Source organism: Azolla caroliniana, unplaced genomic scaffold, assembly GCF_043228905.1.
Source record: "Azolla caroliniana isolate FFs.n. ecotype wild unplaced genomic scaffold, voAzoCaro1.0.p SCAF_7, whole genome shotgun sequence".
In the NCBI taxonomy this organism is placed as follows: Eukaryota; Viridiplantae; Streptophyta; class Polypodiopsida; order Salviniales; family Salviniaceae; genus Azolla; species Azolla caroliniana.
The window spans coordinates 1,858,268-1,922,979 of record NW_028230442.1 but is presented as its reverse complement, the minus strand read 5'-3'; the positions used below and the strand labels follow the sequence as shown (position 1 = coordinate 1,922,979).

Sequence of the window (64,712 nt, the reverse complement as noted above, 5' to 3'; positions counted from 1 at the left end):
TGAAACTTGGAATAAACCAACAAACATTATATATTATTACCACGTTGAATCTTGTCGTGGCTTCATCAATAAAAATGCTTGGGAAATTGAGTTTTGGTATTGCTGTTTAAAAATAAAAAATCTTTTCAATGTTGAAATTTTGTTTGTTTTGATTGTGTATTGTTTTTTTGATTGTATGTTGAGTGTCCATAACTGATAATTATCTTGCATTATTTCACATTCACCCTTCTTTGGAGAAGAGAAAATGAACACACCTGGTCGTTTAACACTCTTCTTTATCTTTCGTGGATCATTTAAATGGTGAAACATTTTGTACTTGTAAATTTAACTCCAAGATTCCTTTTCCGATTTGCACAGATGTCTTAACTCCAAACATATTATATTCCATCAATTTTATGTTCTATTACATCATATGAGTTCAAACTCAATTATTTATGGCCCATGGGTTGATGTTTCATTTGAATAGTTTAGAGTTCAAATACCCCGTCATATCAAGTGTTATTATAATCATGAGCGTCCATAACTGATAATTATCTTGCATTTGTATTGTCATCTTGTTTTAATATATACACTAGTTTCTTTTGATCTTTTCCCTCAAAATATTGTTTGCAATATATTTGTTCCCTCAATTTCTTCCACATTTAAATACATGGATTTGCATGTGCATGTAAGCTAATGTGAGCCTTCCTCTTTCTTCTTTATTTTTTGATAGATTGGACAATCTATAATGGAAACTTTATCCTTTATTGCCTCATAATCTTCCATATATCCGAAGTATTTTAATCTTCTTATTATATTCGGAATACATGGATTGTGTACATATGTTTCCCCTTCTTGTAAATGGAATGCGCCAATTTTTATTTATTTGATTTCGTATGCACGAAAAGAAAATTTTCAACACATTTTGGTTGACATTATCACGTGTAGGAGTGTGGCCTGTTAAAAATTTAAAATTCCGGTTAGGATCATAACAAGCAGGAAAAATTCCGGCAGGGGCTAGAATCTTTACCCAACACTGCCGACAACAAAATATGTACATGGAGGGGTTGTTGTCTGGGGAGGTGTTAGGACTTGGGGATTTAGCACATCTCCAAAAGAAGACAAAAGGAAGAGGAGAAAGAGCGAAGAAGAGATGACAGCCTCTCACCCATAACCAACCGTCTCTTTCTTCCTCACAACTGAAAAAACGAGGAACAACAAAAATCTCCACACTTCTCTCCTGAGAACGAGAACAGGGAGCATATGTATGTATATATATACAATCTACAACATTTGCTTTCTGTGTTGGGCTTGTGCAGACTATGGCTACGATGATTCTTATGTTGGGTATCTTACAATCCTACAGAGCAAACAATGGCAAACATATATCTATGCATATGAATGATCATGATGACCATTCTTATCTAGGGCATATGCATACAGTCTTATAAAGGGAACAATTGCAAACATATATTATCTATTGCATATGAATATCAAGATCACCCACATTATGGCTATTCTTATCTAGGGCATATGCATACAGTCTTATAGATGTAACAATGGCAAGCATATAAATATCTATGCATATGAATGTCAAGATCGCCCACATTATGACCATTCTTATCTAGGGCAAATGCATAGTCTTATAGAGGGAACAATGGCAAGCATTTAAATATCTATGCATATGAATATCAAGATCACCCACATTATGGCCATTCTTATCTAGGGCATCATTCAGTCTTGTAGAGGGAACAATGACAAGCATATAATATCAAATATCACACCAGGGAGATCAAGAAAGTTAAGATGGTGGGATCATTGGTGATGGCCAGCAATACTTGTAGCAGCAGTATTCCAGCCCATACCAATCTTGTCACGGGGAGAAGGTACCCGAGCCCTCTCGTGAAGCAAGAACTCACTAAACTTGGGAAAGATGGCGAGACCAGGAGATCGGCACTGGCATCTCTGAAGTGCATCGTGGAAGAACACTTATACGATGCGAGCATAACCAACAACAATGTGGCCAAGTTTCTCCAACAGGTCGAGGAATCTCGGGAAGGCAGGCATCACGTGGTGGCGATTGTGGAGATCTTGGCCAAGATCCGAGGGCCAGCATTAGCCCCGCACGTCCCGAGGCTCATGCATTTGCTAGTACAGCACGGTTTGCTGGCGAGCACAGGGTGCCCCGCGCTTCTTCCCGCGTGTGCGGCATGCGTGTGCATGCTTGCGGCATCAGTGCTTCCGGGGGTGGGGGAGGCCAAAGACACCAATTATTTGCCCCGAGTCTTGCTACAAGAAGTTTCGTCTGGCCTGCAATGTGGGACAATGACAGTGTCTGATGGGCAGCGTGTTGAGACCGCGCCGAATCCTACCATGCCCACAAGAATGGCTTCCGGCAAGTGCGAATCCGAAGCTTTGCTGCGGCAGATATGCTTGCCACTTCTCTCCCTACTCCCTAACAAGATACCTCCTCTAGCCTCCGGTGCTGCCACCTGTCTCCGGTCGCTAGTTGATACGTCCACCTGGCGCAGTTGGGCGCCAAACATTCTGGTGGAAGAGCTTTGCTACAAAGCGGCATTAGCGGCCGCAACCTCTCCTCCCACCACCCAAACAACCATCTCCCACCTCCTCCTCCTCCGTTCCCTCGCCTCCACAAACCCTTCCGCCATAACCAAACTCGCCCCTCCCCTTATTCGTCTTTCGATCGGCATTCTCTTGCCTCATCCGTTCTCTGCCACTTCTGCCGCGTGGCAACTGCGCGTTGCTGCGATCCACCTCCTGGAGGTTTTGCTCATAAAAGCCTCCGATTACGCCCTCCTATCGGATCATCTACGCCCCTCTTTGGCAGCTCTAGAGAAGTGCCGGCGCCACGATAAGTTACCCCAGGTTCGGAATGCTGTCATCCACTCCATACATACCCTACAAACACTTCAGGAACAACACAGTTTAATTGGTACCACCAGTGTTGCCACTCATTCAAGCCATAATTATCATGCAACTGCCAGCAATTCTAGCATCATCGAGGTGGGTAAATTCCCCAATTATGCAAAGTTCACCGACTTGCCTCCTCTCAACAATCGGATACTAAAGCTTAATCGAGCACACAAGGTGCTTAACACTCATCCGGCGGCCACGCCACAAATCTTGAATTCGCCACTTACATCTCCGAGAAAGATGCAAGATCACAATATAAGCCTGGAGTCTAGTGTGAAACCTCTGGTGGCACTGACACAGCCCTCAGTCATGTCTGATAACAAGCTTAGCTTGGATGAAGTTCCCGGCATTAACGAGTCTGAATTCTTCCTCTCATACTTCCGCGAGGTGGATAACATTCATCAACAACACGATGACATTGCGGACGTTATAAATCCTTGCCGTCCATCTTTGTGTAATACAACTACTAGCCAATGTCGGCAACGTAAGGTTGTTCATCATATTAGTGAAGGTGCCAGTCTGCCCGAGGCAGAGGGAGAGTGTCCTCTCAATTCAGCCACCAAATTAGAGCGGCATCTGTTCGGGGACCAAATTAAGCAGCCGATTGTTGGGATTAAAGATAATTTGGAGGCCAAGTTTATAAATGCCATTTCCCATGAGCCATCCTCATCCGATTCAAATATATCGAGTTTGATGGCTACAGCATTGGCAGCCACAACGACAACAACATACAAAAGAGCAAGAGATATTACAGTGTTGGGATCTCACAATGAGGATCTTGCTACATGTGAAAAGAATCCTTGTAATAATAATAAGATAAGCACTACAGGCACACATATGGAGCAACAACCATTAATAATGATGAAATACAGACAATATGGTGGGTCAAATAGTTGTGGTTCTAATGACATATCCACAATGAATGAAGCTAAATCCGGATCACAGACAGATCAGAACAATGTTGTTAGTAACAATACAGTTAGAGGGCAATCAGCAGAAGCACATTACAATGCTGCTGCTGCAGATGATGATGATGGCAGGGTGTGCAGCCCAAGGTTAATACTAAACTTGAAGGACGATCAGGTAATGGCCAATGACAAGAATGCACTCATCTCCCCATGTATGAAGCTAAGCAATACTGGTCAGGGTGATCATACATTAATGTCTCCATGTATAAAGCCAAGCAACGCTAGTCAGAATAATCATGCATTGACGTCTCCATGTATGAAGCCAAGCAATGTGGGTCATGGTGATCATGCATTGATGTCTCCAGGTATGAAGCCAAGCAATGCTACTCATGGTGATCATGCATTGATGTTGCCATGTATTAAGCCGAGCGTTGCTAGTCATGGTGATCATGCATCAATGTCTCCATGTATGAAGCCAAGCAATACTAGTCATGGTGATCATGCATCAATGTCTCCATGTATGAAGCCAAGCAATACTAGTCATGGTGATCATGCATCGATATCTCCATGTATAAAGCCAAGCAATGCCAGTCATGATGATCATCTTACGCACATGAAACCAACATGCATGAAACCAAGCAGTGCTAGTCATAACTATCATACTACTAATGCTAGTAGTAGTGGTGGTATTATGAGTCATGAAGATGGAGATGTCACCCTTGTGAATTATACAAAGACTGTTGATGCTGATGATGATGACAAAGTGGGCACATCACTCTTGTGTGGGGATTCTACTCTTTTCCACTTCAACCTTAATGCAACCACTCTCCATGAGGTAATGTAACACACACACACACACACAGTGCTATGCATAAGCATTCACCATTTAATGTACCCAACAAAATCATAGGTTTTCTTTTGGTATTTTCATACATGAAAAGATCCCAATTGGCCCACTTGGGATCATCCCTTGTTAGGATGTATGCGATTGTCTCTCTAATTAGGACGGATTTATGTCCCATAATGACTCGTTGATGATATTTCTATTGAATCCGATTCTCATACCAAGAAAATGGCTGGGGTGAGTCTATCAAGGTCGCTGTGTCTTCCGTCCGACTTCATGGCACGTTTTCAAAAAGAGACAATTTTATTGATGATTCTATATGTAGATTCATTTTACATGCATGAAATATGGATAGTACATGGGTTTAGTTGGAACAATAAGGTCATGAATCTTTCAAAAAAACTTCTGTGTATATCTTTTTAGACATTGCACCATGCATCAATCTTTTGAATAAATTTGTGTCAATCTCATCGAGAATTGCCATCCACGTCAATGCCTTTGTGCATGTATACATCATGGTAAATAATTGAAAGGGACAAAATATGATCAATTTTAGATGGAAAATGTTCAGATAGATTATGTCATTTTCCAGGCAGCAAATATGTCATAAATTTGTCTTGTTCCTCTCCAGTCGTTGTTTCTGATCCCCAATGTCAATGCTCACATGATCCTGTTGTTTGTGTTAGGATTTCAACCAAGACGAGACAAATGTTCCCGTTCAATTTGGTTTACTGAGTTGAGAATTCCACTCAGTTTTGTTAAAAACTGAGTGGAATAACTACCTCCATGCAGTACATCACACCTATAATCTAAGTGTAGTGAGCTTGGTCCCAGGAAGCTAATAGCAGTAGGGATGCCCCATGATTGAAACTCATTACACTCAGCAAGCTATCTCTCACCTATAATTAATGTCAATTTGTGTGGGCCCTCCGGGATTTCCACCAATGTAGGTTTGCCAAGGGACAATGAATACAAGAGTATCCTGGTGAAACACTAGCAAAACTTGGGTCTTTGAAAATGTAGTAACATTCTCTGTATATTCTCCTGCCTTTCCACTAATCAGTCAGGACTATTATAAAGTTTGCATCAATTCAAAATGATATATCTGATGCCATATGATGGTGGACCACTATAACATTTGATCCAATAACCTGTTCGACTAATTTTCTGATCATTTGAGAAATTACAACCATGGCAGGGCCCTGCAATCACTGATGTTAAGGAGAATCATGAGAAAATTGGCCTCCCTTCAGGAAGCAAAGACGTGTCGGAAGAAGAAGTTTCATTGATGATGAACACCGATCTGACAACGGTACAAGAGAACACATCAGAAGCAGAGACAGCAAGTGGAGAATGGAGTGTGATAGACAATCCGATTGCAGAGGATCATGTAATAAGTATGTCAGAGGAAAATACCACATGCAATCGAAGATCATCCAAATTAATCCATGCATTGCGATGGAGCATGCCACAAATACCTTGCATTGACATTAGTAGAGAGCTTCGGGATCAAGAAAGGAGATTATCAGAAGTCACTCATATTAGAAAAGAGGAGATAAACTTAGAAGCAATTCATATAACATGTAATGAGGAACTACTTGATGCTGTAGGCTATGACAATGAATTGTTCCAACAATCACGAAGCAATAAACCATACATCGGCAATTCTCATATCTCAGATGAATGCAGTTGGATAGAAATCGAAGAATTGAGTCCAATACTAGAGAATGAGAATTTATTTCTGGCATCTTCATGTGATCTTCCATATTATATTTCTCACAAGACCAAAGCGATATCTCATCGCATAGTTGATAAACAATTGAGGCCATCTAAGGTTCTTGTATGTTTTGGGCTTTTCTTTCCCATTGCCATAACATTCCTCTCAAGGTTTTCTCCACATAAGGATGATGTAGGTCACTTCTTACCTCCAACATGATCAATTCTATGTCATTTGGAGAACAATCATTTCAATTTTACTCCATGCATTGGAAGAGAATGACAATATGGATGTCATAAACCAATTTTTCTGGAGGAAACTCCAATTTTTTTCTCCCTTCATTTGTTGGGAAAATGTGTATTTGTAAAGCCATTTTTTAACGAGCAAATTGTCAAGTGTGGATGATCTGAAACTAAAATGATACGAACAGTTTTTGTAATCAAAACAGTAAGGGCAATTAAACTGATTGCTCCAAACTTGCCATCTTTCAGGGGCAAAACACTATCATTTTCACTCTTACATTCTTGAACATCTAGTATTTCAATGCTATCACGCTCTTTCTAAGAGCTCATGCTATCATGCTGCTTAAATTGCCATTCTTTATGAGAAAACCAACTTTTCCACACTTGCATTGTTGAAGAATTAAACCAAAATTCCACTTCTTGCTTAAAACTTGCATTTTAGGCGATATGCCAATTTCATGCTATTTTTAGGAGTTTCTCACTCCTTTTATTGACTCTGGATTTAGTTATGAATTCACATTTGTGCTCACCAATCTAATCCTTTTAATGAACTGAACTTAAGTCTTCGTGACCTTCCACCTCAATTGGTGGCAGTAGAAGTTTACAGAAAAACACCAAATGTTCAATATACTTTGATGGAAAACTGCAATTTCATATGACATTCAACAAAATTACAAAACCACCACCCGTAAATACTCAAAACATTGGTCTTCTAGTTTTAGCCATATTTTTCAAAGAATGAAGGTAAATAGGTAAATGCAAGGATAGTGATGTTGCTGGTATACAGACTGCTAATGTAAGGAAATCATTGAGGGAGGGAACATGTTTATAATGGAGATGCGATTTCAGAAAAAAATGATGCAGGTCTCTAGACCAATGCTAATAATGTGAGGTTGCAATGACTTGCAACATCCAAGAAACCCAATGACCACTAAGTTCCTGAAACCATCCATGATTCAAATTTCCATGGCACCATAGCTAAACAAAACTACAAATATAGGTATTACCTAAGTTTCCATGCCTCCAAAACTATGGAGGATGGAGGGAGAGTGAGAAAAGTGAGAAGCAGCGAAGAAAAAACACATGAGAAGATGGTGGAAGATGCAAAAATGAAGGGAGGTAAGGAGATTAGATTTGAGTAGATATTTTTTAGCATCCATAGAGAGGCCAGCAGAAGAGGAAGTAGCAATGAGAAGAACAAAATGAGAAGGATAAAAACAAAAGATGCAGGATAGCCTAAGAAGAAATGTAGGGATGAGGAAAAGAAAAAGAAAAAGAAAAATCTCGACTATCAGAGCATTGACTGAGTCTCCATATTTTATCCAGCACCCATCTAAAGTAATAGAGCTTTGAGGTCGTTAGAGGTATTTTGGTGTTTTTATCATTTGTTAAATGGAATGTCACATAATGATTACCTCCACAAAACTATCAATCGCAAATGCTCTTTAACTATGTTCTGTCCGCAGGAAATGATCTGTTTTCCCATATGCTTCAACTTTTCTTTGTCATACATTTTTCTGTATAGCTGTTAGTTTATTGTTGTATCAATACACAAAACTGAACATGTAAAGCACCTGTTCAACAATTTACTAAATACACTTTAAAAAGAGATGGAAACCAGCCTCTAAAAATAGAGGAATAATAAAACTGGGCCCAACTTAAAACAACATAGAAGGAAAATGCAGGACGCTTACTACAGTCAAATCTACTTATCCTATGGTACATGACAATGAGTGATATATAACTAGAATGATACAAAGATTAAAATGATACAATAAGAATGGTGTTTATAACTTAACCTCATCAACAAAGGTTGAAGATACTACTATCCCATCAGTATCATAAGTACGCACCAATCTCCGCCTCTTCCCAGGAGAGTAAACCCATGAAAATTCAAAGTAGAAGGCTTGAGCACGATTAACAGTCTGCCCTACATTTACTGGTGAAGCCATGGCCAATCCTCTAGGTAGTAATGTCATCTGCAACCCTTTATCAAACTTCACTATGTTTCCATACGATGTTCCAACCAACTGTAAACGCCCTTTGGGCGTTTTTATATTCTGCAGAAATTAATATCAGAGGGAGGTAAGATCCCGGCAGAGTCAAGTTTTGGTTTCTATAGCAACAATGAGTTTTCCTGAAGATTTTCAAGGTTCTGCAATTAGAATTAGAAAATTCATAACTGATCACATTTATCTGGTTTAATCTTGTTTGCATGCACCATTGCTAATGCCATCTAAACAAACTTTAATGAATAGACTTACCAAACACTTTGACAAGGAACGTTTTTTACACCATCAATGCTTAACTTTCAGATTTCCTACTCTATGCCTTACAAATAGCTAAGAAAAAAACAGGCGAGTTCACAATGGAGGCCATCTATTGAGGTGATTGATATTGTCAACTGAATGGAGTTAGTAACCAAAATCTATGTATCATATAAGGAGCTGACAAGTTAAGTCACACCTTGCAGAATTAAAATATAATAGGCTCACAAAACTTAAAAGAGGTCACATCAGTGACCAGTGGTTTGGACCTAGATGGTAAAATCCTGTTTCGATACTCTTCAGCCGAGTTGTCCATTATACTACAGTAACACTGGTCATATCAAAGAAACTTTATGAGTGTGTTAATACTTATAGGTTCATGGAAAAGATTCTATATATTGATGGAAATTAAGGTCGCATTCTTATTAATTTTATGTGTTGATATTATTTTGTAAAGATTTTGGTAGACATAAGTATGCTCCCACATGTAATGTTGTGGTCTTGTGGAAGGGATAAAGGCCCAATGAATTCGAAGGGGCACATATGGTGACTTCATTTGCAAACTAAGGGTCAATGGAGAATATATTTCTCAACCAATTCTTTGCATGTGTATTCAAATCTCAACCAAGTGGAGAAAGGCTCTGGGATGAAACTTAGAGATGAATCCGAATATATATATATATATATATATATATGAAATCCACCTGACAATCAAATCAACAAAGTGAAAGAATGAAGCATAGTCGTCTGAACAGGGAGAGAGAAAGATCTCGTATGGCCATAAGGAGAGGAGATATGTAACAAATTAGAACGCAATGGAATCAACATGGTGAAGAAATTAAGCATGGCCACCTGAAAAGAGAGAGTTTCAAATGAAAAGGAGAGAGGAAAGTCTCACATGGCCATAACCCCAGAGATGTCAGCGAGAGGTTTTTTTCCTTCTCTTTTGTGACATTAAAATAAAAACTATTTTTGTTTTTATTTTTACTTGCTCCTTGGCCATCATGAAATAGTAGTCCCAAGGATCCTCGGTCAGCAGGCTGCAGGATCAGCATGTGGTCTTTCCAGTTCGCATTGGATTCTGATGTGCATGGAGATGTTCACGTCCAATAGTATAGTTGATCCTTATATGAAGTCACTTTAAGCGAGGGCCTGAATAAGTCTTTTTGCTAGTGCACTGAGCAGAGAATACTTTGAAATCTTTATATATGGATTTTAGTGCTGAAATATGGTTAAGCTGCTAAATGTGTTTCTAGTGAATTCTATCTTATTGTATTATCTTCAATTAACAGTGAATAAAGAAGTATTGAGAGGGCATGGGCACCAGTCTTTTGGGCCAAACCTGGTATCAAAATCTTTGTTCAGGAGCAACCCAGCTCGCTCGATGTGAAACCCTAGTTTTATTGTTGGCCTAGTTAGGGGAATGGGTTGGCAAAGTTCAGTATAAGGGACGTTTGTTTTGGCATTCTAGGTTTGTGCGAGGATACATATCTGGAATTAGTCCCAATTTCACACAACAGATATATCTACCTTCCAATCTTTTCTTTTCTAACCAAATTAGTTTGTGTAATTTCTTTTTGTGGATTATGCATCAGAAACACATCAAACAGTTGAAAAATTACCTGAATTAAGTTTCCATTGTCCTCCAGAGTAAACGTAACTAGTGTATCCTCTTCAACTAATGTTGATCCATAAACTCCTGACCTTCTTGTCACTGAATGACCAGACCAAGTACCAAGCAAGGCACCCAATCTACACTCATCCTGTAAGAAATCTCTCTCTATCTCTGTATGTCAGTCTGTTCCTCTCTCTCTCTCTCTGATACAATACTCTTCCTATGATCACAATCTTCAAACGAAATCACTTCTTGCCCAAATTTCTCCCATAGTCATTGTGTGCATGATCAATTGCAACATTTATTAGTAAGGTTTTGGAACATCGAGGATCACTACTTACTTTCATATGTGTTGCATGAAAAACATATGTTTTTGTCTCATTGATCATATTTGACCTCCAATGATGATAATAAAATCTATCTATCTCTGTATGTGTGATCACTCATCAATTTAGTAATAGCATTGGGATAGTTCAACAGTTGCATTTGGTAATACAAATGTTAAGAAATATGCTGGAGATAGATCAATCAATACCAGATAGTGGCACAGCAGATTAGAACACATGTTAAGAACACAAGATATACCAACCTTTTCAAAAATGATTGACAAGCTTGCCAACCATTTGGACGAACAAACAGTCAAAACCATAGAGCTAAAAGTAGGATTCCTATTCTAAGGAACTATCTTTTGTTTTCTTTGTCTTATTATATATATCATCATTGGAAATGACAAAACAATTTCGTGTCAAGAAGTAAGAGAATACCTGAATAATGTCTTCATCGTATGAGATTGACTCAACATTATCTTTTCTCTCCTCAAAAACTCCTATAAAATCAAGAAGTCCACGAGGATCTAAAACGTGGAAAGCACGTAGACGATTCATCTCATCCTTTGAATAAAGGCAACTCTCACATACAAGAGCAGGACGGCGGGAAGGAAGTTGTACACCACTGTCCCAACACAGACAAATAATTGAGCCATTGCCATTGCCTTCTTAAGATTAAGAAAGCATCCCTCGATTAGAATTAAAAAAGATTGTATTTTTCATGCAAGACAGAGTATTCTAGAATCATCTTTATTAGATAAGGTAAGACCACTTGGATAATTGCTTTCTTAAGCATTGCTGTTTTCTTGGAAGAAATAAAGAAAATAAAGAAAATAAAGAAAATAAAGAAACCAACAGCTGATGTATTTTATCTCATAAAATTGTGGAGCGTGAACTTTGAGTGAATCCTAGATATGCATGGAATTCTTATTGAAAGAATTACTGGGAAGCAACCAACTTGCGGCTGATGTATTTTGTCCATAAAGCTTTAACTTACTCTGGAAGTTCATCCAACTCATCTCCATCATCCCCAAGAACACCAGCTCTTATTATTTTATCAAGCATTTCTGCTGTTCGATGTGAGACTGCGTAAGCACCATTCTTTGGGAAATATCCAACCTAAAAGAATACTTCAAAGATCAATAGCCAAATGTTACACAAAGTAACCCAAAATACTTCAGAAACATCACCTGTTGTTTGTCTATTGTTAAATAATTTGTCTCGTCTAGTTTGAATTCTGCCCAATCAACCTCATTGTCCTCACCAGAAACAAAGGTTTTTGATGGAGGTTGTTTGATGTTTAGCCTGGGACAGAAAATGACATTAATAAAAATATCACAATTACACATTTCTCACTGTAACATCTAAAAAGTCTATACACTTCACAATGCTAGAATATTCACGCTTGATTAGTGTACAGTGACTACTGTAGATCCAGAAGGTTTGCAAAGTCCTGGGAGGTAAATGATTTACCTAGCAAACTCTCGAACCAACTGTTGAATCATTTTGAAATATGTGAGAATATTCTGAATGTGTAGGTTTCAACATTCATGTTGATTCTTTCTAAATTTCCAAGTCACCACAAATAATCATATTCATTAACCAAGGACTGAACACTCATAACACACCCAGGATTTTAGGCCTATTTCAGCAACAAAAACCCATACATAGATTTCTGTAGTATTCTTAAATTGACCCTATGAGTTAGAGAGATTAGTTTGAATAAGGCAAAAGTCTTTGTCATGGTGCCAAGTGTTACCATTTCAGAAAATACTTAGCCCGCTCATGTATAACTTTTAAGTGACTTTATCTAGGGCATAACTTAAAGTGCTTTTATAAGGCACAACATTACAACTAGATGACTACACACATCAGAACCCAATGCTAACTGGGTCGACCACATGCCAATCTCAGGGACTTGCCTGCCATGGTTCCCGTCTAGAAACCATTGAACCTCAGCTATTTCACACTGGCCACGCAGCTATAAATTAAATTAATTATTAATTAATGTCATGAAAGAACATAAAAATAAAACAACACCTTCTGGTGACAAATATAATTTATAAAACCAAAGTTTGAGCCATAATGACCTGCATAATCCAGCTTGTATAGACTCATTCCTTCAAAAGGATTAAAACCTCTAGCATATTCCCTAGAATACAAGTCAGTGCACACATTTCTAATTTCCTTTTCTATTGACATGGAAATAAATCCCGTTTACAGGAACATTCAAGAGAATGGATATGTTAAAAATTGCCAGAATTTATGCTTGGAGAGATCAGGTGATGCAGATCTTCAACATTACCATAAAACTAGAATTTATTGCCATAATGCGCTTCATTGTCAAACCTTAAATTCCTTTTTCTTCTGATTTTACTTGTAGTGAGCAGATGAACAGGCAATCAACACTATAACTGGCCACTGGAAATGATAACTGTATATTTCATTGTTGATCTAATCATTTTACTTGTTGAGCTAAAGTGCAACAAAGCTAGAGTTTGATAAAGATTGTATCTATAAAACTGTAATTTCTTGCCACTGTGCTTGAAATCGTTAGCCCAGCATTCTTGTTTTCTTGGATGAAAAAACAAAGGAAACTAATGTTTGACAAACAAGAACAAAGATCAATGGTCTTTGAGCAAGGGCAAGACGTACTAACATTTCACAAAGATCAGATTACCATTAAGACGACCTTTCTCTTGCCAGTGTGCTTCATAATTAACCTAAATGACCTTCACTACCATATTAGTAGTTTATTTACACTCTACATTTCGTTAACGTGAAATTCTGAGCTTTTAGCGAGAGCAAAGAGAACTAACGTTTGATAAAGACTCACTTGATCGCCTTTACCATATGAATATGCCAAAAGCCGAGTGGGGATATGCTGGAGCGTATTTCCCTGAGAATCATATTGCTGCAAACAAAACAATAGAGAACAATAATGGAAGAGTTTTAAAAAAAACTAAAAACGGTTGTTAGGAATCATTCATACTTCTGCAAAGAGAACGACCATAAGAACGATGATGATACAAGCGATACAATTATGTTCTAGGGAACCATATCACTGTGAGATTAAAACGAAGTGTTTCCTTTGGCATCTTATTTCTACAAAGACAGCAATAAGCATGATGACAATGCAAGCAAAAATATTTCCTTGAAAATCATTTCATGTGAAGAAAACCAGATTAACACAAACAAGTTTCTTTAGAATCATATTTCTACAAAGAAAAATATAAGTGAAGAAAATAAGTATGTCCATGAGATTCATATTGATGTGCATGAAATGATGATAAATGATGATGTAAGAAATCAAAACAAACTGTTTCCTTTAGACATATATGGCACTAATAAGAATGATAGAGAACATCGATTATGCAAAAGAGTAGAACAAGCAGTAAAATATATCTCCTTTGGAAGAATATTTCAACAAAGAAGACTCTAACAAAGGATGCTGATGCAATTGTTTAAAACAAGAAGAAAAGTGTATCACATTGTCGCAAAGAGATGTTTACAAAATGATGATCATACATTATATTAAAAACAAACAAAAAGTATGTTTCCTGGAGAATCGACTTTCTGCATAAAAGACGATAAGTGGCAATAATGAGGTTACACTTAAGAAGAAACGATAGTATCAAAACAAGAGAGAGAAGTCACCACAGCATTACAGGAAAACAATAGATCTGTATAAGAAGACAGACGGAGAGAGAGAGGAGAATGAAAGAAAATTCACCGTAAAAGCACCTGTCCATGATCATACATTATATTAAAAACAAACAAAAAGTATGTTTCCTGGAGAATCGACTTTCTGCATAAAAGACGATAAGTGGCAATAATGAGGTTACAATTAAGAAGAAACGATAGTATCAAAACAAGAGAGAGAAGTCACCACAGCGTTACAGGAAAACAATAGATCTGTATAAGAAGACAGACGGAGAGAGAGAGGAGAATGAAAGAAAATTCACCGTAAAAGCACCTGTCCATGATCCAACGTTAAGCTGGATGAATTCTTGAAGAAATTCAACACCAGTCACACCATTTTCTCCGGGTCTTCCTCTTCCTTCTTCTGAGTGCAGCTCAGCACGAGTAATACAGAAACGGTTCGGTTTCTTCTTCAAAATGGCGCCCGAAGTTATCCCAGAGCAAGCGTGAAGCTTTATTGAAGGATCACCGAAGCAAATAGAAGAAGACGCAGAGTGGAGATTCAAGAAATGGTGCAGGTTACGATGAGAATTGGAGCAGGAGGAGCTTCTGGCGCGATGGAGAGGCTGCAACGGGTAAGGAGAAGAAGGAGAAGGATCGGTGCTGCAGAAACGGCGCCTTCTGGGAGGAGAAACGGAGCAGGAGCAGGAGCAGGAGCTTCCGACGGGATGGTGAAGCTCCCATGGGTGAGAAGAAGAAAAGGAGGAGGAAGAAGAAGAAGAAGAAGAAGAAGAAATGGAAGGAGAGAGGGAACCGAGGAGCATTGCGGGAGACATGGCCATATCTCACTCACCACTCACTGGCTCATCGTCACACAGACAGACAAACAGACAAACAGACAGTAGTCTCTAGACACACACAGGTGATCTACGAAGGATGAAGGGAAGAAAGAAGGAGAAGAAGACACGTGTCGGTCGCTGATTGGAGACGGCCGCTGTCGTGGCGGTCCCGGACCCGGTCGTGTTGTCGGGGCTCGACCCTCGTGTTTCCGTTTCCGTTTCCGGCCCGGCCCGGACATTTCGTTTCTTTTTTTCCCCCTCTCGGACCAAACAGGCTGCTTCATTTACTATTGAGGCATTGAGAATATGAATTGAGTCTTTAGTTTCCATTCCACAGGGCGTGGACAAAAGAGCTCCTCTCAATTTTACTTATGTAAACATCATCATATCATTGTGTAACATCAGATCGAGATGATGTGTATGTAGTAGGTAGCCATGGAAACAACGCAAAAAAGATATGAGAAAATTATTCTTGGTATCAATGGGGCACGGTTTCGGCTTGAACCGAACCGGTTTATTGGTTCCAAAAATTTTGAATGGTTCGGTTTGGTTTGGATTTTCGATAAACCGTTCGGTTTTGGTTTGGTTTGGTTCTAAAACTCGGGTTTATAGGTTTTTTGTTAACTTTTTTTTTATCTTAATAATTTATTAATTTAATGGTTTAATTAATAGTTTTTTATTGATTTAATTAATTTAACTTAAATGTTTATTTAATTTAATGGTTTAATTAAAGTTTCTCTTATTGATTTAATAAATTTAACTTAAATACTTATTTAATTTAATGTATTTTTATTTATTTAGATGTTTAATTAGTTTTATGTAAATAGTTAGGTTTAAATCTTTTATTAAATGGTTCGGTTTGGTTTTCAACTTTTCCCTAAACGGTTAGATTTGGTTTTTGTTTTATATAAACGGTTCGGTTCGATTTCTTTGCCTTGAAACCGAACCGAACCGTGCCCATTGCTAATTCTCGGCATGTGCCCTTTCATCAGGATTAATAAATTGGGCCATGAAATCGATGAAATGCCCTCTATTTGAATCTCTTTTTTATTTTCTGCTAGATTTTCGCACTGAAATGTCTGCTATTTATGCTTTTCTTTTCACTCTTTTATTTATGTTTAAAATTTACCTCTTTCAATTTTGCTTGATTTTCTTTCTGCCAATTCTGCTGTAATTTTCACTCTTCTAACTGTATCTATTTGAAATCGGATTGGTTTTCTCTCTTTGATTTCTGTTGGAAATTTCTCCATGCGGTTTCTGCTTTAATTCCTCACGACTTCCTCTCTTTGATCTTTGTTTGAAATGATCTTTTTGTTTTATATATTCTTCTCTTTTGATTCCTGCTTGAATCCATTCTCTTGATTCATACTTGACTGCTCTCTCTTTAAATTCTGCTTGATTTTTTTCTCTTTACGTTTTTCTCCAACCTCCCTCCCTCCATCTCATTTCTGTAGTTCTTTCGTGTATTGTTTCAAATCTCAGCAGACTAATCGTATCCTGTCAAATACATTTCTTTGAAGTTTCAATCACACAAGTAATCAGAAGAAAATTGTCTGTACTTGCATTTTTTGTTTGCCTTCTTTTCTTTGTTTTTGTTTTGAGAGAGATGGGCCTTATTTCTTTCATATCGGAGATATGTACTTGGATGTTTGTTAGTTTCAGAGATCAAATTTGTTCTTTTTTATTTGTTTGTTTGCTTTAATGGAGTCTGAGCTTCCTTATGTAGTAGATCATATAGAGTCATATTTGTGGATTTCATATTTATTTCTTCTGGTAGAGCTAGAACTTCGTTTGCTTTAAGACCTTGTTTCTCCTTGCGAGATAAGTAGATTACAGTGGATAATGAAACAAAATGGAAGAGTACTCTCAGTGGAATTATCCGAAATTTCTTTGATTATTAGGAATCAAATAATCTATACAGATAAGAAGTCAATTCATCTTAGCATAGGGATTCCGTAAATTATTGTAGGCCTGAACAGATTTCTCCATGCACAAAGTATGGGGATTGATTGGTTAGTGTCAGCAAATTTTCCGTGTTGTTGAATCAGTTCTTAAAGATTCTTGATAGGCTTAAACAAGTTTTGTTCCCCTAAATATGTGGATTTTTAGGCTTGAATGATCAGAAATACTGTTCATATTAGCAAGTTTTATGTTTTGTGTTCATTCATTTGTAATAAAATGAACAATTTATCCTTATACAAAATATGAGGATTTGAGGCTTCAATGGTCAGAATTTCAGAAATGCTGTTAGTGCTAGAAGTTTTCTGTTTTCTGTTTGTATGCTCAAGTTCTGCTATGTGATTCTAACGTTAGTCTTGTTTAGTTGCCACTCAAATTGTTGCCTTGCAATGAAACTTCTGAAGCATACTAATGTTTGAGAGTTGGCATCGAATTTGTCTTGTGGATGATCACTGCTATGCTTTAAGTTCCTGGCTTTGTTTAGATGATCAAGCAGAAGCATTATTCAATTGACTGGCTGATGCTATGTGCTAATTTCCTGAATAATTGCTCTGAATGATCATGAAACCTACATTATAAAGGGCACATATGGTGAAATGTACGTGCAGGATAGTTATCTTTTAATGAAAAGTGTATATACCCCGCACTGACTAGGATTCTTGCAGGGATTGCACCTAATCTCAGATGTCTTCTGCACACAATTATTGGATGGTTAATGGGAAATCAAACTATGCCTCAACCACAAGTGAACCAAACAGCTCAAGGCAACAGAAGTTTCTTCAGACAAAGTCTAGCTCATTGCATGTGTATGTCATGCCAACTATGAAACTCCATGGGCAATAACTGAAAGCTGGGAAACTGTGTAAAAGAGGAACAAATGTTCTCAATTTCAACTTAGCCTACCTAAGGAGCTAAAAACAAATGATTGTTAAACATAGCATTGGTAGCTCACCAATATCAAACTGTAGCCTGTGTAAGAGAATCAGCATTGCATTGTCCCTTGTTTTGTAAATGAAAATGTCTCATAGGCATGTGCACAATTAGTCAGACCTTAGTGAAATATCTAATGAGAAGCATTCCTATAAGCAATACACTACACATGACTGAAATATCTAATGAGAAGCATTCCTATAAGCAATACACTACACATGACTGAAATATCTAATGAGAAGCATTCCTATAAGCAATACACTACACATGACAGTGTTGAGGATGTTCTGAAACTAAAAAATGTTGCAATGTTGGTTCAACATGCCCTCAAGAAGGTTTTAATAGTTTTTTATTATCTTTTATTTATTGTTATATGTCACCGTTGTCGTGAAGGATTCCGGCAACAGTGAGAAAATCTATTGGAAGCGGAGAAGTTGGACATGTGCACATGTGCACACAAAAGGGGGGAATTTATGTACAAACATTACAAAAACAAGGGGTAAAATGGAAGGTAGATAGGAAGTACAAAAAAGGGTATATTGTAATGGATACTTTAAGTCGCACGAAAAGGGAGGAATAAGGGGTAGGTGAGGGGACGATATCATGGGAAAAGATCGTTGACATGGAAACAACTCTCATAACTGCCAGATGTGACGAGAGCCCTCTCCTTGAGAGGCTATAAAAAGGGAGGAGTGCGGATTGTTTCGGGGATCATCATTTTAGGGTTGGAAGTTATAGGGTTTTTAGGGGAAGTTTTTGAAGGATTGTTCGCTATCACTTGTGCAATACCTTCGCTCGCAGTAGTGAGCTCGTGCGCTGACTAACTGTTGTTGTAGACCACCGGAGCCGAGTCGGAGTCGGCTTTGTCGAAACGTGTGCGCTAGTTGACCGAGCCATAAAGTCGCTTTCACTGCATTGGACGCGACTACATATTCGGCCTCGATTGTTGATGTAGCAATGCACTCCTGAATTTTCGATTTCCACGAAATTGCTCCATTGCCGAATTTGAAGCAATATTCGGTTGTCCACACAACCAACAAAATTTGAGTCGGTGTAACTGATTACGCCCGAGTTTTAGTTCAGACCGAAGAGAATGCCAAGGTCTTGTGTGTCCACCAGGTATCTGAATACATGCTTAACTGCATTCTAGTGCGATCATCCTGGGTTGTGCATGAATCCGCTGATGACTCCTACGACATGAGCAATGTCAGGCCATGTCGCGACCATCGCGTACATCAAGGAGCCAACTACTAGTGCATATGGTACCGACTTCATATATTCCCCCTTCGGACCGGATGACGAGCAATCTCGCTGAGATAGCCGAAGATTAATGGGGAGTGGGGTCAAAGCAGATTTTGCTAATTGTATGTTGAAGTGTTGTAAGACACGTCTAATGTAGTCGGCTTGAGACAAGAATAGTTGTCGTTGATTTCGGAGCCGACTAAACTTCATACCGAGAATGTGTCGAGCAGGACGTAGGTCCTTCATTGCAAACTTCAACCGCAGTTGCCGAACAAGATCGACAAGCTCTCCAGCATGTCTGTTAGAATGTCATACACATATAGATGAGGAAGATGGGTGACCCAACTTGAGTTGTTTTCGTGAAGAGGCAGGGGTCCTCATCGCTCTTAGAGAAGCCGATCGACTAGATAAAGTCATCGAACTTATTGTACCATTGCCTTGGTGCCTACTTGAGACCATAGAGACTTGAAAAGAATGGCGTGCGGAAGCAATATAGGAAACTGAACAACAGAAAACATAGGTTTAATGGAAAACTTAGGTTTGCACAGTACGCACGGGAGAGACAGAGAGAGAGTAAAAACCAGAACATATTCAAAATAATACTCAATCTGTACATTGTGTGTGTTCAATGAACACTTTTATACAAGTCCTTTTCGGACTGACAGAAGTACTGATAGTACTTCAATGCTCATTAAGGAGCCCCTACACTAACTCCCAAATATATTCCTTACGGAATATCTTTCCGATAGCCTCACAGTTTCTGCACCGATCCGGCCTTCCTACGCACCGGTCTGCGTACCAGTACCGATTCGGCCTAACCGATTGGTCCCAACCGATCCGGTCCTCGGCTTGCTCAGTTGATCTGGCCGATGTTGAGCTTGTCTCTCAACAAGACTCTTCTTGAGTCGATAGACTAGATGTTCCTGGCTAGATACTACAAAGCCTTTTGGCTGCTCCATATAAATTTCCTCTAAGTCGCCATGGAGGAAGATCATCTTCACATCTAAATGTATAAGCTCCAAATCCCCAGTGGGCATGACATCGAGTAGAAATTGAAGGGTAGTCATTTTCACCACTTGTGAAAAAATTTCGTGGAAGTCGACACCATATTGCTATCGGAAACCCTTTGCGACTAGCCTGGCCTTGTACTTTGGGGCGGCTGAATCAAACGTCTCTTTAATTCGATAGACCCATTTGCATGGAAGAGCACGTTGATTCTTTTGTAATTTAACCAAGTCCCAAGTTTTGTTTGCTCGAATGGAGTTCATTTCTAACTCCATCGCCAAATGCCATGTGGTCAAATTTGCATGTGACATCGGTTTGCCAACATCCGTAAAGAAGATTCCAGGAGAGTATCTCTCTGGGGGTTGCGACATTGTCTCGGATCTTCGAGGTATGACTGGACTGATCACATCGGGTGTCGGAGTCGGATGATCCAAAGCCGAATCATTTGGTTGTGCCGAGTTGATCGTTGCCGAGTTGTAGCTTGAGGATTCGGTTACCCGTGCAACCGACCTTGTGTTATGGGCTTGGCCTTCGTGAAGGGTTGGCACGTTTGAGAAAACTACCCTTCGGACTTCAATAGGCCTTTCGGTTGTCTTATGCATAGCCGACTCATTGCACACTACATCCGAACTTTAGACGATCTGTCTGTGCTCGGGGTCCCAGAGTCGGTATCCGAACTCGTCGTCTGGTCCATAATTGAGGAAAATGCATTTCCTAGTCCTTGGTGCAAGTTTGTGGCGGTCGTCTTTTAGTATGAGGGCATATGCCTCACATCCGAAAGTCCTCAACTTGTCATAATTCAGCTTACTGTCAGTCCATAATTCCTAAGGTATTCGAAGTCCAAGAGGCCTACTCGGTGACATATTGATTATGTGCACTGCCATTAGTAGGGCCTCTGCCTAGAAGCCATTCGACGGTCCATAGCGTTGGAGCATGTATATTATCCTTTCTTGAGTTATCCGATTCATTCGCTTGGCAATTTCATTCTGGTTCGGATTGTGGGGTGTCATATATTCACGTTGAATGCCACGATGTTGGCAAAATTTGACGAATTCTTCAGACTTGAACTCTCCTCCATTATCGATTCGAATGCATTTCAGCTTTTGACCGGACTAGTTCTCTAATGTAGCGAGCCATTCGGAAATAATCAAGAACACCTGATCTTTGGTTTTGATCGGATAAGCCCACACCTTGTGAGTCTAGTCGTTGATAAACCTAAACAAGTACAAGGCACCACCAAGAGACTAATGTGGCATAGGACCACATACGTCCAAGTGGACTTGATTTTGTCAATGTTGATGTCGGGTGTGATGCAACTATTTGTTTGCCATACTAGCAATGCTCGTAGAATTGATGATCGGAGAAGGAGAGTTTGGGGATATATCTGGCTCTGGAAAAATGCGTGATGTCGGCCTTACTGAGGTGTCTGAGTCATCCATGCCATAATGATGACACAAGAATATCAACTAGGAACAAGTCACCCTCTCTGAGTGTGACATATGATGAGTACAGTGAATGTACTTTCGGTCCTCAAGCAAGCAAGAGGTTCCCCCTGTGGAGTGTCCACCTGTTGTCCATGGGACAAAAAGATAAATTAGTTAAATATAATACGCCGGTAGGTAAGGTTAGTAGGTGAGGAAGGTAGAGTTTAGGAAAACGCCGAGTTTTGAGCCTCACAGTCAGCCAACGGCTCAACTCTGTATGAAGAAAAAGTATATAAACCGAGGTCTGCGTACCTCGACAAGGGGGGGGATACCTAGATCATTCTGAGCGAAAGTACTATCATAGGAGTAAGCTCTGTCCGTTGTCGTGAAGAATTTCGGCCAGAGGCGGAAACCGGGGAACATTGGCTACATCGGCGGGGTGCAACCTGTGTACGCACCCGTGTACATTTAGTGTGAATATCGAGGGCGCCTTTATGGCGCCGAAGAGTAGTCAAGTCGGGACAGACGATCCCATGTAAGTCGGGATTTGTCCCACATTGTAACGCATCTCTTTCCTTGTTCTATAAAAGGAAGGGAACGCCCTTTGTGTAAGGGTTGCCCATTTTGCATTAGAGGGTATACCGTTAGGTTTAGAGTTAGGTTCTTCTTCTTCTCCTTCTACGTGTTTCGCTTAGGGTTTGCTTGGTTCAGCCTCCTGTGCAAGACCCCGCTCGGCGCGACGAGCTGAGAGCTCCCCAACGGCGGCTTGACAGCAGACGACTACTGTAACCTACGTCAGTCCGGCTCGACGCCGGGAATGTATTCTTCCCTTTATATATATATATATACGTTTGTCTGTGTATATTCGCGTCGTTGTTGGCGTCAGGTGCTTACCCTTTCCTGCATTTTCTGTACATAAGGCGTGAGTCGGGTTGTGTGCGTGTGCGTGTGCGTGTGCGTGAGTCGGTGTTAAGCACGCTCTCTCTCTCTCTCTCTCTCTCTCTCTCTCTCTCTCCCTTCGGTTGCTTCCGGTGTGTCTCTGGGATGCCCCAGAAACAGGGAAGCACGACTTCCTACGCTCCATCACTCTCTAGTCCATGACCCCCGTGGTCCCGCCTTTCTCCACGCACGCGCGTAACAACGCGACATATTTGGTGAGCCTGACGTGAAAGGCGGCAAGGGAGGATGGAGTCGGAAGACGACGACCTTGCGGAGATGGTGGCCGAAGTGGTGTTGGAGTCGGCTCGAGTGGTGATGAGGCGAGAAGCAGTGCAACAAGCGGTTGAGCGAGTGGTCGAAAGAGTCGGCCGTTTCAACGGGGACAAAGTCCCATCTTACTTGGAAGCCTACAACACGGAAATGGAGGAGCGTGGCGTAGACGAGGCGTTGAGGCTGGAGTTCTTCTGTCAGGTCGTGGTTGTCCGGATGCATGCGGAAATAAAGGAGCTCCGTGAGGCTCATAGTTCGCGGGAGGCCTTCGAAGAGGCGCTCCTGAAGGCATACGGAGGACGGCGGAAGAGCCAGGGACGACACGACTTCGACCAGTGGGTAGCATCGGTGAAGACCCATCGAGGCACGACGAAGGCGTTCCGGGAGTTCGAGCGATGGCTTGCTCGGCTCCCAGAGCGGGAGCAAGGTTTGGTGGGGGCGGACAAGGTCCTATTGTTCGTCAGGTCGATCGACCGAGCGGAACGGGAAGCCATCGGGATTGAGCTCGAAGACGATGATGGAGCGAATGGGCTTACGGAGGACTGGTCGAAGGTCGGAAAGGTGTGCCAACGGCTAGACAATGAACGAGCCGAGAAGGCTAAGAGGAAGGTACGCGACGGCGTGCCATCACAGCGGGAAGAGGCCGAACGGCAAAGAGAGTCGGCAAGGGTCGGCGTTGGGGCCAGGATTGCGGAGGCGTACGCAGCTCTCAAAGCGATGCTCGAGGAAGAGGGAAGATCGAGGCCGGAAGCCGAGACCGAGGAAACGGACTTGCCCCACGTGACGACGGAAGATCGGTACCACGGTACCACGGGAGAGGGTGCGAAACAAAACGCCCTCTCGACTTGCGGAGATAGAACGGCCAAGGACGAGGCCGAGATGCAGATCGCGGAATCGGATCATTGGGACCAGCGGTTTCGGGCGTGTCAGCCCTAGGTCCCGATCATTGGAGAAGCGAGCCCAGACGGGGCTTGCGCGATCGGTAAGAAGACGACCGCCAACCACGAAGAGTCGGTGGCTACGGACAAGGGCGTAAAACGGACGGGCGATTCTTTGTGTCTTCCCGCACTTGCTCCCGAGACGATGGCAGTCGGGCCCGAGTGCCCACGTGAGTCCCAAGCGGAGGAAGAGGGCGGCGAAAGGGCAAGAATCACCGGCGAGACGATACGGGGAAGGAGCGGACGAAAGCCCACGGACCCGATTCCGGAGAACTCGACATTCGGGCCCGTATGCCCATGTAAGACCGAGGAGATGGGTGGCGGTACCGAGGAGTCCTGGCACGATGCCAGCGAAGAAGGATGGGAAACGACCTACGAGGAGGCCGAGGACGGAAGCGGCACGAGAAGATCAGCATTCCGATACGGGTGGAGCGTGATCCGGTCGTGGATTGTTCGATCGGGGCCGGACTTGGCATAAAGAAGCCGACACGGGAGAGGGTGCGGGACGAGCCGCCCTCTTTTACATGGGGAGAAAGACCGACCGGGCGAAGGTCGAGATTCGGAATGAGAATGAAAGTCGGTCCTATGGGATTCCTTACACCGATCCGGCTGCAGGCCCGACTGCCGGCGTGAGTCCTATAAGAGAGATCGGTGGCGACAAGAGAACGGGACTCGGCGATCCGGAGAAGGACGAACGGACCCGGACGAGAACCGGGCGGAGCGGACTCCCGGATGACCATTCCGGGAGGGAGGAAGAGAGCATGCCTACGAAGAGGCCGAGGAGACGATACGTCGATACCACGGGAGAGGGTGCGAAACAAAACGCCCTCTCGGCATGCGGAAAAGGACGACCCGGGACAGGGTCGAGAACGCGATGAACGCCCAAGGAGGATCCTTCACACCGGTTCTAGAGACTTCGGCAGTCGGCAACGCGGTCGACGTAAGACCAAGATACTGACGGTGGCGGCGAGGTGACGAAGGCAAAAGGGGTACGGATGGGCGGTCGGCGAAGGATCCTTCACACCGGTTCTAGAGACTTCGGCAGTCGGCAACGCAGTCGACGTAAGACCAAGATACTGACGGTGACGGCGAGGTGACGAAGGCAAAAGGGGTACGGATGGGCGGCGGCGAAGGATCCTTCACACCGGTTCTAGAGACTTCGGCAGTCGGCAACGAGGTCGACGTAAGACCAAGATACTGACGGTGGCGGCGAGGTGACGAAGGCAAAAGGGGTACGGATGGGCGGTCAGCGGAGGATCCTTCACACCGGTTCTAGAGACTTCGGCAGTCAGCAACGCGGTCGACGTAAGACCAATATACTGATGGTGGCGGCGAGGTGACGAAGGCAAAAGGGGTACGGATGGGCGGTCGGCGGAGGATCCTTCACACCGGTTCTAGAGACTTCGGCAGTCGGCAACGCGGTCGACGTAAGACCAAGATACCGACGGTGGCGGCGAGGTGACGAAGGCAAAAGGGGTACGGATGGGCAGTTGGCGGAGGATCCTTCACACCGGTTCTAGAGACTTCGGCAGTCGGCAACACGATCGACGTAAGACCAAGATATTGACGGTGGCAGCGAGGTGACGAAGGCAATGGGCGTAAGGAAGTCCGGTCCTACGTGATCCCCACACTTAACCGGAGACTCCGGCAGTTCAGCCAACGTGGCAACGTAAGACCGAGGGAGAAGGTTGGTGGCGGCGGGAAACGGGACCCGACTACGCGGAAGACACGAGGAGAGTCCGAGAGGGACTCAAACAAAAGCCACCCGAATTTCGGCAAGCATAGACGCGGAGTCCGGTCCTATGGGACCCTCACACCGATCCGGAGACCCTGGCAGTTCGGTCAACGTGGCAACGTGGGACCGAGGGAGAAGGACGGTGGCGGCAGGGAACGGGACCCGACAACACGAGGTTTCGGAAGGAGCCGGTAGGGGCAAACACGGGGAGGTGTGTCGGGCCGGAAAGGCACACCTGGGACGGAATAAGAGTCTCGCAAGTGGCCATCGCGGGCTGGATCGAAGTGTGACTACGGGACGGTGTTCGGCGCGGGCGGGCCGAACGAAGGAAGCGGAAGACGGCACAAGGGAGGTGCCGGGAACGAGGTGACAAGTGCCTAGTGGGCTGCACAAGGTCGGAGTCAGGAGATGGCAAGAAAGACCGGAGGAGGATCCTCCACACTCGCTTTGTAGATCTCGGTAGCTCCGTTGAAGTAGCGAAGACTGACACGGCAAGTCGAGATGACAAGCAGGTGGGGGCGAGGGGACGACGGCAAACAAAAGACTCAAGACCTATTGCAGCAACATGAAGACGAGAAGGGCCAAGCGGGCTACTACGGGGTGTTCCTCGGATGCAAAGGACACCGGTATGCGGGTGAGCGGCGATGCACGATCAGGCCAGGAAGGGATCCTCCACACTATTCCGGAGACCATGGCGGTTCGAGCCGATGCGGCGATGTAAGACCATGGAGAAGGAAGGTGGCGGCGAAAGGACGAGGGCAACGCGAAACGACATGGGACGGCAATCAGGACGACGCGAATTATCAACGAAGGCCAAGCGGGCCGCTACGGGCGTTCCTCAAACGGAGGACATCGGTCATACGGCAGGAAGCGGGGCGTTCATACGGCCGAACAAGGGCCAACGGAAGTACGCGTACTACGGAGATCACGGCAGAGGACCCATCGATGGGTCGAACGAGCCTACGGGGAGGCGAGCGTGAAGGAAGATTCGAAGCCGACGGGTCGAACCGACAGCGAGCCGGGATGTGGATCACGGAAGACCGGTTTCTCACCGGCCGAAATCTCTCACCCTTCAACCGGATTTGGCACGTACCGGTGGACGTGTAGTTAAATGGGGGCGGATGTCGTGAAGAATTTCGGCCAGAGGCAGAAACCGAGGAATATTGGCTACATCGACGGGGTGCAGCATGTGTACGCACCCGTGTACATTTATTGTGAATATCGAGGGCGCCTTTATGGCGCCGAAGAGTAGTCAAGTCGGGACAGACGATCCCATGTAAGTCGGGATTTGTCCCACATTGTAACGCATCTCTTTCCTTGTTCTATAAAAGGAAGGGAACGCCCTTTGTGTAAGGGTTGCCCATTTTGCATTAGAGGGTATACCGTTAGGTTTAGAGTTAGGTTCTTCTTCTTCTCCTTCTGCGTGTTTCGCTTAGGGTTTGCTTGGTTCGGCTTCCTGTGCAAGACCCCGCTCGGCGTGACGAGTTGAGAGCTCCCCAACGGCGGCTTGACAACAGACGACTACTGTAACCTACGTCAGTCCGGCTCGACGCCGGGAATGTATTCTTCCCTTTATATATATATATATATATACGTTTGTCTGTGTATATTTGCGTCGTTGTTGGCATCGGGTGCTTACCCTTTCCTGCGTTTTTTGTACCTAAGGCGTGAGTCGGGTTGTGCGTGTGTGCGTGTGCGTGTGCGTGAGTCGGTGTTAAGCACACTCTCTCTCTCTCTCTCTCTCTCTCTCTCTCTCTCTCTCTCTCCCTTCGGTTGCTTCCGGTGTGTCTCTGGGATGCCCCAGAAACAGGGAAGCACGACTTCCTACGCTCTATCACTCTCTAGTCCATGACCCCCGTGGTCCCGCCTTTCTTCACGCACGCGCGTAACAACGCGACAACGTACTGTTTCCGGTTGAGGCCGAGTACTGTAATCATTGTAAGCTTTATTATGGAATATAAGTGACATCTTTTCTAAACTTCTATCTGTGTATTCTCCCCATACTCATAAATCATGCTACATTCATACCTAACGGGTTGTAGCCCGTGTACGATCCTTGTTCTCCTCTCTTTTCCTCGTGTAGAAGAAGCTTCCACGTAACACGATCCCTTGACACCGATAGCCTGTGGGCTCATCGAAGGTGTTTTCCAAAGGAACAGATAACACAATTTGGGATGCCCGGTTACAATTGTGAGATCACAACGAACTACGTTGAAGACAACCTTCAGCCACCATTACGGCGCCCAATCGCACCAAGCGGTCTTGGCCATTTGGCCGATGTCTTGAGCCAGTCGAAGGAACTTTTGACTCGGCGGTCACGGACCAGTCTTTCCAAGAAATATCGGAGGCTCACCGGTTGCAATCCTCGCCACCTGCTACTCGGTCGCGAGTTGATTCCACACTAACCTCTCCACCAAGCCCTCCAGAGGTCACCCACCCTGACCCTAACCCTTTTCCGGTTTTATCGGAAGATCCCGATTTCGATACCATGCCGTATCCTTACCCACGATACACCGACGGCCCCGACGCAGAGTCGCACATCCATGGCTTCGTGTCCACCTAGCAGGGCAACCACTCAACATAGCGACTCTCGCCTGCCGAAATCGAGGCCTCAAAAATCGCCGAGTTTACGCTATCCCTTGATGGACCAGCTGTGCGATGGTATTCTCGCCTCGACGCAGGGGAGTTTGTCACCTTCCAAGATGTTCGCATGCAGTTCCTAGAACTGTTCCATCGCGAGGTGTCAGGAACTGCACGCTCCGGATGACAACGCTCGGCCACAACCAAGCTTAGAATCAAACACAGAAAACGGGAATGAATGCACGACACAATGGAGAGAAGAGAAGAGTACACAAGATGTTTACGTGGAAAACCCAAACACGGGAAAAACCATGGCAGTCCACTGACTGCTAACTATCACTATGTAACAATATACAATAGATGATCACAGAGGCAATAACCTCTTGTTCACTGTCTTTGCCACAGGCGGCAGTTACAACAGAGATATGAACTCTTCGTCTCTTTCTCTCTCTCTCTCTCTCTCTCTCTGTACACTGTTGCGCTCTAATCTTGCGCCAACAAGAATGACAACAACATCAACATTTTCTAAGTTTGCCCTAAGTCATATTTATACTAATATGACTTTTCAGCTATTTACAAATATAGCCCCGATGGACTCTCAAAAAACATATTTACGAATATGTCCCTTCATCCGGTGAGCACTCCTCACCGGGCCTGCATCATCTAGCGGTTGCCGGGCACACGCCATCCGGTTCTCACCGGGTCTTCCGTAGCCGGGTACTCCACATCCGGATTCAACCTCGGCCAAGTTTGCTCATCAATATTGTTCTTCTCACTTCCCATCCCAGTGTCGGAGACCAGTTGCTGAGTCACATCCGAGACGCCAAGACACCGAAGGAGGGTTGGGGAAACCTGAAGAAGGTTTTCGCCGCAAGCACTACAGCCCGAAAGCTGCAACTCCGACAAGAGTTGAGCAATGTCCAATAGAGGGACATGTCGGTGGTTGACTACACGGCCCGAATCAAAGAGATCTGTGACTCGCTTGCCTCTATTAACGTTACCATAGAGGAAGATGAGCTAGTACAGGTCTGTCTTGGGGGCCTGGCGTCTAAGTACAAAGCCTTTCGGACGGCGGTTTGTACAAGGGAGAATACGCCGTCATTTTTCGACTTACAGTTGATGCTCCTTGTAGAGGAGAACCACGTTGGTGCGTCAACTAGCGCACCCACTAACAGCCGGATGTTGTACACGGAGGCAAATCGGTCCCGTGGGCGTGGTGGACGAGGTGGGTCGGCACGCAATGGAGGCAGCCGGCAAGTGCAAGAACGACGGCACAGAGATCGTGTCGACAGTAGTTCCGGGAATTCCACAAGCAAGGGGAGTCAAGGCGGTGTCGGAGGCCGGCAAGACAAATCCGCACCAAAATGCTGGTACTGTGGCAAAAAGGGCCATAGAGAAAGCGAGTGCTGGAGAAAGCGCTCCGACTCGGACAAATCTGGATCCGGCAAGGCTGGCAAGGATGGCCAGCAAAGCTCGCACTACGCAAACGGATCAGGAGGATCCAAGAACGGTAAGGAATCAACCTTAGTGATGAGTCACAAGGCAAACTCAAGGAAGAAGATCACTTCCAAATCGGAGGAAGTGTGGTACGTTGATTCCGGTGCGTCAAACCACATGACGAGCCACAAGGAGTGGTTCTCCTTTTTGGAGAAATCGGATCAACCAGGGGTAGTCGAAACCGGAGACGACACTCCTCACCCAATCATGCACGTCGGAGAAGTCCCTTTGAGCCACGTCGGACAAAAGGGGAAGCTGATGAACGTATTACACATTCCGACAATCACGAAGAACCTGGTGTCGGTCGGACAGATCGTCGACCAAGGGATGCAGGTGCGATTTACGCACCGTGGGTGCTTCATTGAGGATGAGGGAGAAGTAATTACGCAAGGGTGTAGAGACGGGAGGATGTTTATCCTTGACACCAATGACGTCGGAACCGCTGTCGCGTTGTTACGCGCGTGCGTGGAGAAGGGCGGAACCACGGGGGTCTTGGACTAAGGAGAAGGGGAGAAGGAATAGGACTTCGGAATGGAGCTTAGCACAAGAAGAGAAAGAATGAACAAGAGGAAGATGGAGGCCAAATGCTCAACAAGATATATTAGAACCGAAAACCGATTACAAAATGGCGGCCGCGTAGGCCGCACCGAACGACTATGATAAACCCGAAACCCTAATCCGACGAAGAAGAAAAGAAACCCTAACTAAGGAACCCTAAACGAAATGGTATACCTCACTCACACTCCAAAATAAGGCAACCCCCACAATGGTGCTCTTCCTCTCCTTTTATAGCACAAGGAGGGAAGACCGTTACATAAAGGTGCTACAAAATATCCCCTTTCAATCAATGGGGATATTTCCCTCGATTTTAGGGGAGGTGGGAAGGATGGGTCTTAACTCCCACCTCTACACGAACTACTATGTACCTATCTCTCTCTCACGTGGATGTGCGCGTAAAAGCACATCACCTTTACACTTTACAAATCCTAAGGTGCATTTCTAGCACCATACTTATCACTATCGATAAATAGAAATACAACATGTTGATGTGCAACGTTGCACATCGCGGGTTTGCTTGCTTCGCTCGGTTTTCCGCCTATGGACGAAAATCTTCACGACATCCGCCCCCACCTAACCGCACATCCACCGGTATGTGCCAAAAAGGGGAACAAAACGCGAGATTTTCGGCCAAGGCGGCCAACCGAGCCCTTGACAACCTCGTGGGCTTGCCCGGCTTCGTCTTCCACTTCGAGCAAGTCCACCCCGTCCATACAAACCACCGTCGCCTTCCGGCCCACCATCTTCGTCGAATGGTCTCGAACCGTCGGCTCCATCCGATCCGCCACACTCGACGATGCTCGCCGAGTCGTTGCCTCCACCTGATCCGCCACGTCCACCGTGTTTCCTCGAACCACCGACTACACTCGGGCCGCCATATCCGATGCCCGCGCTTCCCTCCCCGTTCGGTCCTCCCGAACGCCGTTGCCGACCCTTTGTTCGCCTCGCATATCCTCCGGATCCGCCCTTTTCATGCCGCGCACCTCGTCGTGCCGACTCTTCTCGCTCCGCGCTTGCCTTCCGTAGGCTTTCCCCGTACGTCGGTGTCGTCCTCCGAACGCGTGCTCGTGCTTCGGTCCTTCGATGACCCCATCACGCATTTTTCGCCTTCCCTTTGCTTGCCGTGCTCCCTCGCCGTAGAGCATACCATCGTTCCCGTGCTCGTTGCTTGGCCCTCATGCGGCCGCATTGCACGTTTCGCATTCCGCTCCTCTTCGCGTACCCTTTCGGAAAGGTACCTTTCTTCCCCGACCTCCGTTTCGCTCGGAGGAACACCCTCTTGGCCCTCTTGGCCCGCTCGACCGCACACATCCTTCGCGATGTCGTGTTCGTTCTTTTGGGCGCATACATCTTCGTTCTCCGCGACCTCCCGTATGCCTCTCTCGGTGCCTTCATCCGTTGTGGCCTTCGTCCCCTCGCCGCCACCGTCCGCCACTCTTGGTCTCACGTCGGCACTCGCGCCGACCGTCGGAGTCTCTATAGCCGGTGTGGAGGATCCCTCTCGGGCCTTATCTTCGTGGCCGCCGGTCTTAGCCTCTCCGTAGGCCACCTCTTCCCACCAATCTTCCCTAGCATCGTGCCAGGTCTTGTCGTCGCCGCCTTCCTCCTCGTATTCGCCTCTCGAAGGCGTGATCCGACCGTCATCTTCGGTCGCTCGATGTGGCTCCTTCGTAGGCATGCTTGTCGCTTGGCCCTCCATCGGCCGTATTGCATGCATCTCGCCTCGCTCTTCCGTCGTAGACCCGACCTCCGTGTCGGTCTTCTCCTCCTTTGTCGCCGTAGCCCGTTCCGACACGGGCTCGCCGTCTTGGACCCACCCGTCCACCATCTCGTACCGGATATCCATTCCGGTAACCTCGTACGCTCCGGCCTCCGACTCCTCGCCGCCACCCGCCGTTTCTCCGGTCTTATGTTGATCCGCAACCGCCGTAGTCTCTAGAGTGGGTATGGGGGGTCTCGTTTCTTTCCGTTTTTCCCCCGAACCATGGTCGTCGTGCCCGGTTAGCCTCCATCTCGCGTTTACCGGCTCCCATCGTAACCGTAACCGTAACCGTAACCGGCCAATCGGTCTCGCCGGCTTCCTTCGGTTTGGGCCCGGTTCGCCGGCCCTTACTCTCTTCTTCTTCCGTGCCGTATTCCGGTCGGGTCGGTTCCCGACTCTCTCCTCGTTTCCGCTCCGGTCCTCTCCGTCGGACCCACCGTATACGCCCATTCTGGGCCCCGCACACTCGTCTTCGTATGCGCTCTCTCCGGGCCTCACCTCCTCACGATCACCGCCCATCTCTCCGGTCTCACGTTGGCATTCGAGCACAACCGCCGAAGTCTCCGGCCCCGGTGTCAAGGGGTCTTGCCTCCGTCCGCTCCAATCTTCCTTCTCGTTTCCGTTGCCCGCCTTGCCGCCGTCACCTCCCATCGCACTAAGCCTCATGCCGGCACTCGGGCCGGCCATTGGAGCCTCTAGGATTGGTGTGGGTAAGGACCCGGCACCGCCGCTTGTTGTCTCCGTAGCCGCTTTCGTTCGGACGTCGTTGTCCGCGGCTCCCCCATCTCCGATTCCGTAAGCCTCTAGTATGCTTGCCACCACCTCTTCTTCGCCGTTCTCCGCATCATTTTGTTTGCCCGCCTTGCCGCCGCCACCGCCCGTCGTTCTAGGTCTCGTGCCGGCACTCGGGCCGACCACCGAAGCCTCTAGGGCCGGTGTGTGGAAGGTCGCGGCACCACCGCTCGCCTCCTCTCCGCTCGATGTTTTGGGCCGCCGTGCCCCGAATCTTCCGCCCACTTTCGAAGTGGCGCTCTCCGCTTTGTAGTCACCGGCCTCATCCTTGGCCGTCCATTCGCCGCAAGACGAGAGGGTTGCTCGCTCCGCACCCTCTCCGATGTCGTCGTCGTTTCGGTTGCCCGCCTTGCCGCCGCCACCGTCCGTCACTCTAGGCCTCTCGCCGGCTCTCGGGCCGGGTGCCGGAGTCTCTAGGACCGGTGTGTGGAAGGTCGCGACACCACCACTCCTCTCGTCCGTAGCCACCTCCATTCGGACATCGTCGTCCGTGGCTACCCCGTCTTCGGTTTCGCAAGCATCGAGTATGCTTGCCGCCGCCTCTTCTTCGCCGGTCTCGTCCTCATTTCGGTTGCCCGCCTTGCCGCCGCCACCGTCCGTAGCTCTAGGTCTCGTGCCGGCACTCGGGCCGACCGCCGAAGCCTCTAGGGCCGGTGTGTGGAAGGTCGTGACACCATCGCTCGTTTCGTCTTCCTCCTCCATTTCGCAAGCCTCGAGTATGCTCGCGAAATCCTCGTAGAACGTTTCGGGCAACCGCGTCCCGAAACTTCCGCCCACTCTCGAAGTGGCGTCCATCGCTCCGTAGATACCGGCCTCGTCCATGGCCGTTCTTTTTCCTCGAGATGAGACGGTCGCTTGCTCCGCACCTTCTTTCGTGTCGACGCCGTGGTCGCCCGCCTTGCCACCGCCACCGCCTTCCACCATAGGTCTTACGCGGGCACTCGGCCCGGCCGCCGTGATCTCTAGGAATGACGCGTGTAAGGTCGCGGGACCGCCGCTCGTCGATGTAATGTCCGTAGCCACCTCCGTTCGGACGTCGTTGTCCGTGGCTGCCCCGCCTCCGTATATGCAAGCATCGGTTATGCTTGCCGCCGCCTCTTCCGCGGTCTCCTTACCGTTGTCTCGGTTGCCCGCCTTGCCGCTGCCACCGTTCTTTTCCCTCGGTCTCACGCGGGCGCTCGGGCCGGCCGCCGGGGTCTCTTGAACCGGTGCGTGGAAGGTTGCGGTACCGCCGCTTGTCTCCTCCGTACTCGATGATTCGGGCCACCATGTCCCGAATCCGCCATGTCCGCTCGAATCGGCGATCGCCGCCTCACCGTCCCCGACCTCGTCCTCGGTCGTTCTTTTCCCCCATGTCGAGAGGGCGGCTCGCTCCGCACCCTCTCCCGTGGTACCGATGTACCATTCTCTTTCGGCCTCCGCATAGGCCCCGTCCTCCATGTGTGAGGAAGCTCCTTCCTCCGCGTCCTCCGATCCGCTCGGGCCCGACCCCGCAATAAGCCATTCTTCGGCTTCGATTTTCGCCATTACGAGCCCGCACGCCTCCCGTATTAGCGCTTGTAGGTCGAGCCCCTCCAAACCGGTTCGCGACGAGCTCTCGTCCGGCGGCATGGCGTAATTGGTCGTCGCTCTCTCTTCTCCCCCGCTCGCGGGCCGTGTTGTGGCCGACCGCCTCGCTTCATGTTGCCGACACACCCATTCCACTTCGGGCCACTCCTCGGTGAGACCATGCGCCCCATAATCGTCTTGAAGCTCGAACGTGATGTCCATCCTCTCCTCATGATGGACCGTCTCCAAAAATAGGAGGACTTTGTCCGCCCCCACCGATCTTCGTTCCCACTCCGAGAGTTGAGAGAAACGACGCTCGAACTCTCGGAATGCCTCTATTGCGCTCCGATGGCGCCTCGCCGACGCCATCCACCGATCGAACTCTCGCCGACCTCTTACCTCCGATTCCGCGCACCCGTATGCCTCCATTAGAGCCCCTTCAAAGGACTCCCACGATTCGTGAGCTTCTTGGAGCTCCTTGACCTCCTCGTACTTTGATGCGGCCGCCGCTCGACGAAAGAACTCTAGCCTCGTCGCTTCGTCCACGCCCATCCCCGTCATTTCCGCATCGTAGGCTCTCAAAAATTTTGGGACCTCCTTCCCATCGAACCGGCCGACTAGACGGACCACCCTTTCGACCGCTTGTTGAGCCGCCTCTCGCCTCGCCCTCTTCCGTCCGGCGTCCGTCAAGATCTTTGTCATCATCTCCTCGAAGTCGAAGCCTTCCTCCATCTCTTTCTCCCTTGCCGCCCTTCACGTCGGGTTCACCAAAGATGTCGAGATATTACGCGCGTGCGTGGAGAAGGGCGGAACCACGGGGGTCTTGGACTAAGGAGAAGGGGAGAAGGAATAGGACTTCGGAATGGAGCTTAGCACAAGAAGAGAAAGAATGAACAAGAGGAAGATGGAGGCCAAATGCTCAACAAGATATATTAGAACCGAAAACCGATTACAAAATGGCGGCCGCGTAGGCCGCACCGAACGACTATGATAAACCCGAAACCCTAATCCGACGAAGAAGAAAAGAAACCCTAACTAAGGAACCCTAAACGAAATGGTATACCTCACTCACACTCCAAAATAAGGCAACCCCCACAATGGTGCTCTTCCTCTCCTTTTATAGCACAAGGAGGGAAGACCGTTACATAAAGGTGCTACAAAATATCCCCTTTCAATCAATGGGGATATTTCCCTCGATTTTAGGGGAGGTGGGAAGGATGGGTCTTAACTCCCACCTCTACACGAACTACTATGTACCTATCTCTCTCTCACGTGGATGTGCGCGTAAAAGCACATCACCTTTACACTTTACAAATCCTAAGGTGCATTTCTAGCACCATACTTATCACTATCGATAAATAGAAATACAACATGTTGATGTGCAACGTTGCACATCGCGGGTTTGCTTGCTTCGCTCGGTTTTCCGCCTATGGACGAAAATCTTCACGACATCCGCCCCCACCTAACCGCACATCCACCGGTATGTGCCAAAAAGGGGAACAAAACGCGAGATTTTCGGCCAAGGCGGCCAACCGAGCCCTTGACAACCTCGTGGGCTTGCCCGGCTTCGTCTTCCACTTCGAGCAAGTCCACCCCGTCCATACAAACCACCGTCGCCTTCCGGCCCACCATCTTCGTCGAATGGTCTCGAACCGTCGGCTCCATCCGATCCGCCACACTCGACGATGCTCGCCGAGTCGTTGCCTCCACCTGATCCGCCACGTCCACCGTGTTTCCTCGAACCACCGACTACACTCGGGCCGCCATATCCGATGCCCGCGCTTCCCTCCCCGTTCGGTCCTCCCGAACGCCGTTGCCGACCCTTTGTTCGCCTCGCATATCCTCCGGATCCGCCCTTTTCATGCCGCGCACCTCGTCGTGCCGACTCTTCTCGCTCCGCGCTTGCCTTCCGTAGGCTTTCCCCGTACGTCGGTGTCGTCCTCCGAACGCGTGCTCGTGCTTCGGTCCTTCGATGACCCCATCACGCATTTTTCGCCTTCCCTTTGCTTGCCGTGCTCCCTCGCCGTAGAGCATACCATCGTTCCCGTGCTCGTTGCTTGGCCCTCATGCGGCCGCATTGCACGTTTCGCATTCCGCTCCTCTTCGCGTACCCTTTCGGAAAGGTACCTTTCTTCCCCGACCTCCGTTTCGCTCGGAGGAACACCCTCTTGGCCCTCTTGGCCCGCTCGACCGCACACATCCTTCGCGATGTCGTGTTCGTTCTTTTGGGCGCATACATCTTCGTTCTCCGCGACCTCCCGTATGCCTCTCTCGGTGCCTTCATCCGTTGTGGCCTTCGTCCCCTCGCCGCCACCGTCCGCCACTCTTGGTCTCACGTCGGCACTCGCGCCGACCGTCGGAGTCTCTATAGCCGGTGTGGAGGATCCCTCTCGGGCCTTATCTTCGTGGCCGCCGGTCTTAGCCTCTCCGTAGGCCACCTCTTCCCACCAATCTTCCCTAGCATCGTGCCAGGTCTTGTCGTCGCCGCCTTCCTCCTCGTATTCGCCTCTCGAAGGCGTGATCCGACCGTCATCTTCGGTCGCTCGATGTGGCTCCTTCGTAGGCATGCTTGTCGCTTGGCCCTCCATCGGCCGTATTGCATGCATCTCGCCTCGCTCTTCCGTCGTAGACCCGACCTCCGTGTCGGTCTTCTCCTCCTTTGTCGCCGTAGCCCGTTCCGACACGGGCTCGCCGTCTTGGACCCACCCGTCCACCATCTCGTACCGGATATCCATTCCGGTAACCTCGTACGCTCCGGCCTCCGACTCCTCGCCGCCACCCGCCGTTTCTCCGGTCTTATGTTGATCCGCAACCGCCGTAGTCTCTAGAGTGGGTATGGGGGGTCTCGTTTCTTTCCGTTTTTCCCCCGAACCATGGTCGTCGTGCCCGGTTAGCCTCCATCTCGCGTTTACCGGCTCCCATCGTAACCGTAACCGTAACCGTAACCGGCCAATCGGTCTCGCCGGCTTCCTTCGGTTTGGGCCCGGTTCGCCGGCCCTTACTCTCTTCTTCTTCCGTGCCGTATTCCGGTCGGGTCGGTTCCCGACTCTCTCCTCGTTTCCGCTCCGGTCCTCTCCGTCGGACCCACCGTATACGCCCATTCTGGGCCCCGCACACTCGTCTTCGTATGCGCTCTCTCCGGGCCTCACCTCCTCACGATCACCGCCCATCTCTCCGGTCTCACGTTGGCATTCGAGCACAACCGCCGAAGTCTCCGGCCCCGGTGTCAAGGGGTCTTGCCTCCGTCCGCTCCAATCTTCCTTCTCGTTTCCGTTGCCCGCCTTGCCGCCGTCACCTCCCATCGCACTAAGCCTCATGCCGGCACTCGGGCCGGCCATTGGAGCCTCTAGGATTGGTGTGGGTAAGGACCCGGCACCGCCGCTTGTTGTCTCCGTAGCCGCTTTCGTTCGGACGTCGTTGTCCGCGGCTCCCCCATCTCCGATTCCGTAAGCCTCTAGTATGCTTGCCACCACCTCTTCTTCGCCGTTCTCCGCATCATTTTGTTTGCCCGCCTTGCCGCCGCCACCGCCCGTCGTTCTAGGTCTCGTGCCGGCACTCGGGCCGACCACCGAAGCCTCTAGGGCCGGTGTGTGGAAGGTCGCGGCACCACCGCTCGCCTCCTCTCCGCTCGATGTTTTGGGCCGCCGTGCCCCGAATCTTCCGCCCACTTTCGAAGTGGCGCTCTCCGCTTTGTAGTCACCGGCCTCATCCTTGGCCGTCCATTCGCCGCAAGACGAGAGGGTTGCTCGCTCCGCACCCTCTCCGATGTCGTCGTCGTTTCGGTTGCCCGCCTTGCCGCCGCCACCGTCCGTCACTCTAGGCCTCTCGCCGGCTCTCGGGCCGGGTGCCGGAGTCTCTAGGACCGGTGTGTGGAAGGTCGCGACACCACCACTCCTCTCGTCCGTAGCCACCTCCATTCGGACATCGTCGTCCGTGGCTACCCCGTCTTCGGTTTCGCAAGCATCGAGTATGCTTGCCGCCGCCTCTTCTTCGCCGGTCTCGTCCTCATTTCGGTTGCCCGCCTTGCCGCCGCCACCGTCCGTAGCTCTAGGTCTCGTGCCGGCACTCGGGCCGACCGCCGAAGCCTCTAGGGCCGGTGTGTGGAAGGTCGTGACACCATCGCTCGTTTCGTCTTCCTCCTCCATTTCGCAAGCCTCGAGTATGCTCGCGAAATCCTCGTAGAACGTTTCGGGCAACCGCGTCCCGAAACTTCCGCCCACTCTCGAAGTGGCGTCCATCGCTCCGTAGATACCGGCCTCGTCCATGGCCGTTCTTTTTCCTCGAGATGAGACGGTCGCTTGCTCCGCACCTTCTTTCGTGTCGACGCCGTGGTCGCCCGCCTTGCCACCGCCACCGCCTTCCACCATAGGTCTTACGCGGGCACTCGGCCCGGCCGCCGTGATCTCTAGGAATGACGCGTGTAAGGTCGCGGGACCGCCGCTCGTCGATGTAATGTCCGTAGCCACCTCCGTTCGGACGTCGTTGTCCGTGGCTGCCCCGCCTCCGTATATGCAAGCATCGGTTATGCTTGCCGCCGCCTCTTCCGCGGTCTCCTTACCGTTGTCTCGGTTGCCCGCCTTGCCGCTGCCACCGTTCTTTTCCCTCGGTCTCACGCGGGCGCTCGGGCCGGCCGCCGGGGTCTCTTGAACCGGTGCGTGGAAGGTTGCGGTACCGCCGCTTGTCTCCTCCGTACTCGATGATTCGGGCCACCATGTCCCGAATCCGCCATGTCCGCTCGAATCGGCGATCGCCGCCTCACCGTCCCCGACCTCGTCCTCGGTCGTTCTTTTCCCCCATGTCGAGAGGGCGGCTCGCTCCGCACCCTCTCCCGTGGTACCGATGTACCATTCTCTTTCGGCCTCCGCATAGGCCCCGTCCTCCATGTGTGAGGAAGCTCCTTCCTCCGCGTCCTCCGATCCGCTCGGGCCCGACCCCGCAATAAGCCATTCTTCGGCTTCGATTTTCGCCATTACGAGCCCGCACGCCTCCCGTATTAGCGCTTGTAGGTCGAGCCCCTCCAAACCGGTTCGCGACGAGCTCTCGTCCGGCGGCATGGCGTAATTGGTCGTCGCTCTCTCTTCTCCCCCGCTCGCGGGCCGTGTTGTGGCCGACCGCCTCGCTTCATGTTGCCGACACACCCATTCCACTTCGGGCCACTCCTCGGTGAGACCATGCGCCCCATAATCGTCTTGAAGCTCGAACGTGATGTCCATCCTCTCCTCATGATGGACCGTCTCCAAAAATAGGAGGACTTTGTCCGCCCCCACCGATCTTCGTTCCCACTCCGAGAGTTGAGAGAAACGACGCTCGAACTCTCGGAATGCCTCTATTGCGCTCCGATGGCGCCTCGCCGACGCCATCCACCGATCGAACTCTCGCCGACCTCTTACCTCCGATTCCGCGCACCCGTATGCCTCCATTAGAGCCCCTTCAAAGGACTCCCACGATTCGTGAGCTTCTTGGAGCTCCTTGACCTCCTCGTACTTTGATGCGGCCGCCGCTCGACGAAAGAACTCTAGCCTCGTCGCTTCGTCCACGCCCATCCCCGTCATTTCCGCATCGTAGGCTCTCAAAAATTTTGGGACCTCCTTCCCATCGAACCGGCCGACTAGACGGACCACCCTTTCGACCGCTTGTTGAGCCGCCTCTCGCCTCGCCCTCTTCCGTCCGGCGTCCGTCAAGATCTTTGTCATCATCTCCTCGAAGTCGAAGCCTTCCTCCATCTCTTTCTCCCTTGCCGCCCTTCACGTCGGGTTCACCAAAGATGTCGAGATATTACGCGCGTGCGTGGAGAAGGGCGGAACCACGGGGGTCTTGGACTAAGGAGAAGGGGAGAAGGAATAGGACTTCGGAATGGAGCTTAGCACAAGAAGAGAAAGAATGAACAAGAGGAAGATGGAGGCCAAATGCTCAACAAGATATATTAGAACCGAAAACCGATTACAAAATGGCGGCCGCGTAGGCCGCACCGAACGACTATGATAAACCCGAAACCCTAATCCGACGAAGAAGAAAAGAAACCCTAACTAAGGAACCCTAAACGAAATGGTATACCTCACTCACACTCCAAAATAAGGCAACCCCCACAATGGTGCTCTTCCTCTCCTTTTATAGCACAAGGAGGGAAGACCGTTACATAAAGGTGCTACAAAATATCCCCTTTCAATCAATGGGGATATTTCCCTCGATTTTAGGGGAGGTGGGAAGGATGGGTCTTAACTCCCACCTCTACACGAACTACTATGTACCTATCTCTCTCTCACGTGGATGTGCGCGTAAAAGCACATCACCTTTACACTTTACAAATCCTAAGGTGCATTTCTAGCACCATACTTATCACTATCGATAAATAGAAATACAACATGTTGATGTGCAACGTTGCACATCGCGGGTTTGCTTGCTTCGCTCGGTTTTCCGCCTATGGACGAAAATCTTCACGACACCGCTCTGTTTGCAAAAGGACAGAAGGTTGAATCGGACATCGACCTGTGGCACAAGCAGATAGGCCACGTCAATTACCAGAGGCTTCAAGACCTGCAAACAAAACAAGTTGTTTTCGGTTTGCTGAAGTTCAGCGGCCGGAAGGCCCAAGTATGTGAAGCCTGCCAACTCGGGAAGCAACACCGGCTTCCATTCCCCACCGAACGTAACCAGAGCCATAACAAGCTCGACCTTATCCATTCGGATGTGTGGGGACCGGCACAGAATGTTAGTCTTGGCCGGAGTTGATATTTCGTCTCCTTCATCGACGACTATACGCGGCACACATGGATCGACCTCATTGAGCAGAAGAGTGAAGTCTTCGAGTGTTTCCGAAGTCTCCAAAGCATGGTGGAACGGGAATCAGAGAGGAAGATCAAATGCCTGCGGTCGGATGGCGGGAAAGAATACTTTTCCGGCCAGTTCAACAGTTATCTGCAGCAAACAGGAATTCGGCGAGAGTTCAGTTGCAGATACACACCACAACAGAACAGTGTTGCCGAGAGGAAGAACCGGTTGCTTATTGATGCGGCAAGGGCAATGCTAGAGGAGAAGAGCATGCTCAAATTCTATTGGGCGGAGGCAGTCCGAACGGTTGTCTACATCCAGAACCGGATCGGTGACAAGGTGTCAGCTCACGAGCTGTATTTCGGGCGGAAGCCAAATTTGAGACACCTTAAGATCTTTGGTAGCATTGCATATGTGCATGTACCGGATGAGAAGCGGAGGAAGCTGGATGCAAAATCGGAAAATGCATCCTAGTCAGCTATGCTCAAGAGCAAAAGGGTTATAAGTGTTATAACCCCCGAACAAAGTAGGTCTGAGTTACTCGAGATGTCGAGTTTCATGAATCGGCATCGTGGTACTCCTTACCGACTCCGACTTCCGAATCTGACCCGATGCCGGTGGATGAGGCTAGTGAGCCTGAATCGGCCCAGGTAGAGGATGATGAAGCGTGGACTTAGAATGAGAGTCCGGAATCGGTCCGGTTGAGTGGGCCGAACGAGAGACTGAGTCAATCTGACCAGTCCAATGAGGAACCAGCGAGTAGTGGAGACTCTGTCGTGCACTCCCCACGCAAGGAACCGAGGAGACGGTTCACACGCAAAGAGAAGGGGAAGAAGAAGATGTCAGAATTCGAAACCGGCAACGATGAGTCTGATCGGAAGAAGAAGATGTCGAAATCCGACTCCGGCAAGGAGAAAGGCGGATCTTCGGCAACGAAGACCGAACCGGCCAAGAAGGGCCTCAAACCGGGTAACCATGAGTTACGCCGGTCCACCCGCCAGAAGGATCCCGTCAAGCGGTACGGGTACAATGAGTACATGGCGCATCACTATGCATACATGACTAAGGTGGCGGAAGTGCGTGAGCCAGAGAGCTACGCAGAAGCGGCCAAGGATGCAAATTGGTGTGCCGCTATGGAGGAAGAAATGCAGGCACTGGATGCCAACGAGACATGGGACCTGGTTGACCCTCCCCATCATTGTAAACCGATCAGATGCAAGTGGGTGTACAAGGTAAAGTACAACACTGACGGTTCAGTTAACCGGTACAAGGCCCGGTTAGTGGTGAAGGGGTACGCGCAGACCCACGGAATTGACTACGACAAGACCTTCGCTCCTGTCGCGAAGATGACGACGGTTCGTGTGGTGTTGGCGGTTGTTGGCGGTTGCTGCGGCAAGGGGGTGGCATCTTCACCAGATGGATGTGAAGAATGCATTTCTTCAAGCTGATCTTGAAGAAGAAGTCTTTATGACTCAGCCTCCCGGCTTTCAATCAGAGATGAACAAGCTGGCGGTATGCCGGCTGAAGAAGTCGTTGTACAGCCTGAAGCAAGCCCCTTGAGCTTGGAATGCGAAGATCACGCACCAGTTGCGTAAGATGGGGTTTGTGGCCTCCAAATCGGACTCTTCATTGTTCATCCGGCAAGGCTCTGCCGGTCTGGTATGTATAATGTTGTATGTTGATGATCTAGTCATCACCGAACCAGGTGTTCCAGAAATAAACCGCGTCAAGTCCCAATTGTCGGACGCATTTGAGATGAAGGATCTGGGGGACCTTCATTACTTCCTAGGGATCGAGGTGATCCACACCCCCAACAACATATTTCTTTCACAACGGCATTACGCGTTGAATATGTTGTACAAGTTCGGCATGACAGAATGTCGACCTGTCTCCACACCCTTAGACCGGAATCAGAAGCTCCGTCCCAACTCCGGATTGGCCAGCAATGAGAAACGGTTTCGACAAATCATTGGAAGCCTTATATATTTGACCATCACCTGACCCGACATCAGCTATCCGGTCGGAGTGATAAGCCAGTTCATGCAGAAGCCGACTGTGGAGCACCTTCAATGCGCGCAACGAATATTGCGATATGTAAGCGGCACGAAGGACCGGGGCCTGTTATACCGGCGAAGTATAACTGAAGCGCTAGTCGGCTACACGGATGCCAACTGGGTCGGCGATGCGTCAGATCGTCGATCGACTTCCAGATTTATGTTTTCTCTTGGGAACGCGGTTGTTGCGTGGAGCAGCAAAAAGCAGCCAATAGTGGCTCTGTCTAGCACTGAGGCTGAGTACTGGGGCGCGATCGTGGCTACCTGCGAAGCCATTTGGCTTCGGCGACTGCTCCGAGACTTGTGGATCGAGGTACCGACCCCGATCCCGATTTATTGTGATAACATCAACAGCATGCAGCTCGCCAAGAACCCTGTGTTCCATGCTCGCACGAAGCACATAGAAGTGCATTATCATTTTGTGCGTGAGCGGGTCCTAAGCAGTGAAGTTGAACTTTGGTATGTTCACACGGATCGGCAAGTTGCCGACATCTTCACCAAGCCGCTGGATCGGACAAGTTACAACACTTTACCGACATGCTTGGTGTTCAGCATCTCGACGTGCCGCACTTGAGGGGGAGAAACAGGGGCAAAGAAACTACCGAAACGGGCAAAGGCAAAGAAACTGTTGAACCCGTCGGTAAGAGAAGAACCAGAAGAAGGGGAGACAAGAAGAAGAAAGAAGTCGAGTCGACGAAGGAAGTCGACACATCCGAACAAGTCGGAACGAGCGGCAGTGGTGGCAAGGTCAAGGCGGAAGTGTGCACTCAGGAAGAGAAGTGCATGCTATGCGGAGGTCACCACGACGGAAGTGACCATGATGCGGAGTCAAATACAGAATTCGACTTTGGTGAACTGGCTGAAGAAGCCGAAGATGGAAGCAAGGCCGAGACCCGAACGTGGTCCGATGTGGTGAAGGGTCTAAAACCGGTAGACGAATCGGAGAATACCGATTCGGACAAGAGCTGGAACGAGTCGGAGACAGCCGACTCGGATCAACAGACGGATCCGAATGAGTCGGATCAACTGAAGGCCAAGGAGACACGAACGCAGCGAAAGTCGATGCCATCGCGGAGGAACCAACGGATTGGCAAGCGCCGGAGTCATAGCAACGAAGGAGCTGAGATGGGCTTATTGAGCAGACATGCCGACTGAGAAGGTCGAGGCGCGCAGAACCAAAGGGGTCGCGACAAACGGGACCGGACCGGACGAGGAGCGCGAGCAAGGCGGAGCGACACCAGGAGAAGTCGGTTGGTAGAACCGAAGGAACTGAGATGGGCCTATTGAGCAGACATGCCGACTGAGAAGGTCGAGGCGCGCAGAACCAAAGGGGTCGCGGCAAACGGGACCGGACCGGACGAGGAGCGCGAGCAAGGCGGAGCGACACCAAGAGAAGTTGGTTGGTAGAACCGACTGCCACAAACATTGACACTACTATCCTACCTCAGGTTGAGCTTGAGGGGGAGTGTTGAGCGGCAAGCTCAACTGGAGCCGGATCGGCTGAATAAGCCTGAGCCGGTAAGCAAGACGGATTGGTATGACGGTGAGCAACCGAGCCGACAAGCAACCGAGCCGGTGAGTTGGGGAGCCGGTTAGCCGGATCCAATTGGTAACCTGCAGCTTAGTGTTAAGTTTAGACTACTAGGCAGTTATAGTCTCGTAGTAAGTGTCAGATGCTTGTGTGAGCATTGAAGTACACAGTACTTCTGTCAGTCCCATGAGGACTTGTATAAATAGCGCTGGTAAGCGCATTGTATGTACAGAGAACATTTCATATAAATTTGAATTAACGTTCTGCTCTCTCTGTCTCTCTCTCCCGCGTACTCTCTCTCACTCTATGTTTCCTGTGTTTCTATTTTAACGCTTCCGCAAACATATACGTTTTCAAGGCTCCAATCATAGAGACGAGGTACAACCAACTAACTTGCCTTAATAGTGATCTAGCGAAGTGGAGTGCGAATCTTCAGTTTTCTTTCTCTTCGGTAGATGAGATCTTGAACCAAGTTCTTCAAGGGAGACGAAGCAAGAATGTTGTCGAAGGCTGATGACGGTTGGTAGCGAGTTGAAGAACCTCCACTCTGATACCAAATGTTGGGACTGAGGCCGTCAGAGCGGAAACATCAACAACACTCTGATATGAAGATCACCAAGTACACAAGTCGAAGGCAAGATCAGAGAGAGAGAAAGAAGCACACAATGTAACAATTTGTTCATAATAGTTACAATACAATGGAGGCAACGGCTCTCTCACAACAACAACAACAACCAAACTAGGTTACAAAGCTCATTATATACTAACTGGGTTAGGGCAACTACCCTTTGACATATTTACAAAATTGTCCTAAATCTAGTTTGTTCAAGTTACAATGTGAATATGACCATTATAGACCAGTATTCGACAATGGGTTCCATAATACATTGTACAACCTTCAGGCATAATGAAATGGCCAATATTGTGACTTCCAATACATGAACTTACCCCTCAACTTATTAGACATCCATTCAATCAATTGACCATTTGTAACATTCATTCCTAATGGATAGCCCAAGTGTCGAAAAATAGAGCATTTCTTTACCACGGATCCTTGCCATTCTAAACATTTCGAATCCCTTTTAGTACATGATATGAGACTAGACTTCCTCCAATTAATATGTAATCCGGAAGCCAACGCAAATTGGTTCCATACAACCATCCCCTTCTCAAGATTCTCTCGTGAGACTTGTAGAAACATGAAAGAATCTTCACCCAAAGCTTGTGCTACTAGTTACCCTCTAGACGGAAGGTGTAGACCCACAAGTCACCATTTGTTGCAAGCCTTGATAGCATCACTAACAAGGGATGAGTAACAATAGCAAACAACAATGGGCTAAGAGGGCATCCTTGACGAACGGATCTTGTGAGGGCAATATCTGATGTAACTCCCCCATTAAGCATTACTCGAGACACCACATCTTGTCCTAATAAAAATATGAGGCGAGACATACGAGGTCCAAAACCCATTGTATGCATTAACCTAGAAATAAAGGACCACTTAACATGATCATAAGCTTTCTCCAAATCTAATTGCACCATAATCAATTCTTGATAAGTGTTTTAAGCATAATCCATGACCATTTCAACATTCAACACATTATGCAATATATTCCTACCTGCAATAAAACCATATTGGGCAGGATGTATCAACTTTGGAAAATACTTTTGTAATCTATTTGCCAAGACCTTTGTAAATATCTTATACAACCCCCCATCAAAGAAATAGGTCTCCATTGATGAAATGACTTGGGAGATGCGGACACCTTTGGAACTAATTTAATTAGACCAACCTTCCAAGCTTGAGGCATACAACCATAATCCCAAGAATGTTGAAACATCAAAGTTAAGGCCCCCTTTAAAATGTTCAAATATCGCTTAAAAACTTCATTTGTCAAGCCATCCCAACTAGGGCTCTTACCACTAGGAAGATGCCTTAAAACCGTGTCCACCTCATCCTCAGTGAAATCCGCATCCAATTCATGACTAATGAGGTCATGCACAATACATCCAACCACATCATAAAACTCATGGTGTGCTCTACTCGCCTCATTTGTCATTACCAATTGTGGGACAATCAACTCCTTAAAGTAATGAACACATATGTCAATTATTGTAGTTCTCTCTCTCTCTCTCTCTCTCTCTCTCTCTCTCTCACGCACGCACACACACACACACACACAATTCAACAAACACAAAATGGGTCACATAACAACATGTTCGAATATTTGTAGCATCCCTTGGCCTTCTTGGTCTCTCATATTGTTCTTGATTACTTTTATAAAGTTTCCAATACCTAACCTTTTTGTGATGATGCGATGGTAGGAGCCATTATACATCATGGTAGTTCTTCCTCTTTCCTCGTTGTTTCCCTTCATAATTACAAGCACTAATTGTCGTGCCATTATACTTCTTTCTAATATTGGGGTACTTTGTATGATACTACAAATTTCAACATGTCAATCTCTTAAAACTCCAAGTTTGGCACAAAAAATATGAGATCTCTTTAAAAAACTTACATCAACTATGTGTGGCAATACCCTAAGAAACAGGTGAGGAGGAAGCCTTATAAAACCCTTTTTGGGGTCTCATAGAACATGTTTTCTGGCCTCCCACATATGTTAATCTATCATCATTACTTTGTAGCCCGCTAGATTGACTATCATTTTTTATTGAGTCAAATGTATTTAAGGTTTGAATTGATGGTCATTATTATGCCACATCAACAAAGGGGGTCATGTTATGCGATTTGTGCGACATTGTAACTCATCCTTTACAAGTCTTTCCTATGAATATATTGGCTCTAATCATTTGCAATTTCTAGGGTTCTTGTTGAATACACACAAAAAAACTCATAAGGTGTTAGCCAAATGCTTGACGCAATCAAATGGAAAAGCTTCACAAAAATCTATGTTCAATATTTGATCAAATTTGGTCGTGTTTTCCAAATCTAACGTGTCGTATTGACCTCTTGCATTTACTCTGAAAATATCATAGTTTTCTTCAGCACCTATTATATTTCATATGGTCACAAATTACATTATGTGGTTGACAAGGATACTCTTTGTTTCTTAATTTTGAATGTACAACAAAATGTGAAAGACATAAATGCAAAAGATTGTAAATTGATAATGAAAGTTTGGTGACTTTTTCAAGATGTAACAAAATGGCAATTATCTAATTGCAAGTGACCATTGGAGCAACAAATTATATTTATTGTTATGATTGGAGATAGATAAACTTACCATGTCACTTTCAAATATATTTGTATCTCTATATATGTTATAAAGTTTAAACGAACTTGATAATATCCATGTTGTTCCATCTTATGTATATCATTTTTTCAAGGGTTATGATAAGTATTATTATAGAATATTGGCAGAATGACAAAACATTGACCTTGCTAATAAAGTTGCATGAATAACATGGTTGCTTGTCACCCAAGCCTGTATGAAATTTTTGTTTTTGTGAAGACTAATTCGTTGTCCAACTAGCAACCATAAACCTCTACCAATAAGTAGTGGGATGTCAAACAAGCATTAACAATGCTTGACTTTTGGATCTATAAGATTGTTTTCTATGTTGAACAAAAATATGCATGATGATTGTTGGGTCCATATATAATGTACACCGAAGTTTCCTGCGTCCTATGGAACAGAAATAACTTTATATTTTACTCAAAAAACCTCAACATAGAAAGATGGGTTCCCCTTGAGCTTTGGACAACCATAAGCAAGAGCCATAGTTGAAAGGTAAGTAAAGAGAAGGAGATTTCAGAAGGCGTGTACGTTATATCAAACAAAAACTCGATTTTTATACATAAAAGAGTTTGGTCAAACCCTCTAATTCCAAAATAGAATGGCAATCCTCTGGTATTGGCTCTCAAGCAAACACTTGGCTATAGCCAGGACATAGCCTTACTTACATCTTTAAAAAAACGAAAACAAAAGGCCCACCTTTTCTTTTTATTGTATGGGAGACCAAATACTTGGCGAGGTAGTGCACTCAAATGTAAGCTTTACTTACGAGCATCAGTAATGGAAAGTATGTGGTCAAGAGGTGCTCACATGTAATGGTCCCTCCCCTTTGCCTTAACACCCTAGCCCCCGACTCCTTTTTTTACAACTGAGTGCTTGGGCGGGCAGTGTGCATTCAGTCGCAAGCGAACTGCCCCTTATTTTTACGAGGTGGGTGGACCGATCGTATGTGTGTGTGTGCACGTGCGTGTGCAGGCGGTCGGCCGATTGTGTGTGTGCGGGCGGTCCGAAGGTGGCGTGGAAACCTCCACTGAAAACCTAACCCTAAATTTCCGATCCCACCACACGTGTACATACAAACAAAAGTTGTGCGCGCTCTTGACCTCACTCACGAAAAGCAAAAAGCAAACCAACAGAGAAAAGCGCAGACCACCCCTTGATTTTTACGAGGCGGGTGATGGCCAACCGGCCGATCGTGTGTGTGGTGTGCGTGCGGGTTGTTGTCCGAAGGTAGCGTGGAAACCTCCACTGAAAAATTAACCCCTTAAAATTTGTACATACAAACCAACGCTCGGTGTGCTCTTGTCTTGACCTCAGCCACGCAAAGTAAAAGCAAAAAGCAAAAAGCAAAAAGCAAAACAGCAGAGAAAAGCAGACGCTATATATGATTCGAGATCTATATATAAAAAAGATAAAGGGCAGGAGAAGAAAGAGTAGAAGTGGACGCCTGTATATATATTGAGGGTTCATCTTGAAAATCTGAAGATTTTCTTCGCATCTCCTACACTGACGTATTTCTTCTTCAACTGGTAAATCTCTCTCCTCTGGAGTCTCATATGTGTGTGTGTGTGTGTGTGTGTGTGTGTGTGTGTGTGTGTGTGTGTGTGTGTGTATAACTGTTCAATCACAGAGAATTAAAGCTTCCATGGAAGCTTCTCTCTATCTTCTTTCGATATATTACCAGCCAATATATGTACTTATCTTTGCCTAATTTTGAGATCTCTCTGTGCCAAAATTCGTTTAAATGAAATTGTTGCTCTAAAAATGATTTTTTCTTTGAGCCATGGATCCAATATTATTATGAGTAATGAAAATCTATTCTGTGTGTGTGTGAAGCTTCTTTGTTTAATGAATTGAAGGAATCTTCGTCATCTGGTCATCTGATTAATGAAACCTTTATGTAAAACCACACGAAAGAGAAACCTTTGCTTTAAATTATACCACAAAGAAACATCTGTGTAAACTAAGTGAGATCAAAGAAATGGCCATGTAATTGTAGAGCCATAACTTGCGTTTTTGTAGAGCCAATAATTTCTAAGCCTTTTTTCTATGAGGAGGCCCTGTGTTCTCTTGAAGACTTTTCATGATGAATGCCCATGAATATCATTATCTCCTCAATGATTAATGGATAATTCCCAGAAAGCATAACTATTAGTAGGAGGGAAGTGGGTCTCCCTTCCTTGACCTTTTCAAGGAGATATAATATGTATGGATTCAGACACACACACGCACATGCTCGCATGCAGATTACACAGGTTTTCTTTGCTTTTGTATTTTACATTGTAATTTATGTTTAGTTTGACTTTGAAAATTAAAGGTTTCCATTGCCCTTTCCAGCTCAGATGGATGTGTAAGAGAGAGAGAGAGAGAGAGAGAGAGAGAGAGAGAGAGAGAGAGAGAGAGAGAGAGAGAGAGAGAGAGAGAGAGAGAGAGAGAGATTTGGAAAATGAGAGAGTGTGGGGTATATGTTCCTGTACATTTATAAGTTTTTCTCCTGCTTTATTCTCTATCCTCTGGTTAGGTACTACTCTCTCAGTTTTCTAAAACCCATCTTTTAGACCATCTCATATATAACATTCCTGAGGAGCCCAGTTCTGTTTGGATCTAGTCCTGTTCGAATACCAAATGTAAATTTCGTAATTGTCTTTTACATTTATTTGTCTCTCTAATTTCATCCTATCCATTTCTGCTGAAGTGAGATTTGATGAATCTCCTTTTGGCAAAGCAAGATCTGTATTACATCTATCTCAATTTACTGAATTTTAGGTTTTCTTTTTGAGATTTTGATCTCCTTTGAGCTTTTGATACTCAGAAATTGTTTCCTGTCTTTCATTCATACGTTTCTAGGCCGTGTCACAACATTCCTATAGATATAAAAAAGAAAAGAAAGGAAACTTTATAATGTAATCCTTAGTTTCAGATGATGCACACAAACAGTGTTCTTCTAAAATTGCCTTGCACATCTTTTGCCTTTATGAACGTCATCGTGTTAAGTACTCCTAAATTTTCCTATTTCAATATCGTAATTGAAGCAATTGTTTTCTATGAATGTGAGAACAGTTATATTTCCTGTATAAATATCATTGTACTTTTGTGCACAGATCTTTTAGAGAATGGGGCAGACATTCTGTTGTGTGCAAGTGAATCAATCAACAGTTGCTGTTAGAGAACAGTGGGGTAAATTCGATGGTATTCTTGAACCAGGTTGCCACTGTGTGAATTGGTGCTTTGGAAGCAACATCTCTGGATATTTGACCATGAGAGTGCAGCAAATGGATGTGCACTGTGAGACAAAAACAAAAGTATGTAGTTAAAAAGAATTCATTCCAATGTCTGAAAGTATGTAGTTAAATCCAATTGTTCCAATGTCTGAAAGTGTGCAATTAAAACCGTTTTCTTTTGATGTTTTTTCTGTTGTTTTTGTGCCATTCGTGTCATTCGTGCTCAAGCTTTCCAATAATATTTTTCTTGATCTCGTAAATAGTGTTTGGTAAATTTATGAAAATAGACAATGCACTTATAGAAATTGAGTAGGTAATTTACTTTTGTGGTTAGATTACGATTGTTGTGCATGGAGCAATATGTAATTATGAGAATATGCCTCTAGTTTAATCAGAATTTTGACAGAATATTTTTATCTTTCAATCAGATATAGTTCCCCTCCGAAAGCATTTATTAGAATTTCACCAACCCTTAGTGAATGAAGGGATTTCTCTTTACCAATCAGTCGAGTTTCCTCTTCATGTTGAAAGTATAGGAATTCATTCAAAAATATAGATATTGTATCAGATTTTTTCGCCTAATGATGGCATCTTTTTCTCAATCTTACAAATGTCAACTCTTTTCTCAAGATTGTGGATCAGTTTTTTGAGGCCAATTTCTTCTGGTTATTATCAGGACAACATCCGTTTTAGAATTTGACCAGTCTTTTAGTGAATGATGGGATTTCTGTTTACTAATCAATTGAGTTTCCTTTTCATGTTGAAAGTATAGGAATTCATCAGAAAATATAGATATTTTGTCTGATTTTCTCGTCTTTATAGATATGTTCAAATGGCATTTTTGTGAATGATGGCATCTTTTTCTGAAACTTATGAATGTCACTCTTTCCACAAGATTGAGAATCAGTTTTTTGAGGCCATTTATTCTGGTTATTATCAGGATAACGTCTTTGTTAATGTGGTGGCATCGATCCAATATCGGGTTGTGAATCAACATGCTAAGGAAGCGTTCTATAAGCTTTCAAGACCTCAAGAACAGATCCAGGCTTATGTCTTTGATGGTTAGCTAACCTTGCAAAAACGAACTGTAGCATGGATTGCTATATATAAGTTTATCTCAATCTTGAAGATGGATTTTCATAATCAGTTGTTGGCTTTTATAATCTTGCAGTTGTTAGAGCTAGTGTGCCAAGGATGAACCTAGATGATGTTTTTGAGCAAAAAAATGACATTGCAAAATCTGTAGAGGATGAACTTGAAAAGGTGCAGTGTATAATAGATGTGTTTTATTGCTAATTATTACTTCATCAATAGATTTACAGTCTCTTTTAGAATGGCAAAGATAATTGGAACTCCTCTTGATATCGTACTTCTTTCAAATTTCAGGCAATGACAACATATGGTTATGAAATTGTCCAAACCCTGATTGTGGATATCATACCAGATGCAACTGTGAAAAGAGCAATGAATGAAATCAACGCTGGTAATTATGATTTTATGTTTTCAGTAGAATTTCTCGTGTGTATCATAAAGTCTGGTTTATTATTATTCAAGTCCTATCAAAGATATTACATCTTTTTACCACATTACAAGATCCTCACAGCTTTCACCATGCCTTCCAACAATCTGAAGGCCTAAAATTGGTTTCTAATTTATTGAGATGTTTTGAAACCATTGAAAAGATGTGAGATTCATTCAAGTTTCTAGAGTACTTGTTGCAGCCTCTACGTAGATATGGCCTTCATTTAGAACACTCAAAAATGTTCCCTTGGAGCCCCAAACTGGGTGTCAAAATTAAATACAGCAAGTTTCAATTTGAATAAATTACGACACACCACCTAACACATCCATACCTTACTTTTCAGCTTCGAGAATGAGGGTGGCTGCACAAGAGAAAGCAGAGGCAGAGAAGATTCTTCAAGTCAAGAGAGCTGAGGCTGAGGCTGAGTCTAAGTTCCTTTCAGGACAAGGTATAGCTCGCCAAAGGCAAGCAATCGTGAATGGTTTAAGGGAAAGTGTTCTCGGCTTCTCTCACGAGGTTCCCGGCACCACTCCAAAGGATGTCATGGATATGGTTATGCTCACACAATATTTCGATACTATGAAAGATATCGGGTCTCACTCAAAATCGAATGCTATTTTTATTCCTCATGGACCAGGTGCCGTTGGTGATATAGCCGATCAAATTAGGAGTGGTTGGCTTCAAGGCGCTGCTGCAACCCAGAACTCATAGATAATGGTTGTTTGCCTACAAAATAATTTTACATGGTTATTTTTAAGATTTAAAACAAGAGAAGTGTTGTATATACAAGACATAGAGGCTTGATTATACCCAACTTATGTTTTTTGTACACTATTTTCGTGTGAATTATATTGAATGTGGTTTTTATTGTTCCAAATGTTTGTTGTGAGGTTTCAATCTTACAATGAAGCAAAGACTCCTTCATTACTCTTGCTGAATGGAGCATACTTATGTTTTGAAACTCGTTGTATTTTAGTTTCCATAGAGATCTATGGAATGTGTTTTAGTATTGTAAATGATTTATTATGGTATTTTTTGTGTAGGTATTGAATTATTTGAATGGGGCATCTTACCCATCTTATATTTTTAACCTGTTTGTATGCTACTCAAGTTTCAATTTGCATTCTGTTGAATGTGTTTATTATTGTTCCATAGATGTACAATGGTTTTGCATGCGATTTTGGTCTGTTGATATATGTTCTTCATTATTTGCTAGATAGGCTATTAGGCGATTTTGTACAGTAGTCTTCTGAGTTCTATTGAATGTGTTTCAGGAGGGTCTGGTCTAGCTATAGCCTTCATTATCCACAAATGAATGAATTTGGGTGGATCAGGAATGGTCATATGACCAAGCTTTTATACGTTAGTGTTCCTTGAACATGATGATGCTTTGAGTGTCTGGCTATAGCCTTTTGATTAGATGAGCCTGGCAATGCTTTTGTTTGGATGCTAGTTGGTTGCTTGAGTTAATATGTGAAGTTTTCTCCAAGTGTGTTTGTGTTGGATTACTTTGGTGTGTATTGGTTTAAAGTTTTGAATTGTTAAAGTCATAAAAGGGGTGCATATAAAATACATGCTTAATATAGTGAGTTTGAAAATTATATTGCTCCCATTAGATTTAGCCTTAAGGAGACAAGGACTGGGGACATATGTACATGCTTCTTTTGCGCCATTCCATGAGAGGACAATATACATAGGTTCATTAGATACCCTATATTGCATATAATTTGGAAGTACTTATAAGATATTTGGCAAGTTTTATCCCATTGTTATTTGAGGCCTCAATGATGGGTTTTCGCTTAAAATGTTCAAAATTGTTCAAATGATGAATTTGACGTCTTGTTCTGATTTTTACAATATTGAGGATTGTAGCACAATTGGAATATTCACAATGCTTTCATGTTCGATGGTAGACATGGGGTGAAAGCTTATGTGATGAAGTTGAAAGGCATTCTCATGTGGAATTTTTAGACGTTAGAGCATGCGGGGATTATTTCCTCAAGTGCATATTCAGGTGTTCTAATGTCTTTATAAGATGTTCCTTTGTCTACAAATGTAGAGGAGACTAAAAACTTGTAAGACTGGGTTTTACATATAATTAATATGATTGTATGCTTTTACTTAGAGAGAATGATATATAGATGTAGCTCACCAATAGAGACTAGGAGGTCATGAGTTCAACCCTTACATTCCACAATGGCATCTAGTGAATTAAGAGATATTGGAACCAAAACCGAATCATATTTTTATTTAGTAGGTGGGAATTGAGTAGTGGTTCAAAAATCTTACTAATAAATGTTACTATTGATGGTTAATACAATGCATTGTATCAAAATGTGGTACCTTGACTCCCGCACTTGTTCATGGAAGTTTCACATCAAAGAGAATGTGAGCGATTGCAAACAAAAGGGATGGGCTCTAGTATGTATTGTTGATTGTTAGTTTCTCACTATGAGAAGAAGATGATTTTGTAGTCTAGTGCAATTGCCAATACATATAATATAATGTGCGAAACATTAACCCAACATCTTTTCCAAGTTGTGATTCACTCACGACGGAATCTATTGACGCATCATGACTCAAACGTAATACTTCCAATTTCCATATCTTCAAAACTTGACAAATGAAGTTTTTAAGTGATATTCTAGCATTTAAAGGCCCCTAACGTTGATGTTTCAATATTATCGAGACAACGGTTGTATGCCTCCAAATTGGAAGGTTGGTCTCATCAAATTCGTCTCAAAGATGGTGTCACTTATGCCATTTCATTAATGGTGAATTATTTAAGTGATATTCTAGCATTTAAAGGCCCCTAACATTGATGTTTCAATATCATCGAGACAGCGGTTGTATGCCTCCAAATTGGAAGGTTCAAATGTGTATATATTGCATAATGTGTATATATTGCATAATGTGTTTAATGTTCAAATGGTCATGGATTATGCTCGACATAATCATCAAGGATTGATAACGTTGTAGTTAGATTCGAAGAAAGCTTATGATCATGTCAATTAGTCCTTGCTTTCCAAGTTAATTACAAACAATGGGATTTGGACCACTTATGACTTGCCTTATATTTTTCATTAGGGCAAGATCACATGTCTCGAGTAATGCTTTATAGTGGAGTTACATTACATATTGCCCCCTTGATATTTGTTTGTCAATGATGCCATTTAGCCCATGTAAATGTAGATGCAACTCAATGGAGAAGAGCTTATATTAGGAGCAAAAAGGCAGGGGTTTGAGTCTTGTCAGAACTACGAAATATCAAGCAAATATCAATGAGATGAATGCATAGTATGAACCATACGTGTATTCGCATTTGTGAATGTTGCAATCATTCGCGTAAGAAAAACACCCTCAAAGAATGATAAATACCATACTTTTGGATTAACTATTTATTATGAGGTAAATAAGCCTAAAAAATGGAAAAAAACAAAAAAAACACAAGAATGTTTGAATAACATTCGCAATTGTTTTCCAACATAGGGAAACGAATGTTATGCTAGATGAACACAAATTTTACGTACTATGGATGAATGAGTGGAAAATGCATGGACATGGTGATCGGCATTTTGCTCGCACCAAGGGCTCAAGAAAAAGGACTGCATGCAAGGTGGAAAAATGAGGTGAACAATGAAGAAGATGATTTTTTTATATTTGGTTGAGGTTCTCCTAAAGCTTATAAAAGGGAGAGTAGTGCTCATTGCAAGTTGGGATCAAGGCGAAAGCGTTGCCAAATTCTCTAACGTGCTTGGAGTAGCGAATGAAGAGGGCATTCAAGACCACATACGACAAGAGGTAGTGATGTCGTCTCGCTATTATGTTGAACCGAAACTCAACGACGTCCCTTCGAAACTCTACCCTCAAATCTTATATCTTTATTTTCATTGAACATTAGTGTAATTTGTAGTTTTAATATCTGTATTCAATAATTTCTTATAAGTCTTTTGTGTAAAACTAATCAGGTCAAACGAGAAACTTGTTGGACTTTTCGGTTTAAATTTCCTACAAATTTACACGACTTAGAGAAATTTTTGGCAAAAAGACAAGCCCCCTTAATCACCAAATTGATAAATTCATACCATTGACGGGAAGAATTTGCACGAGGTTTGTTCTAGATTTTTTGGATTGTAATTCTAACCATTGGGTGAGAAGTTGGGACCTTCTCCACCTCGAATCTTCTCCTCCTCCTCAAACTTTTCACCTCCTCCTCGAACATTCTCTCTCCCTCTCTCTCTCCACCTTTTCCTTCCTTCTACCTTTCCTCTTAATTTGTTCTTTTCCCATTTAAACTTAAACAAATAAAATGAAACTATCTACCCCATGAACCAAGGGAAGAGGGCAAGACTAATTTTCCTAAATACCCTTCGCACCTTCCAACGTTCAAATACAAACACACATATGTGTATATTGAAAACATTATTAAAAAACTCTAAACATTCATCCACACTTACACATTATATTACTTACACATTTGATCCTACTAATACATACACACACTTATCTGCTTGGTTACAAACATATACATATATATAACATAATACACACACACACACACACACACACACACGTGCACATATACGCGCGCCCATGTACATGAAAGTTCTACACGCACAATAATTTTGAAAAAGTGAAATTCAACTCTTCAACAGAAAACCGAGTGTGGAAATCCACATCTTTGAGCACTCTGACATTGACACCTCAAGGCAACCATCCTCTCTAGTTTAAATTCTCAATGGTCCCACTCATGTTTCACACGCACGACATAACTTCATGATAATAGTTAAGGCATCAACTTAGCAATTACTTAATGGAAGCATTCCACTTAAAACTCTTTGTTCTTCATGACCTCAACACTTGGTTTTATCATGACACAAAGCACTCTCCTTATTTTTACGAGCACCATCATCTAGTAGAGAGCATTGTCATTCCTCACAAATAAAGTTACTTTGTCTTCTTGAGTGTTATGGTTGCATGGAAAGGAGAGATTGTGGTCTGAGTTTAATTGCTTGTTTCATTGAGGTTTCAAAGAGGTGGGAGACGTAGTTGCTTGATCTTAAACATATTTCTGTTTGTTGAAGTGCGCCAATCATTACGTATCCCCCCCAATGATGGGTTTATTTGACAATCACCATAGACTATAACCAAATATGAACCACATGTCGATTGACATTTACGGGACCAGACTCGATTTTTCACAAGTCCCATTGCTCCATCGAGTCACTTTGATGACTATCATCCTATTCAAGTGAATGAGAGTAAGTACTCATTATTTCATACAATGTTTGATTGCTCATCGTTGGGATTACATTTCTCAAAATTGATAAGTTTTGTCGCATAGTTATTTGACACCAAGATAGTGAGTGTTTGCACAAGGCTCGACCTCGACCCATCATTAGAAATGGAGAACATTTTCTTTTTTCTAACAATTGGGGATTGCATTATAATTGGATATGCACAATGCTTTTATATTTGATAGTAGACATGGAGTTAGAGCATATCTATGAACGCTGAAGAGAGTATTGATATGGTGGTTTTATTTAGGGAAAAGTACCAGGATACTCTTGGAAGTTCCAAATTTACCAAACTACCCCTATGTCCAAAAAAGTACACTTTATAAAGTAATTATACACTCAAATCTTTGGTAAATAGGGCTAGTTCGGGTTCATTTCTTCCATCTTTGGTAAATAGGGCTTGTAGATTTGAGTGTATTTATAAAGTGTACTTTTTTGGACATAGGGGTAGTTTGGTAAATTTGGAACTTCCAGGGGCATTATGGTAAATAGACGAACTTCCAGGGGTATCCTGGTACTTTTCCCTTTTATTTATTGGAACAAGTCAAAATTCTTTCCTTGGTGACGTCTTCGTCTTGCCTATTGACAACTTAACATGTCCCACTACCCATTTAATTGTACCATGACTCAATTGTGGTACATTGTATTGTTTTTCAGACACTATTGTTAATATAATGATGTGTGTTTCACTAGAAGAATAAAATAGAATAACATAGATGTTTTATCTACATGATGAGGCCAAAATTGACACATGGGACAAATCATAATATCATATTGTATATGACTCCTTCCTAAGAAGGGAGTCACTACTCTATAGTAAAGACTCTGTGAAAACAATGCACACACATATGTGCTCACCCTTCTTGGTGGACATTTGAGTATGACACTCACATTATCATGCCCGTCTAACAAGTCGTCATATTTCTCATTAATTACCTTATATGTTGAGCATGAGATAAGCAAGAGATATTCATCCTCCACTATACTTTCATTGCATGCCTTGTATAACTTCAAATTTGAGTGATGGTGCCATGATGCTACCTCAATACTAACTTGCGTGAGCAAGTTCAAAGAAGTATTAAGGCTTTCTAGAAGCCAGAACTCAATGAGCTAGTGAGATGTGAGTGGATTCAACAACAAAACATAATAGAATATAAATTTTATCGTCCATGATGAGGCCAATGTTGACATGTGGGACCAAACAAAATTATCGTCCATGATGAAACCAAGGTTGACATATGGGACCAAACAAAATTATTGTCCATGATGAGGCCAATGTTGACATCTGGGACCAAACAAATTGATCGTCCATGATGAGGCCAATGTTGACACATGGGACCAAACATATGTGACTCCTTCCTAAGAAGGGGAGTTACTACTACTATGTAGTAAAAACATTCAATGTGAAATTTATGCACACACATATGGGCTCACTCTACTTGGTGGAAATTGGAGTATGACACTCACATCATCATGCCCATTTAACATCATCATCATCATCCCCATCAATGGAAAGGGAAGGAGATCCATGGGTGATGGGCTTCAGAGCGAATATGGATATCAAGGCTAACAATCGGCAATGGTTCGGTTCAGTTCGAGAGGGTCAAAACTGAACCGTTTAAATTTTTAGAAATTTGAATGGAACCGAACCACTAAAACGTTAAACCAAACACATTTTACTTTTTTTCAAACCGTTAAACCATTAAACTGGTAAAACCGCGGTTTCGTGGTTCGGTTTCGGTTTTCAACTTAGGTCAAAAATAAAAATAAATAAATAAATAAATTAATTAATTAATTAAAAAAAGAAAATTAAAAAAAGAAAAGAAAAGTTCATTATTTTAATTTTCAAAATTTTAAAGATTTTCCTAAAATGTGAGAATAAGGCATGAAAATGAAAAGATTGTTTAAAAACATTTTTTTTAATTTAAAATAAATAAATAAACCGTTAAACCACGGTTTGTAACTATTGAAACCGAACCGAACCGTTTAAACCGTTAAGCTGTGGTTTCACGGTTCGGTTCGGTTTAGACCGAACTGTTGCCGATTGTTAATCGAGGCCCAGGCCTAGATACAGAGACAAATAGCGGAATGCCAGGAATACACTGGAACAGATCTACGGGCACCCGATACGCAGGCAAAAGAACAGGGACAAAAAAGGGATGGTGGATACGGATACGAGGGCGAGATACAACGGGCGGGCGGACAAAGAGGGCCGAGGTTATTTTAGAGAAAGAGAGAGTGGTGTGTGTGTGTGTGTGTGTGTTCTTTTGGTTCCTCTGGGATTTTGGTCTCATCCTGTGAAACACACAAGAAGGAAGGAAGGAAGGAAGGAAGGAAGAAAGTCTTCTTTATATGTACATACATACATACATACATACATACATACATACATACATACATACATACATACATATATACATACATACATACATACTGATACATACATACTTACATATACATACATACATACATATGGCTATGGCTATGGCGAAGCAAAAGCTCAGCCACGCAGTCGACAGGGAATGATCCAGCGGAAGAAGCGACCTGCTTGCTTGCCTTCCTCCATCCACGCTTTTAGAGGAGCAGGAAGAGAGCGGAACCAGCGGAAGCAGAACACGCCCCTGGCTATGGCGATCTAAGCTTATCATAGGAAGATAGAAGGAGTAGGAAGATACAGTCTGTCGTTATTGGGCCTCGGCGAACAAATCTTAGATGGAAACTGAACAGAGAGGAAATACAGGGAATTCTGTGGCTATGGCGAGCAAAGCTTAGAGACAGAAAGAGACAAAGAAGCAACGGAGGTAAGAGAAAGAGAAGATTGCCTGTATGCAGGCTCGAAATCTAAGCATAGGAGAGGTTCCTCTCTCCTCCTCCTCCTCCTCCTCCTCCTCTTCTTCTCAAGTGGTCAAGGTTCTTCTTGATGTTCCATCTCAGAGTTTTGCCTTCCTTTTGGCTGATTCTTCATGTCTTCTCTTCTCTTCCCCTGTCTCTGGTAAGTCTTCTCTTTCTCCTTCTCCTTTCATCATCCCTCCTCTTTGCTCTGATTTCTGCTTTCTTCACCTCCGAGAGCGAAATAATTCTAAGAGCAACACCATATCTTCGTCTTCTTCCTCGGGAAAATCATCCGCCAGATCTGAGTCTAGAAATGTCCCAAATGCTGTGAAAACGAGGAATTTTGAGGAAGAGAAGAAGGTTTATGAGGAAAGGAAATTGTTAAATGATTCAAAAATAAGGAAATTTGAAGAGGAGAAGAAGCCCTCTGAGCAAAGAAGGCATTTGGAAGAGGAGAAGAAGAAGCTCTGTGAGGAAAGAAAGCCCTTTGATGAGAAGAAGAAGGTTTGGGAAGAAAGAAGAAATCCTTTTGAGGAACATACAAAGCTCTTTGAGCAGAATAATAAGTTTTTTCATGAAAGAAAGCCATTTGACGAGGAGAAGAAGAAGAAGCACTGTGATTCCATGGATGGATGTGGATCCATGAGCAATGGAAGAAACACGGGTTTAGACACTGATGAACTAGTGTTTCTTGTTGCAAAGCCGGCAAAAGGTGGATCAGGAACAGATGTGGTGGGATGGAAATGCAGCGAGTTTCAATTTATACAGACTTCAGTTTCATTAGAAGAAGATCGTAAAGGAGGAAATTCTTGTTCAAAATCTAATTTCTTTTCAGTGGCTCGTTTCCTTGATATACCACATGGAAGCTTTATAGGTATTTCAGCCTCAGTCAATGTGATGGTTTTATACTCTCCCACCCTTGCCAGAGTTTGGATCCTTTCGGCGAAACTTGGTGGTGGTCGGGAACACGATCTCAGTAGAAATTCCAAATCTGTTGCTCAAGATATTGATCTTGAACAGAGAGCCAAGTCTGGAGGTCATAATCATGACCTTGGTCAGAATGTGCAATTTGGAGATCAAGATCATGACTTTGGTGGGAATGATGCGTGCAGTCAAGGTCAAAACCATTATAGGAATGCCAAGCATGGGGATCTTGTTGCAGAAGTTTCTGAGAATCTTCTAGCTCAAGGTCAGGACCATGGTAGCAATGGGAAATTGGTCAATCTTACAGCCGAATATGGGCGAAAGCATCTAGATCACGATGAAGACAACATTGGGAATGCTAAAACAGGGTATTTTTCAGCTGCAAATTCTGTGAAGAATCTTCATAGAACTAAACAAGAGACAATGAATGGAAAACAAGAGAACCAGTGTTTGCATCTTGTTAAGTGTGCAATAGTGGACTGCAATGGCCCTATCTATGACCTACACGTATCTTTGCAATATTTGCTTGTTGGACAACTTGGGGGAGTGAGAGTTTGGCCTCTCAGGCCTTTGATCAAAGGACACATAACATCGAAGAAGAAGAAGACTTCAAAAGTGTGTGTCAATGGGCAAAATAAGGAACATTATAATAAATTTGAAACAGCACATAATGAAGGAAGTAAAATCTTAGAGATCCCTGAGTTTGGAAATAAGAAGTTTGAAGTATCGAGTGAGTTTCTTGAGTGTGATTCTACTATAGTGGAAGATATCGGTTTCCAGAAAACTTTAAAAAGACAAGAATTGTCCTTGATTAAACCTAAGAATGGGTTGCATGATGTGGATGTGCTCGAGAATGGGTTCATGGTTTTAAACTTGAAGACAATTACATCTTTTCCTGATAAATCAAACTGTACTGAAAGGAAGATAAAAGGTCAAAGATGCAATTGCAATGAAAACGGTTCAGTACCAGTTAATGCTAATCTAAATTTAGAAGCTATTCAAACAGGACAGAATGGGGTCGTGCTTGCAGATGCATCTAGTAAGTTAAGTTATCGCCAAAAAGGTAAATGATTCAGTGAATTTTGATCTATACATATTCCTTACGGTCAAAGTTTTGTGACTTGTCTTGGTAATCTGTTTATAGGGGGTGAACAAGGTGAATTTGATCAGGAGGAACCAAATAGCCAGCCAAGAACTTCACAATCTTCAGTATTTTCTTCTTCTTCGAATGCATCATCATCGGCTCCAGTTTTCTGCTGCACTACTCACAGAGCTGTTGCTCAGTCTTCTTCTTGCCATAGCTCAACTTCCTCTATATTCTCTAATGTGGAAACAGCTTGTACCTTTCAGAAAGATGAATTTACGAAGGGAGTACAGGAAGGACTTTTTGTTCCTTTCCACAACCAAATCATTCCGATGAAAATGTCAGAACAAGTGGTCAGTATATGTAGTCTTTCAGGGAAAGAATATTTGATATTGGATTCCCAAGGGAAGTTGCATATACTGGTTTTGCAATACTCCCATCATGGTGGTGAGAGAATGATGCTCCAACAACAAATTCCTCCAGCTCCACTAAATGCCTTTATGCAACCCCTGCCATGTGTTATGAAAATAAAGATGGTAGCTGCTACGTCTGTAGTATCAACTGCTGAGAATTCTCTCACGCCTGGTATGATCTTGACCTGTAGGCTTGTTCTATGCCTAATGTGTATGTTGTAAAGAAGGAATTCTGTTTGTAGATTAAGATGCTATCCACACATTTTACTATAGGGAATTGCCAACTAAGAAACATAGTTAGTTTTTTCGTCAAATTTGGTATTTAACTGTGAAGTATTTTTTGAATAGGTTTTTGTAAGAAAGAAATGAAATTAATACATTAAGACGTTATTTAAAGTCTCTCACTTGTTTTTTTCCTCAATTTTATTTCTTTGGGGTGGGTATATGTGAAACAGTTTTTTAATATCGGAAATAAATGCCTTCTAAGTCATTTTTGCACCTATCCTTTTAAGGAATGATATTAGTTTCGTTCTGGATATGCATAAGTGTCTGGTTTCATCAAGGTATTATTAAAGGATTGTTTTTCCACTTTTCCACCCATTAATGATGGTGCCTTTCAGGATTGTAGCAATAGCTACCTTGTTTCATTAACAGGTTATGCACTTTAGACTAGAGTTATTTTAGATCTATCATGACATTCTGTAACTATTTCATGAATGTAGCAATATAGTATTGTTATTCTATACTTTTATCTGATTCCTGACCAAAATGGATGAATCTGGACTACAGCATCAAGAGCACTTTGGGTTTCAGATGGAAGTCACACCATATATGTTATACTGTTACCAACACGAGAAACATCTAAAGGAGTGTCAGAAGATAATCTTCTACAGCTAAGAAGCAATCCAACAGGTTATTTGATTTTTACAAATTGATAATATTGGAAATATCTGGAAATGTTATGATTTTCTAAGCAAAGGACAGTAGTATCTGCACATGACTTAAAAGTAAGGATCAAGGGAAGATTAAGGGTATCTAAATAAATGAGTATCTGCACATGATTTAAAGAAAAGATTAAGGGAAGATTAAAATAAGATAAAATTTACACAATAGTGGGTTAGGGAGAGTTTGGCAAGGAATAAGAGTATGTGGTAGGTGGGTATGGTTTGAGGTTTTGCTTACAATATAGTATATTACAGCATGCTTGACATATCCATCTCCCGGTGTGATTGTGCAACTGATGCTGTTCCTTTGATGTTTGACTTTTTATCTTATCCAATACTATTAAAGAAAAATGGTCATGAGTGCTTGAAGATA

The 64,712-nt window shown here is 44.7% G+C and overlaps 3 protein-coding genes across 7 annotated transcripts in view; 2 read left to right on the top strand and 1 right to left on the bottom strand.

Annotated features, from left to right (window-relative positions):
* Nucleotides 1-8,354: 8,354 nt before the first annotated feature.
* Nucleotides 8,355-15,337, bottom strand: LOC147861482 (glutamate NMDA receptor subunit epsilon-1, putative (DUF3598)). 2 transcript variants are annotated; one of them, XM_087322660.1, is made up of 7 exons: nt 14,798-15,337; nt 13,652-13,746; nt 12,023-12,137; nt 11,830-11,951; nt 11,271-11,457; nt 10,514-10,654; nt 8,355-8,684 (listed from the first exon to the last, which is right to left on the bottom strand). In XM_087322660.1, exons 1-7 carry the CDS (start codon nt 15,314-15,316, stop codon nt 8,412-8,414), a joined length of 1,452 nt encoding a protein of 483 aa, XP_087178786.1. In that variant the 5' UTR covers nt 15,317-15,337; the 3' UTR covers nt 8,355-8,411. The 2 variants fall into 2 exon arrangements, with proteins under 2 accessions (XP_087178786.1, XP_087178787.1); XM_087322661.1 differs by having other exon boundaries at nt 13,669-13,746; nt 14,809-14,952.
* Nucleotides 15,338-49,528: 34,191 nt separating this feature from the next.
* LOC147861481 (hypersensitive-induced reaction 1 protein-like) lies at nt 49,529-53,722 on the top strand. Of its 2 annotated transcripts, none has more exons than XM_087322281.1 (6): nt 49,529-49,631; nt 51,204-51,404; nt 52,264-52,384; nt 52,495-52,586; nt 52,710-52,806; nt 53,189-53,722. In XM_087322281.1, the coding sequence occupies exons 2-6, from the start codon at nt 51,216-51,218 to the stop codon at nt 53,554-53,556; spliced, it is 867 nt and encodes a 288-aa protein (XP_087178407.1). In that variant the 5' UTR covers nt 49,529-49,631; nt 51,204-51,215; the 3' UTR covers nt 53,557-53,722. The 2 variants fall into 2 exon arrangements, with proteins under 2 accessions (XP_087178407.1, XP_087178406.1); XM_087322280.1 differs by lacking the exon at nt 49,529-49,631 and adding an exon at nt 50,578-50,729.
* Nucleotides 53,723-60,743: 7,021 nt separating this feature from the next.
* LOC147861480 (uncharacterized) overlaps nt 60,744-64,712 on the top strand; it is an 8,930-nt gene continuing 4,961 nt past the window's right edge. For 2 of the 3 annotated variants that reach the window (XM_087322927.1, XM_087322926.1), the window contains exons 1-3: nt 60,744-62,961; nt 63,043-63,567; nt 64,185-64,307. In XM_087322927.1, coding sequence (XP_087179053.1) covers nt 60,969-62,961; nt 63,043-63,567; nt 64,185-64,307 — 2,641 coding nt within the window. In that variant the 5' untranslated portion in view covers nt 60,744-60,968. The remainder of the gene's footprint in view (nt 62,962-63,042; nt 63,568-64,184; nt 64,308-64,712) is intronic. The other variant, XM_087322928.1, reaches the window with a different exon arrangement.

Excerpts from the sequence above, each read along its gene's own strand:
- LOC147861482 (XM_087322660.1), bottom strand. The coding sequence starts at position 15,316 with ATGGCCATGTCTCCCGCAATGCTCCTCGGTTCCCTCTCTCCTTCCATT. Across the intron at positions 11,458-11,829 it reads GAGTTGGATGAACTTCCAGA|TGGTGTACAACTTCCTTCCC; the intron begins GTAAGTTAAAGC and ends GTGTTGGGACAG. Across the intron at positions 10,655-11,270 it reads ACGATGAAGACATTATTCAG|GATGAGTGTAGATTGGGTGC; the intron begins GTATTCTCTTAC and ends GATTTCTTACAG.
- LOC147861481 (XM_087322281.1), top strand. The coding sequence starts at position 51,216 with ATGGGGCAGACATTCTGTTGTGTGCAAGTGAATCAATCAACAGTTGCT. Across the intron at positions 51,405-52,263 it reads ACTGTGAGACAAAAACAAAA|GATAACGTCTTTGTTAATGT; the intron begins GTATGTAGTTAA and ends GGTTATTATCAG. Across the intron at positions 52,385-52,494 it reads CCAGGCTTATGTCTTTGATG|TTGTTAGAGCTAGTGTGCCA; the intron begins GTTAGCTAACCT and ends ATAATCTTGCAG.